General features: G+C 37.2%; 1 protein-coding gene across 1 annotated transcript; it reads left to right on the forward strand.

The window, feature by feature from the left end:
* Positions 1 to 713: 713 nt before the first annotated feature.
* LOC150090267 (coiled-coil domain-containing protein 42 homolog) lies at positions 714 to 21,662 on the forward strand. The gene is made up of 4 exons (XM_090390238.1): positions 714 to 786; positions 16,104 to 16,209; positions 21,380 to 21,484; positions 21,573 to 21,662. The coding sequence occupies exons 1-4, from the start codon at positions 722 to 724 to the stop codon at positions 21,660 to 21,662; spliced, it is 366 nt and encodes a 121-aa protein (XP_090246364.1). The 5' UTR covers positions 714 to 721.
* The last annotated feature ends 50,427 nt before the right edge of the window (positions 21,663 to 72,089 follow it).

The raw sequence follows: 72,089 nt of genomic DNA on the forward strand, positions 1-72,089 counted from the left end.
TTTTTTTTCTTTTGGCTGGTGCAGCATGAGCCTCAGGCTTCCTTGCACCTTATGGCTAATAATAATAATAATAATAATAATAGTTGCTGATGCTCCTAAAACCCTTCTACAACAACTGTAACATCATATTCAATAATTTCACCCTAAATATGAAAAAAAAAAAAAAAAAAAATATATATATATATATATATATATATCCAGACAACAAATAGCCTAAATTTAACTAAAATGAATGAACGAGAGAGAGAGAGAGAGAGAGTCCCTATTGCCTTTAAATTGTATCACAGAGAAGTATTACTACTCTGTGAATTGTATGAACATTCAACTTATGTTTCAGTTGTTGGCACTCTCTAGATGGCGGTGCAATCGGAGGTACAATTACAATTTTTTTTTTGGTTTAAAATTTACAGTTGAAGTGTGTGTCACCATGTGTTCTCGAAACCGTGAAGTGGACTTAAATTGTTATCAGAGCATGAGGTGGTTGTCAACCTCTGGCTTTTAAAGTTTTTCTGACTTTTGTGGACGTATTATCTATGATCAGGAATAATACTAAACAAAGTTGTTACCATAGTTACGCGAATCATGACGTGGTAAACATTAGAAAGACTACGTCTACATCTTGGTGTTAATGTACAGCGATCATATACCGTTACTGTTCATATAAACCAATCGTTCATTTGTTTGTTTGTTTTTTAAGTGCTACGCGGTATTATCAAGCATAATGACTTCCCTAAATGTAGACGCTGAAGAATATTTAAAAATAAGATTTGAAAAAAGCCTTTTAACGTAAGTTTTTTAGGTGTTTTAAATTACCGAATTGTGTATATAAAAAGAGAAAGTTTGTCTTTCAGTACAACCTGCTGGCTAGTGGATGGTTGTATTGAAAGACATCATCATCAAATAACTGCGCTCAGTTAACTGTGCACCGTATTTTTATTTTATATTATTTATTTATTTTTTTAGCTACTGAATTCGAATTTCATCATATGTGCTAGTTATCGTGTATATACATCACGTAGCAATGAAAAGATATAGGATCATTGAAAACAGCTGGGTTGTGTGTAGTAAACGGGTCACATCCCAGGTTCAAGAACAGAGGGATTTTGTGGTGCAAGTTCTTATGAAATAGTTCTCGAGGGGGTAAGGTCAGTGTTGAATCCCCAGGGTTTGCAACGAGGGGGGGGGTGATGTAAACTTTGGGGTTGTAGTATCATTCTTCTCTTTCTTAGTGATTTCCTTCTACTTTTGTCTCTCTCTCTCGAGTAACTCGGAAAAATTTTTTTGGTTGGTGTAGTATAAGCCTCAGGCTTCCTTGTACCATATGGCTAATAGTAATAATAATAATAATTTGTATATTTTTTATTATTATTGAATATTTACAACATATCTGCATATTAATGAATATTATAATCAGAGAATATGAGAAAACAAAAGGAAATATTTAATATTGAAATACTAATTGTCAGTTCAAAAAAAATCACTTTAATGACAATAACATGGTTTAATAAAATGAAAATCACAGATTCTCAAAAATCACAAAATTCAGAAAATAACAAAATGAAAATTCACAAAAAAATCATACACGTTATTAATCAAACATGCAAGTATAATAATTATCTTATTCTTTGCTTTTTCTTTGTATATGTATCAATCACTTCATTTATTAACTTTTCTAATAACTCATTCAGGTGTTCTACATTTATTTTCACGCAATCTTGCAATGTTTCCTGTCCAATTCGGTTTCTTAATTTTGCCATAAATTGATTCATTGTGCTGAAAGAATGTTTAGCGGTTGAAACAGGAATACAGCAGAGCCTGTATCGTCATTATTATTATTGTTGGGAGAAGACTCTTAACATATCCAATATTTGATTCCAAAACTGAATGTATAATATTGTTGTTGAATTGGTTTTCTGTTTCAGTCACATATTTAAATGAGTGAATGTCATTCCAGGAAGGATCAAAGTTCAAGTTTAAACAAGAGGAGATTACCTTTATGTCATCATTTGTTAGTTCGCAGAAAGATTTTGATTTTGATGATTCAAATATTGCAGTAACTTGATGATCGATATTTCTTTGTCATTAAAATGATCCTTCATTTGACTGACCATGGTATCAAAAATTGTTTTGCCATTTTTTAACTTGTGCTAATATTTTCTTTTAGAAAAATTGTCAAATGTGATGAATAGTTTGAAGCATTTTATGATAATTTTTACAAATTGTACTTTCTGGGTTTTGTTCGATACAATCTGACGATATATTTTCTGAATGTTGTGTTGTTGAGTTCATAAGTATCGGCAATGAAGACAAGTAGAGCTCTTCCTTACAAGAAAATTTTAATTAAAATTAAACAAAAAATGTGGCTAAAATTTCAATGTCCGAGGTCTTGGAATGAATATTAAAATAAAAATTACTATTTTTCTCTGTGTGGGGGAGATTTTATTCCACCAGGGGTGAAACTCACCCCACCTGGATTCAACACTGGGTGAGGTCAACTTCTAAATAGTTGCAAAAATACGACTTGGCTCTTAAAAATACCAAGCAGTTTAGGTATAGAATAGCATGTCATTCTTATATGGTCATGTGAATGTATTAATGAATGTTTCTACTTTTCATATTAATGCCTTCATATGAAAAGTAAAAACATTTTAACATGTTTTTAATAAATAATAAAAATGACTCCTGATTAAAATCCTTAAAATTAAAATAAAATTATTCTCACAATATATAATTAAAAAACAAATAAAATTTTATAATAGAATATAATAAAATTAGGCTTACTATCACAGACATAAAAAAAAAAAAGATGTGCATGTTAAATATTTAAGTATTAATTCTCTGGGTATTTTTACTTTAGCAAAGTATTTTACTCTTTTCTGTATTTGAAGAATTAGCAACATTAGGATCATTGGAAATCAGTAATAACTATTAGACTAACTGAAGTCAATGAGCAATCTTAGATATGCTTTGATTATGGCATTGCAAAATGAATGGTCCATTATTAACTGGATACTGTTATGTCAACTGCCATAAAAACAATACTGTAAAATTGTAAATTATGTTTGCCAATGAATGGCTATATCATTTTTGTTCACTAAAATTTAAAAAATAAATTAATTTAATTTTAGTGTAAAAAAAAAAACCCTTTTAATTAAGCATTCATTGATAAAATTAGGTGTATTATTGTTCTGGAAAAAATTTGGAAAGAGTTGCACTATTTTGTGTTCTAATTATAGTGTGGATTTTTTTTTTTTTTTTTTACAACCTAATGAACACTTAATTCATTACACAAATTTAAACCATTGAAGTCATTTAATCATTTTGCAGTTAGAGCTTAGTAATAGTTCATTATTGCTAAGCTCTAATTGCAGATCCATATGAAGAAATATCTGTTATCAAAGAAAATATACTGTAATACAAGTACAAACCTCAGGCTGTGCTAGAGATCCTGCACAACAGACTGGACATAATACTTACTGACAAGAAAAAAAAGATTACCTATCTGATTGACATGAACTTCAGCAACCTCCATAAAACCTATGATGAAAAAATCAGGTGTACTCAGACTTATGCAAGAAGTCAAAGCAGATGTGGGATGTCGAACAATTAATGACCATCCCAGTCACCATGTCAACCACCGGCATGGTGCCACAGAGCTTACATTATAATCCAACAGCAATAGGCCTCCCAGAAAATACCTACGAGAAACTCCAGAAAGCTGTGATCCTGAACACCTGTAGAATAGCCAGTAGTAGTAGTAGTAGTAGTAGTGGCACTTGATGCAAGAAAGCAAGTGTAGGAGCTTATGCAGCATCAGCCACAAAAAAAAAAAAAAAAAAAAAATCACACCATACCCTCCAAATGCCTGTCCAGTTCCTCCTTAAATTTATTTAACCTATCAACTTCCACAACGACAGATGGAAGTTTGTTCCAGCAATTAACCACCCGCTGGCTAAAGGCAAATTTCCGCACATCTATTCTGCATCTATCCTTTCTTAATTTGAACTTATGTCCCCGTAGGTTCGTATTCTGAACAAGTGGGAGGATCCCAACAGAATTCAGCGTGCTCAACCCATTCAAGGCCTTATACACCTCAATCAGATCACCGCGCAGGTGCCTAGTCTCCAGCCACTGCAATTTGCAGAACTTAAGCCTCTCTTGGTAAGAGGGATCCCTTCATTCCCCTCACCAATCTTGTTGCCCTTCTCTGTACATGCTCAAGTAAATCTACATCCTTCCTAAAATGAAGCCTCCAGACCTGTACGCAGTACTCAAGTCTTGGCCTGACCATTGCCTTATACAGAGGGACAGTAACCTCCTTCTCCCTGCTAGCAAAATTCCTATATATCATTGACAAAACCCCATGACCTGCCCTGGCAGCCTGTCTGCATTGCTCAGAAAACTTCATATCTGACTGCACAATTACTCCCAGGTCTTTTTCATTTTCTACCACCTTAAGCGTAGTACCACACAGTTGGTACATTTCTCTGGGGTTACTTCTACCCATATGCAGTACTTTGCATTTGTCAAGGTTAAACTTCAGTTGCCACTTCTTAGCCTATCTGCCCAAATTATCTAGATCCTGTTGCAGTAGCACGCTGCCATTACTGTCATTAACAACCCTGCCAACCTTCGTGTCATCTGCAAACTTCGACATTAAGCCTGATATACCTTCATCAATATCATTGATAAATATACAAAACAACAGTGGACCCAACACCGAACCCTGTGGGACTCCACTAATAACATTAGTCCACGAAGAGCAGCACCCATTGATTACCACCCTCTGTCTTCTCCCACTTAACCATCCTTTTATCCATTGTAGCAACTTACCCTTAATACCATTCTGTTCCAATTTGTACAGTAGTCTTCCATGCGCAACAGTGTCAAAAGCTTTCCTGAAATCCAAGTATATGATATCAAAATTATTTTTTGCATCCAGTTCCTTTGTGACCACATCATAATAACCAATCAAATTTGTCAGACAAGACTTTCCCTTAACAAACCCATGCTGTGTCTGAATTATTGCTGCAGTCTTGTCTAGATGATCCTGCAATGCATCTTTAACCAGTGACTCCATTATTTTACCCGGAACAGAAGTTAAACTAACTGGTCTGTAATTACTCGTGTCACCCTTCGAACCTCCTTTGTGAATTGGGGATACATTTGCACATCTCCAGTCCGTGGGAACCTCCCCTGAATCCAAGGATGCTCTCATAATTATGGCTAAGGGTTTGCTTAGTTGCTTTGCCGCCTCCTTTAATATAACTGGATAGATCCCATCCACCCCAGGTGCCTTTCTTATGTTTAACTTCAACAATTTCTCCTCCACTTTGCTCTCAGTTATTACAAAATCATTAAGCACACTGCTACAATTTGATAACCTTCTTCCATTTTCAAACTGTAATAATTCCTCACGTGTGAATGTAGATGCAAAATACTCATTCAGTTTGTTTGCTATCTGAGCAGGATCATCAACAGTCGAACCATCGATGTCAAGTGGACCAATCATATTCATCCCCTTCCTTTTAGAGTTTATATAAGTAAAGAAATCCTTGCTGTTTTTCTTAGCATCTTTTGCCAAAGATTTCTCATAATCCGCCTTTGCCTGCCTAACCTCCTTTGTGACCTGATTACAGACTAGCTTATATCTGTTACAGGCTTCTGCGTCGCCTGATAATTTATATGCATCCCATGCATTTTTCTTCTCTGTCACGAGTCTCATTAGTTCATTTGATAACCATTTAGGCCTAAACCTTGAACAATATTTCTTCATCGGTATGAAAAGTCTAGTAGCTTCCACGATTAATTCCTTGAATGCTTCCCACTTAGAATTTACTGTTTGTAACATCATCAGTTGATCCCACTGTACAGAATTTAAAAACTGTCTGAGACCACTGTACTCCCCTTTACGGAAGCAAAAACCCTTTCCTTTACCCCTGACGGTAGTTACCTCTTTGAGTAAATCCCACTTCAGCACACTGTGATCACTGCCACCTAGTGGTTCCTTTATCTGCAAATTCTGAATACACGAATGATCACTGCTGATAACCAGATCAAGAGTATTACTTTCTCTGGTTGCCTCTCGAACATGCTGCTGCAGAAAACAATCATCCAATAAATCCACAAAAGTCTGACTAGTGTGTGAGTGCCCAAACCACAAGTTCCAGTCAATATCTGGGAAGTTGAAATCCCCCATTATAAGACATTCCGATTTACTAGCCCACTCTATTTCTCTGTACAATTGTTCATTGTACTCATTCGAGTCATTAGGCCTATAACACACTCCTACTCTTATTTTTGCTTTCGCAGTGCTTATGTCACACCAAACTGACTCAACAGTGCACTGTCCATCTATATCAACTGGATGCACTTCTTTTGATTTTATGTTTTTCTTAATTAACAGCATAACACCTCCTCCCTTTCTGTCCTGTCTATCCTTTCCAGAGAGTTCCTCGACCAATAATAGTAACTGGAAATAACAACTACATGTACCAGTACTTGTAGGATGGAAAAAAACCTATAGGGAGAAGAAAGAGATAATACTAATACACAGATAGTACTAATACATAAGAGATAATACTAAAAACATTATTGTATATATGTGTGTATATACACACATATATACAATAATGTTATTAATATTATTATTATTATGACTTTATTCTTGTGGGATTTTTTCCAGCTCATGATGGCAACGGTACCAAGTGTATGGGGTGTTTCTTGTGTCCAGTTACAATTATTACTCATGTTCTATTATTATTACTGTTGGTTGAGTTACTTTCTGTTGAGGTTGAGCAATGTGTACCATTTGTCTATCTTCCTTATGGCTTGGTAGATTGATACTGTGTTTTTCTGGAAGTAATCCCTCATGTTTTTAATTGCCTTCTTTTGTTGTTCATAAGATCTACCAAACCATGCCCTCTCTTTTGGGCTATGGTTGTCTCTTGATGGCTGATTTTGGGTGGTGTTGGCAGCTGTTGGTCATTATCCTGGTTGATATCATAATCTCCTCCAGCTGAGTTTTGATCCAGTTTATGGTTCTGACCATGGTCCCACCATTAGGGTGGTCCTTGTTTTCTAACTGTTGAGCCTACATCATCCCCAGATATTTGTAGTCTCTCCCTCTGTCATGGCTTAAATCTCTTCACTGGTCTTCACAGCGCCTCCGTAGCCAGGTGGGCAGGAGCAGCAGTGCGTACCACACACTTCTTGATTAGACCGGGGTTGGAGCCTGTGACCACCAAATATGGAGGATGTGGAAAAGGTCAGGGAATGACCACCACATATTCCTGGAGCAATATGGCCTTAGTTGCTAATGCTCCTAAAAACCAAATAACAAACATACAAATAACAAAGAACTGGTCTTCACCTAATAGTTTCAGATGACTGAGTTTCCCTGATGCAGTCCATGGGTCTTGCATTTATCTGGGCCAAATTGTATCCAGATGTCAGTGCTGAACTCTTTGGTGATCCAGAGTAGCTGTTAGAGTTGATTCTCGGTTAACACACAGTTTCATGTCATCCCTGTATATCAGGTGAGAGAGGGTGTACAGGTTCTTCCTCCCTTCTTTAAGGGTAAATTCATACTTGCTGTTATTGAGCATAGTGGACAGTGAGTTGAGTGCAAGACAGAACCATAGTGGACTCAGATTATTCCCCTAGAAGATTTCTTGGCTAAAATCTGTTATTTGGGTACCACTTGTCTCTGCGCAGTGGCTGTGGTTGTACGGTCGAGTTCTGTGATTGGGTGATTATTATGAATGCATTTTGTTTCTGATTGTTTTGTGTCATTGAGGAGGAGATGCTTAGGTTAGGTTGGGTTAGGTTTATCCCCCCCCCCCGCCACTGCTTTAAAATCGGGAAAACAAGTTCCCGGTTTTAAAACAGTGGCCCGGGGGATAAACACCCTAGGTATGTCGACCTAGGAGGACAGGGGGTGGGAGAAAATAGTGAGTGGCACCTGCCAATCACTGCCTTCTTCCTGAATTTTAGTTGAAGTATGGAGTGGTACCCAAAATCTGAATTTTTACCTCTTCCAATTTGGATCAGTCTAGTCATGATGTTTTCGACCTTAATGGTGGTCCTCTACTTTGCCATGTTTGCTTCTAGGAAGTGTGTCATTGTCAGGTTGGCTCTATGGATCTTTAGTGTCTCTCTCAGCCAGCTATGGGGAACAGAGTCAAAAGCCTTGTGGTAGTTGGCCATGTGCAGGTTGCAGTGCTTCTTGTAGGCTTGCTCCATAATTGCCATGTTGGTGGTCCTTTGCTTGCATCCTTGCATCCTTTGCTCATCTGCTTACATCCCTTTTGCTGCTCAGCCATAATGTTCTGGCTCTCCAAGTGGCCTGATATCTTCTTAGTTGTGCAGCTGGTCAGGATCTAGTACATTGTTGGGAGAAAGGTGATCAGTCTGTACTTTGCAGGGTTTGTTGTGTTTTGTCCTTTGCCTTCAGTTAGGCAATTTCTTGAGTCAGATTCTGGGACTATGTCAAGAAGCCTTATCATATGGGTGAACTGCTCCACTATGTGCTTGTGTATGCAGCTGAATTTCTTGTACCAGTAATTGTGGATGTTATCTATACCTGGGATTTGCCAGTTGTGGGACTTCCTGATTGACTGTTATATATCTTTGTCCTGAATCTCCCATTCTGTCATTTCTTGTACATTCTTGGTTTTCTTATGTTTTTGATTTATCTGGGGGGGGGGGCAGAGCCATTATGACTAATTTTGCTGCTTCACAGGTTACCCTCAGGGGTCTAATGCCTTCCTCTCCTGTTTTTTGATGTTCCTGTAGAAGGATCTTTGGTTTTCATCAAATATTCGTTGTCTGTTTTCCTCTGGGCACTCTCCCTGTATCAGTGAAGTCTCTTGCTCAGTGCAAGGAGATTCTACTTGCTTGTTTTTCTTCCATTCATCTTGGTGGCTGCTGCAGCAGTAACGTAATACTAGATAGCATCTAGTATTACTTTGTTGTTATTAAGGTAATCTGGTATTATTTGCAGACTGAGGTGGTCTGGGACTTGCTGCAGGATTCTGTTAAGGCTCTGCTTTGATATGGTTTTGGTATTTGTGTGGTCCACTCCCTTGAATTCTAGAACCTTCTTCCACTCTTCTTCTTCTATTTTGGATATTGTGACCTCATCTGTTTCTGCTTCAGTTGCTCTGAGTTGTACTTCTTGTACTTGCTATTCTTTTTCTATTTCTGTTTTGTCCATATTCTTTGTTCTTGGACTTGTTTAGCTTTGGCTAAACAAGTCCACCTCCATAGCTGGATGAAGATGACACATAGAAATACTGAACATACTGCATTGAGTGTGGCACAGGCTAAAGTTGCTCATGCTCAGCTGTAGGCATCAGCTCAAAAAGTTGGAGACAGTCACATGCTTTAGTCACACACAATAACTACCACCATCCATTGGATGGGTGGTAGTTATTGCATGTGACTAAAGATAGCACCACTCTCTGCCTCAACCATCACTTTGATCTTTGGGAGTTAGGTCTAATAAGGAGACTTATACAATTTTTTTGTAGTGATCACCAAATAAATTATCCAGTGTTGTAAACACTTGGTTAATCATGCCTCTAAATAATAATTTGTACAGAAATTGAAATTTTATTGAAAGTAAATCTAAATCATGACTAAAACCAGAGCAGCAAAGCAAAAGGCTCAAGCTAATGGGAATGCTGTGGCCCAGGGGAGAACTGAGGGGGGCAGTTGTCCTCTGAATCACAGCCTTTTAAGATGCACTATTTGCTTGATGTTTGCGGAGCAGTCAAGTATGGGACATGATACTGCCATGGGGGATGTCTTTGTATGTGTGCGATGCAAGGAGTGTAAGGAGATAAGGCGACAACTCAGCGTTGTTATGGGCCTATATGAGAGCTTGAAGGACTGGGTGGATGCCCTCGAAGGATTACAAGTGAGGGGCCCATCAAGCTCTCAGCTGCCCACACCAATGCCAGAGCTTGCACTTGGTCATCGTGCAACACAGCGGCAACCCCCAAGGCAGAATGCGCTGGTCCCAAAGGAACTAGTAGTTGTTGGTGACTCTATTGTCAGGGAAACGGGAAACATGCTTTGTAAAAAGGATAGGTGGAACAGGACCAGGGTATGTCTGCCAGGGGCAAAAGTTGATGATGTTGTAGAGCGGATATCATCTTTTAAGGGCACAAAAGGTGATATAGTTGTACACGTTGGCACTAATGATATTAAGAGCAGGAGACCGGCGGAATTACTTGACAAGTACAGGTCATTGATGAAAAAAAGCCGTGAATTAGGGTTGAAATTGAAAGTGTCTGCAATTCTGCCCAGACACGATAGGAGGGAGTATATGATGAGAGCCCTGTCAATCAATTCGGCCCTGGAAAGATTGTGCAGGGCTCAAGGGGTAGAATTTTTTTCAGCCTGGTCTGTACTTGTTAACAGGAGAGACTGCTTCTACAGGGATGGGATACACTTAAATAGAAAGGGTGCAAGAATGTTTGCTGATGCTATCGAGGCAGTGTTAGGTGGGTCGGAAAACTGCTAGATTGGGGGGATACAAGGACTAATAGATTAACAGTAGCCACTGGCAGAGGTGAAAGTGATTCTTGCACTGCTTCTATTGGAATGAGCCGCAGCCTGGAAAATAAGATGCAGGATATTTCAGAGACTGCTGGGAATCATTGGGGTACAAGTAAACACATGGGTTGTGTTAGGGTAGCTAAGAAAAAGAACAGGTGCATGTATACTTGTGTGTACACCAATGCTAGGAGTTTAGTAAATAAATTTGATGAATTTGAGGTATTGCTCAAAACATCAAAGGCAGATATTGTGGGGATTTCAGAGATGTGGTGTCACACAGATATAAGGAATGCAGAACTGGAATTTGGGGAGTAAAATGTCTACAGAAAGGATAGACAGGATAGGAAGGGAGGAGGGGTTATGCTATTAGTTAAAAAACACATAAAATCCAAGGAAGTGAAGCCAGTCGACATCGCTGGACAGTGCAGTGTCAAGTCAGTTTTGTGTGACATAAGCATTGGGAGATCAAAATTGAGAGTAGGAGTGTGCTATAGGCCTAATGACTCTGATGAGTATAATAAGAAACTGTTCGGAGAAATAGAGTGGGCCAGTAAATCAGAGAGTCTTATAATGGGGGATTTTAATTTCCCAGATATTGACTGGAATTTGGGGGCTGGTCACTCACACAGTAGCAAGGCTTTTGTGGATTTATTGGATGATTGTTTTCTACATCAGCATGTTCGGGAGGCAACTAGAGGGAGTAAGACTCTTGATTTGATTATCAGTAGGGATTCTTCATGCATTAAGAATCTGCAGATAAAGGAACCACTAGGTGGCAGTGATCACAGTGTGCTGAAGTGGGAGTTACTCAAAGAGGTAACTACCATTAGGGGTAAAGGGAAGGGGTATTGCTTTCGTAAAGGCGACTACAATGGACTGAGACAGTATTTAAATTCTATACAGTGGGATCAACTGATGATATTGCCAACAGCAAATTCAAAATGGGAAGCATTCAAAGAACTTATCTTGGAAGCTACTAGGCTTTACATACCAACTAAGAAATATTGTTCAAGGTTTAGGCCTAAATGGATGTCAGATGAACTAATGAGGCATATGGCAGAGAAGAAAAATGCATGGGATACATACAAATTAACACGTGACATAGACGCCTATGATAGATACAAGTTGATCTGTAACCAAGTTACAAAGGAGGTTAGGCAGGCGAAGGCAGACTACGAGAGATCCTTGGCAAGGGATGCGAAGAAAAACAGCAAAGAGTTCTTTACTTATGTAAACTCTAGAAGGAAGGGGATGAATCAGATTGGTCCACTTGAGATCGATGGGTCAACTGTTGATGACCCTGCTCAGGTAGCTAACAAACTAAATGAATATTTTGCATCGACATTCACACATGAGGAGTTATTCAGTGAGGGGAATGCCAGAGGTGAATTCAACTCTAGCAGTAAGCTAGAGAATCTTGTAATAACTGAGAGGAAAGTGGAGGAGAAATTGTTGAAGATAAACACAAGAAAGGCACCTGGGGTGGATGGGATCTATCCAGTTATATTAAAGGAGGCAGCAAAGGAAGTAAGCAAACCCTTAGCCATAATTATGAGAGCTTCCTTGGACTCAGGGGAGGTACCCATGGACTGGAGATGTGCAAATGTGACCCCAATTCACAAAGGGGGATCAAAGGCTGACACAAGTAATTATAGACCTGTGAGTTTAACTTCTGTTCCCGGAAAATTAATGGAGGCACTGGTTAAAGAAACACTGCAGGATCATCTAGACAAGACTTCAGTTATAGCTAGGACACAGCATGGTTTTGTTAAGGGTAAGTCTTGCCTGACCAATTTGATTGGATACTATGATGCAGTCACAAAAGAACTGGATGCAGGGAATAACTTTGATATTATATACTTGGATCTTAGAAAGGTATTGATACTGTTGCACATGGAAGACTGCTGCACAAATTGGAGCAGTGTGGCATTGGAGGCAAATTGCTGCTATGGATAAAGGTGTGGTTGAGGGGGAGAAGACAGAGAGTGGTAATCAATGGACACTGCTCATCGTGGACTAATGTTATTAGTGGAGTCCCTCAGGGTTCAGTGTTGGGTCCTTTATTGTTTTCTGTATTTATAAATGATATTGATGATGGTATATCAGGCTTAATGTCCACGTTTGCAGACGATACGAAGGTTGTCAGGGTTGTCAAGGACACTACTGACACTATGCTGCTGCAACAGGATTTGGAAAGATTGAGCAGATGGGCTTCGAGGTGGCAAATGAAGTTTAACATTGACAAATGTAAAGTACTACATATGGGGAAACAGCAACCCCAGAGCAACGTATCAAGTGTGTGGTACTACAGTGACAGTGGTAGAGAGTGAAAGGGACCTGGGGGTGGTTGTGCAGGCAGATATGAAGTTCTCTGAGCAGTGCTGACGGGCTGCAAGAGTAGCTCATGGTGTATTGTCAATGATATATAGGAATTTTTCTAGCAGGGATAAGGAGGTGATTATTCCCTTGTATAAGGCAATGGTCAGGCCACACCTGGAGTACTGTATACAGGCCTGGAGGCCTCATTTCAAGAAGGATGTAGAGCTGCTGGAATGAGTACAGAGAAGGGCAACTAGATTGGTGAATGGGACAAAGGGGTGCTCTTACGAAGAAAGGCTTAAGTTTTGCGAATTACAGTGTCTGGAAACTAGGCACCAGCGAGGTGATCTGATAGAGGTGTACAAAGCCTTGAATGGTTTGAGCATGCTCAATGCTGATGGGATTCTTCCTCTTGCTCAGAATAATCACCTGAGAGGGCATAAATTCAAATTGAGGAAAGACAGATGTAGGATAGATGTGCGGAAATTTGCCTTTAGCCAGCGGGTGGTTGGTAGGTGGAACAGACTTCCATCCCTTGTCGTGGAAGTTGATAGCCTAAATAAGTTTACGGCTCAGCTGGACAGGTATTTCGAACGAACAGAGGGGTGAAGTGGAAGTGGTTATTTTTATTTATTTATGTTACTTTTTTTTTTTTTTTTTGGCTGATGCTGCATAAGCTTGCTTTCTTGCATCAAATGCCTCTACTAATGCTAATGCTAATAATAATTTGTCTTATTATAATAATAAGACAAATGCAAGACCCTTGGATTGCATCAAGGACATTCAGTTGGACTAAACTATCAGCTGAAGACCCAGTAAAGAAATTGAAGCCATTACAGAGGGTGAGATACAGATATCTGCAGATTATGCAGGCTGACCAGTTAGAACACAAGGAGATCAAGGCCCTTCTGACTGAGAAATACTGTCAGAGACTGAGAAGCTGAACGGCGGAAACACAGTCACAGCCATAAACACTTATGCAGTCCCAGTGCTAACGTACTCCTTGGAGATCATAGATTAGACCAACACTGAGCTGGAGGAGATTGAGATCATCCAGAATAATGATGACCCAGAGGTGCCAACACCATCCAAAGTCGGCCATCAAGAGACTGACCATACTGGTAAAGAAGGAGGGGAGGGAATTGACTGACCTCATTGAACAAGAGAAGAAGGTGATTAAGAACCTGCAGGATTACTTCCAGGAAAACACAAAACCAATCTACCAAGCCATAAGAAAGATGGAAAAATGGCACAACACTCAACCTCATACAAACAGAAGAAACAAAGACAGAAAGATGGGCAAAGAAGACACTCCATGGTAGATGCTACAGTGACCTCCATCAAGACTATATACAGGGGGGGGGTGATCATTTAATTTGTAGACTGGTGCAAGATTTTGTTTACTGTGTGAAATTTCCATAACTGCTGCCAGAAGCGCTCTCCCTGATCACTACTGAGGAGACTCTGTGTGTACATGCCAGTACTTGTGAAGCTAGTGTTGCATGAAGATAGTTTTTTTTTGCCGTATGCCATTAATGATCATTTTGAAGCAAGTATCAGACATATAGATTGAACAGCGATATGTGATTCATTATCAGACAGTGCTTAAAAGCATCAGAAACAGTTAGAGATGAATGAAGCATATGGTATTGAGTGTCTTGGTAGCATGGCCATATTTAAAAGGCACAAGCAATTCAGTGAAGGCCATGAGTCTGTTGCAGATGACCCAAGACCTAGTCAGTCTTTCTCCTCAACAACTCCTGAGCAAATCGCAAAATCCCAGGAAATGTTGGATGAAGACAGGCAAATTACGCTTTGCAAATTGGCTGTTAGAATGTCCATTTCATATTGTAGTGCTCACAATATTCTGAAAAATCACCTGAAAATGTTGCAAATCTGTACCCGCTGGATTCCATAGAATTTGACTCCAGAACAAAAACAGCAAAGAATAGACTTGTGCAAAGAAATGCTTGACCATTTTTAAACAGAGGTCAAAACTTTTTAAATCAAATAGTGGCTTGTGATGAAACTTGGATTTTTCACTATGATCTAGAAACAAAACAACAGTCGAGTGGAAGCATTCTGATTCACAAAGACCTAAGGAACTTCAGGCTTCTTGTTTGGCTGCCAAACAAATGGTTCTTGTGTTTTTTGACAAAAAAAGGTATTCTTGTTACACATTTTGCGCCTTGTGAAACAACTATAAATAAGGAAGCATACTCTGAGGTTCTCAAAATCAAACTTTTCTGTGCCATTAGTCAGAAATGTCAAGAACTTTCCAGTGTGAAATCCAGCTCCATCAGGACAATGCCAGGCCCCATATGACTAATATTGTGCAGCCACTAATCACTGCCATAGGTGCCGAGTTTCTGCCACATCCCCCCTTATTCACTGGACTTAGCCCAGCCCAGTGCAATTTCTTCCTATTTCCACATCTGAAGAAAGCTCTGAAAAGCAAGTGTTTCGTATCTGACAACGATGCTCACAGAGCCACAATGGAAGCACTTCACAGTTTCGAAAAATGGCTTGCAAGAAGCATTTAATGCATGGGTACGATGTTTGTGAAAGTTTGTAAAGTTCAAGGGAGAGTATTTCGAGAAGGAGAAATCCACAGAAGATTTCAGATGATGACAATTAAGATAAGATCTTGCACCAGTCTGCAAATTAAATGATCACCCCCCTCATAGATAAGATGGTTTCCAGTGCTTAGCTCACAAACAGAAGGCTCTTCACCGAGACCAAAGGATTAATGCTTGCCATCGAAGACCAGGTACTCAACACCAGGAACTACAGGAAATACATTGTCAAGGATCCCACAGTACCAGATGACAAATGTGATGATGCCATCTGGCCTTAGAAAAAATCCAGCTCATCACCGCAGGATGCAGGGTGATCACCCAGATAAATTAGTTCCTGGGATAATACATGATATTACTCTCTCTATTTGGTTGAGTTTTGCATGCCAGCTGGTAAAATAACTAGTAGTAGTAATAATACATTTTCAAGTGTTTTTCTTTATAAAGACCTGTGCCCAATAGTGTAACATCTATAATCTGTTTTGTAATGTCACTGATCAACAAATACATGGTTACTTTTCTTTTTGATTTTCTCTTTGTAATAGAGAAAATAAGTTAAGTTGTTTGTTAAGTTGTAATTAAAATTTTTGTTTCTTAATTTGAAAAAAATCTCTTTTTTTTTTTTTTTTTTTTTTTTTTTAGCAAAATTCCTGATGCCAGTGAAGGAGCTATACCCCTGACAACAAGGCTTCTTGCTAAACAGCATCAAATGATTGAACTTGATGAGCTATTAGAAAAGGAAAGAGAGGTGCGTGAGTATTTTCGGAAAGTAAAATTTATAAGATAAATTAATTTATAAAATATAATTTTTAAAGGATAATAAAAGCCATCACTTTCACTATTTTATAATTCTTTTAGCATAAGGATTATTACCACAACTTGTCTTGATCATCTACAGGCATTCCAAAATAGGTTTTATATGCATTGTTACTAAACCTATTTCAAAAGCTATCAGAATTAAAGAAATAAGTCTTCAAAAAAAAATTTAAAAAAAAAAAAACCTTTGATTACCACCAAAGTATTGATGGTAGAGGAAAAACTAGTGACACCATGGGATTTAGCACATAATATATGTATATATTCTTGAACACTATTTTTAAGACTATGTTCTATTTTAATTAAATTTTAATTAAATTTTCAGTTGTGATAATGCTGCGGTTATGCGGCATTAATGCTATTGTAGGATTAAACAATTAAACATTATACACGCATTGATGTCAGGTCAAAGTACCGATTGATTTTTGTTTTGCGAATGGTAGTGAAACTTTTTATTATTTTGGGCGGGAGGCATTACCGGTAATTAAGACCTAACTAACTGGCTAGCCATTGTCACTGTAGCAGTTGTTGGTTTTGCCTATTGTTGTATATATTAACAATTAACAAGTTTGTTAATTTTAAATTTAAATTTTTGTTTTAGTTTTAAATTTTATTAAATGGTAGTTTTAAATTTTTGGATTATAATTAGCTTAAAACTGGGATTAGGACTGGGATTGGGACCCAAAGCTCAACGGGTGTGCACCAGAGTAAATATAAAAAGTATATAGGTATTTACCTATATACTTTTTATACCTGCAAACACTATTGCTGGTGGTTGGTACAAGAAAGCACGTGCAATCTGCCCGGGAGCTGCTTTATAGGAGGTCGGGGTGCCCTCTGGTCTGTTTTGTTGGTTAGTCTGTCAGTAATAATTATATATGCTTAAGGGATGGGTTAATTTGTTTGTGATTATGAGACCTGTATTAAATTATACATTTGTTATACATTTGGATGGGTTAATTTGTTTGTGATTATGAGACCTGTATTAAATTAGTAATTGATGATTAGGATTACGGTGAATACTTATATGGATGTTTATGTTAATACATTTTAAGATTACACTTTTTTTGTTTCTTTTTTTTTTTTATTGATTAATCAAAATAGTAATGTTATCCACTGGACAAGGATTGGTATAACCTTTCTAAAGCATAACAAAATGTTAAAATAAAATTAATTAAAAATAAATTAGCATTTAAATTTTATTTGCCTTATATATATTTTATTTGCCTTATATATTTTATATAACACGAACCGAATTCACTTATGCACGATTCGCCTTTGTGTTTACAAGAAATGGCAGTCCAATGCAGAATCACCCCAACTGAACGCAACACGAAGAGAATGAAGAGAAGATTCTGAAAATGTATTTATGTTTTTATATCAGTGAAGGGGAAACACATTTCACCATAATAAGGTAAAAACCCACACAATTCCAGCTATTATCGATATTATCGCAAATGCAATTAAATCGAGTTTACTACCAGTTTATAACAGATTCTACTAGCAGAAACGCAACTGAAAATTGTTTTTATTGTTTTATGGCAGTAACCCTTAGAAATGTGCTTTAGTAAAATGTGAGGTGTTAATAGTTTATCTCTACCTTTACGGTGTTGTTTATTCAGTTTCTACACGTGCGCAGCTTTGTTTATGCGTATCAAGCGTGCCTCCTCGTTTTGTAATTGTGCTTTATTCCCTACAAATGAGTAAAATACTTAAAAGGTGTGAATAGGAAGCGTCCTGGTGAAGACACTGCAGATTCAGAGAGAAAAAGAAAAGAAATATCAATAAACAGAGGCGGACTGAGTCAAAAATTCTTACCCAGGAAAATTTATAGTGGCCTCATACTATGGTTTGTGGCCAAAATCACACCGGTCTCTGGCCCACCAGGGTTTCCCTGGTAAGGCTTATGGCGAGTCCACCTCTGTCGATAGAGAAAAAATATGAAATTGTGAAACACTTTGAGCGAAATGAAAGACCATGTGATATTGCAGGTGCTACACAGCTAAATGAGGCAACGCCAAGAATTACAAAGAATGCAGAGAAAAATAAAAACAACTTTTATAGCAACGTTATAGGAACAACTCAAAGTGTAATTAAAATCCATTAGATTAAGACACAAAGAATTGGAGGAGATGGAACGGCTGTCATCTGTTTGGATAGAAAAATCAAACAAAAAACAAGTTGCTTACGATAGAAGCAAACGCATTAGCAATATTTTATTACTTAATAGTTGTAATAAAATATTTAAGTATTTTATTACGATAATTTATTGTGTTTGGTAATGTTTTGGTTACAAATGTGTGTTCAATCTTGGGTGGTCGGCACCTAACCCAATTTTTCCCATAGGGCCTGTTGTTTATATTGCACGAGGGTTTCTAGGAACACAACTATCATGCTATACGAGGACTGACTGTACTTAGTAAGCAAAACTATTATTGAGACTACAGAAACGGGTATGCATGAGACATTCTTTTAGTATGGCTATCTGTCTGCTCAAAGACAAGGACACATTGTTACTAGAGATAACCCTGAATTTTAACCATTCTTGGCATAAGAATATCAGAAATATTGCTTTTGTTGCAACAAAAAATTAGGTATTCTCTTTTGCTCTTAATGTTACTTTTCTTTTTACCTTTTACTTTTCTACTTTTACTATTACTTTTCTTTTAAACCAGCTACTGACTCTATACAAATCAAAAACATTCCCTACTATGGAATGTTATTCCCACATTTTGTGAAATGCTCTGAATACTGCTGTTAAATTCTTACTCTATCTGAAAGAGGGCAGTCAGGTTAATTGATAATTTTTCACTTACAAACTTTCTCTACTTCCTACCACACAAATGTGATAGAAGGCAGGAAAAAGACATGCAGTTTCTGTCACATCTGTTTTCTACAGACCATGAGTAATACTTTTCCATGGGCAATCCTCTTTTAAATTATTAAAAAAATATTGGTATTAAGAGCCCCCAAGCATGCTCTCATAACCATAAGTGTATTATGATGCTTGTAGAAGTACATGTTCACCAATTTGCATGTTTTGTAGGCTGAATAGCTCACAGGAAAAAACTCTACACTGTCTGCCTGAAATCAGCTGAAATCAGCCTTGAATGAAGATGACTTTAGAAATTCCTCCATTCGTTGACAGGAATAGAACTCAGACCACCCCAAACAAGTGGCAGATGGTAACATATCATAATGACTAGGCTGTCATGGAGAGCAGCAGTGCGTAGCACATGCTTCTTGATTAGACCGGGGTTCGAGCCCGTGAACACCAAATACGGAGGATGCGGAAAGGTCAGGGAATGACCACCGCATATCCCTGGAGCAATATGGCCTTAGTTGCTAATGCTCCTAAAAACCAAATAACAACAACTGTCATGGAGAGAGCTTCTGGATTAGCATCTGCAATTTCTACCTTTCTCTCCCAAACCGGTAAATCAGCTAGTTAACATCCATTCACAATTCAGCTCTAAACTCATTGAACTAACTTTTCCTTTTCATTTATCCCTTCTGTTTCTGTTATTTTGAAAACCTTCCTTTTTGTGTGTTTCCTGAAAATTGCAATCTGCAGAAGTTTGAGTCCACTGTCAAGATGTATTTGCTGTCTTCTAGACTCTAAAATCATAAATGTTACTAGATCTTTATAGTTCCAATAAATTTAAAATTTAAATTGAAAATTAAATAATTTTAAATTTAAATTGTTTAAAATTAAAATTTAAAGTAAGCTGAATAATATAAAGTCTTAAAGAAAGTTAGTATCCCATAATTTAACAGTCAATATTATAAAACTTAAAAGACAAAATTTCTAATCTTTTTTTAAAATCACTTTTGAAAACTTTATACTGTGTATTCCCATGTCAAAAAGTGACAGCCTAGTTCATATTTAAGCATTTACAACTGTATGTGTATATATATATATATATATACATACAGTTACATATATATATATGTAAAGTTTGGAGAATTCATGTAGATTTTCAATGAGCTTGAAAATGCATTCAATATATAAGATAACGTTTATTTCATGGTATATTGTCCTTAAGTTTACAAGAAATTAATTAAATTCACATAGTATAAAACCTTTTATTGAGAAGAAATTTACTCTTTCCTCGTTGAGTAAGAGAATTTATTATAAATTTATTTATTAATACAGTCTCTCCTCAATTTAGGACAATCTGGACCTATGACGGTCATTTCCAGAAAAATTTTTAAATATTTTACACAGCTGTGACGCTGCTGTACGACTATCTCAGCTACCTATGCAGTGGTATTAAAGGGAGTGTCCGCACAGATAGCCCATGAAAACCCCCAAAATCATCAATTTCGAGTTAGATACATTTTTTCCTAACAGTTATTTCTATGTATCTGCATTTTAAAACCCATCTATTTGTGTACATAAATCATGCCTAAAGGGACAAAAAAAATTGGAGAAACATTCTTCAGCTTTGAAGTCTAACAGACTGAGACAAAATATGAATTCCAAGTGTATTAATTCTTGTCAAGGAGACATCTGATTTAATGCATATAACATGAAATATATGATCAAATGATGGCAACTCCTAGACAATTGGTGTTCAGAAATCTCTAAAATCTGTTTCTTTATAGAAACAGATTTTAGAGATTTGTGAAAACTAAACTAATAAAATATGAAACTTAAAAATAAAATATAAAAGAAAAAGAACACACCATTAAATAAACAAAGAAATATTAAATGCACCAGTACATAAAAAAAACAGACTTACGTGCGACTTATGACATGGTCGTTGGAACGGAACCTCGTTGCAAGTCAAGGAACAACTGTTTATAGACTCATTATAGAAAATATTCATACATTGCTTTATTAAATTAATTTCCTGGTATAGCGTTCCATTATTATGATATCCAAAATGGCAGTCAGTATATCATTATTAAGGTGTATTTCTTAACTATGATAGTTGAGAATAGAGAACTTCAATGATTCCACTTCAGAGAAACGTTGCAATTTCTTTACAAATTCTGACAGCTACATGATTATTTTTAGATTATTTTAATATATGCTTATGCATTATCTTTCTGGATATGTTATCTTAATTATTCTTTATTATATTAATATTTTTTAGGAATATGCAACAAAAATGAGGAAGCTTAAAAAGAGAAGACTGGAAATTGAAAAAAAATCTGAGTTACTAAAGGATACTTTAAGGAATTTTGAAAAGTTCCTAACAGTAAGAGTAACAGTTTCTTTGAATATTGTATGCTATACAATTTTTCATTTAGATTTCTAGCAGCTCTGATTTATTTTCTGTTTTAAAGGAAAATGATAAAAGACGAGTCAGAGCCATTGAAAGAGCCGCAACAGAAAGGAATATTCAAAAATCAAAGGATAAAGAAATTAATAGGTAAAATAAAAATTATAAATAATAAAAACAATAACATTTAAAGTTAGTAATATTTATAGTGTGTTTGTTTCAGAAAAAAATTACAAAATAATGCAAATATTTCAAAAATTACATATTTTTGAAATATTTGCAACAAAAAATATTTTTTGTCATACCTTCGCAATGAAAATATGTGATTCTGGAGGAAATAATTCTGATTCCAAAAATCAAAATAAAAAGTCTCTATCATGTCTGCATCAAAAGATGTACCAATGTTTAACGTTAACATAAAGGAATATATATATGTATAATTCAAGTTTTTAATACAAGTGTAAAAAAATATTATACATTCTCTATAACTCATTTAACTTTGGAAAAATTATCATAAATTATAGCGAAATAGCTATATTTAAATAATGTATAATCAGCCTACCTGTAATTGTCCTTAAAAATGTTTGCTACTAAAGGATTTTCTCTTGTATTCCTCTCCCTCACAAGGAACCAGCAGTAATCCCCCATTTTTACAGGATCCCAGCAACCTTGGTACCACTTTTCCATAGTGGAAATATCTTGATGAAACCGCTCCCCTTGTTCGTCACTCACATCTCCCAGATTTTTGGGGAAAAAATTTGAGATGGGTATGAATAAAATGAATTTTCAACGATATTTGACAGCCAGTGTTTTTGTAGCACTCGAGTAAATTAGACACCAACATTTCATAGTTTTCTTCTTTCCTATTACCCAGAAAACCATGTACTACTGCTAGTTAGTTAGTTATTTGGTTTTTAGGAGCATTAGCAACTAAGGCCATATTGCTCCGGGATATGCGGTGGTCATTCCCTGACCTTTCCACATCCTCCATATTTGGTGGTGACGGGCTCGAACCTCGGTCTAATCAAGAAGCATGTGCTACGCACTGCTGCTCCTTCCCACCTGGCTACAGAGGCGCCATGTACTACTGCCTTAAATGATCGCCAATCTGCCAATTCAGCCTCCTTTAACTGGGTTTTAAACACATCGTCTTTCAACAGTTTCCTAATTTGGGGTCCTACAAAAATTCCTTCCTTAAATTTGGCATATGTTAAATTAGAAAATGCATTTCTCAAGTATGCAAACCTGTTACCTTCTTTACTAGTCCCTTCATGAAATTTTTCATCAATACAAGTTTGATGTGCAGGGGTGGAAGAAGAAGAACCTTCTTTGATTGCACTAAAGGAATAAATTTTACATTACGTTGTCCTGGTATGAACTCTTCCCGCTTGTCCCAATGTTGCACAACATAATGTTCTTCTGTGTTCCAACATGATGTTCGGCTGTAACATAAAAAACAACAATATTTTGTGAAACACCCCTACAAACCAACCAGCAAACCAATAACCTTAAGTTCACTGCATATGTTCTACCATAATCCTGGTATTTTATAGCATGTAGAACCTTAGACATGCTTTCATGACTTTCTTTAAGTCCAACTGAATGAAACACAGGAACCGAGGGAATTTGGAGCAATTATGACGCATAACTGCTTTTAAACTTAATTTTGAGGCATCTATGGATAAACGTCATTCATTTGACTTATGCACGACACCTAGTTCTTTCAGAAGTCCAATAATATTTTTACAAAAACACATCCTCTCCTCCATAGCAAAATATTTCGAAAACTTTTCATGTATTTTTTGAAACACTGAAATCTTTGCTCCTACTGCGAGTATATTCCACTGATGTAACCTAGAACCTAACAGTTCAGTTTGTTCTTTCAGAAAATTTAAGTCTCGAACCAAATCATTCAACTCATCTTCTTTGATTAAATGTACCTCGCTACCTGGATTACTGGCTGATAGTTGACATCTTGTGAAGTGGAGGCTTCCAGAAAATCCTCAACTTGAATTTGATCATTATTATCTTCCCCACTACTGTAATCCCAAGTTTTGGAGGGTACTGGCAAATCGTCACTGTGTGGAATGAGCTGAATTGCGGAAGTATATTTGGATATATTATAGTGTTTGCTATTTTTAGACCTACCAGATATATCTGTCATACAGAAGTAGTAATCATTAATGTGGTTAGATGGGTCTCGCCAAACCATAGGGACTGAAAGAGGTAATGCTTTGAGCTTGCCATGTAACCACTTCCTAAGGTTTGTTGATAGGTAATACAAAAATTTCAAGAGGCGCCCATGGTTTGTCTTGATCACCACTTTTACATCAGAAATAAAAAAAAATTCAAAGGTTTTGTAATGTTGTAGATATTTTTCCTTTGAGTCTTTGGAGTAAACTGTCCACAATCATAACAAAAATTGTTTGGATGATTGATACCCTTCGTGTGTGTCTGCTTATTCATTGTAGCACGAAGTGAATTCTGTGACATGATGTGAAACTATCATGGCGATTTTTGAAATGTGTGTCTGCTTATTCATTGTACCACAAAATAAATTCTATGACATGATTAGCATTAGTAGAGGCATAAAATGCAAGAAAACAAGCTTATGCAGCATCAGCCAAAAAAAAAAAAAAAAAAAAAACCCACCCATTTCACCCCTCCATTCATTCGAAATGCCTGTCCATCTCGGCCTTAAATTTATCTAGGCTATCAACTTCCACAACAAAAGATTGAAATCTGTTCCAGCAATCAACTACCTACTGGCTAAAGGCAAATTTCCGCACATACAACTGTCCTTCCTCAATTTGAATCTATGCCCCCTCAGGTTCTTAATCTGAGCAAGAGGAAGAATCCCATCAGCATTCATCTTGCTCATCCCATTCAAGAACTTATACACCTCAATCAGATCACCTCGCAGGTGTCTACTCTCCAGGCACTGCAATTTGCAGAACTTAAGCCTTTCTTGGTAAGAGACCACCACTTTATTCCCCTCCAATCTTGTTGGCCTTCATTATACTTGTTCTAGCAACTTTACATCCTTTCTAAAATGAGACTTCCAGACCTGTACACGGTACTCTAGGTGTGGCCTGACCTTTGCCTTGTATAACGTAATAATCACCTCCCTGTCCCTGCTAGCAAAATTCCTATATATCATTGACAAGGCTCCATGACCTGCCCTGTTTGTTGTTTGTTTGTTATTTGGTTTTTAGGAGCATTAGCAACCAATGCCATATTGCTCCGGGAATAGAGGCGATGACCTGCCCTGTCAGCCTGTCTGCACTGCTCAGCGAACTTCATATCTGACTGCACAATTATCCCCAGGTCTTTTTTACTTTCCACTTCCCTGAGTGTAGTATCACACAGTTGATACGTTTCTCTTCGGTTATTGCTACCTATATGCAGTACTTTGCATTTGTCAATGTTAAACTTCAGTTGCCACTTCTCAGCCCATTTCCTAACTTATATAGATCCAGTTTGAGTAGCATACTGTCTTTACTGTCGTTAACAACCCTGCCAACCTTTGTATCATCTGCAAACTTGGACATTAAGCCTGATATACCTTCATCAATATCATTACGAATACACAAAACAACAATGGGCCCAGTACAGAACCCTGGGGAACTCCTAATAACATTAATCCACAAAAGGCAGTGTCCATTGTTTACCACTCTCTGTCGTCTCCCACTTAACCATCTCTTTTCCATTGCAAGCAACTTGCCTCTATGCCATACCACTCCAATTTATACAGCAGTCTTTCATGTGCAACAGTATCAAAAGCTTTCTTAAAATCCAAGTATATGATATCAAAATTATTTTTTGCATCCAGTTGCTTTGTGACTACATCATAATATCCAATCAAATTGGTCAGACAAGACCTCCCTTTAACAAACCCATGCTGTGTCTTAACTGTTACTGTAGTCTTGTCTAGATGATCCTTCAGTGCATCTTTAACCACTGATTCCATTATTTTTCCCAGAACAAAAGTTAAACTAACAGGTCTATAGTTACTTGTGTCATCTTTTGAACCCACCTTTGTGAATTGGTGATACATTTGCACACCTTCAGTCCATGGGGACCTTCCCCCGAGTCCAAGGAAGCTATCATAACTATGGCTAAGGGTTTGCTTACTTCCTTTGCTGCCTCTTTTAATATCACTGGATAGATCCAGTCCACCCCAGATGCCTTTTTTATGTTTAACTTCAACAATTTCTCCTCCACTTTGCTCTCAGTTATTACAAAATCACTTAGCTTCCTGTTGGAGTTTGATAAACTTCTGGCACTTCTCTCATTGAATAACTCCTCATGTGTGAATGTAGATGCAGAATATTCATTGTTTATCAGCTACCTGAGCATGATCATCAATAGGTAACCCATCTATGTTAAGTGGTCCAATCTGATTCATCCCTTTCCTTCTAGGATGCCTCCATAGCCAGGCGGGTAGGAGCAGAAGTACGCAGCACACGCTTCTTGATTAGACCGGGGTTCGAGCCCATGACCACCAAATACAGAGGATGCGGAAAGGTCAGGGAATGACCACCACATATTTCCGGAGCATTATGGCCTTAGTTGCTAATGCTCCTAAAAACCAAATAACAAACAAACAATAACCCTTTCCATCTAGAGTTTACATAAGTAAAGAACTCATTGCTGTTTTTTCTTTGCATCCTTTGCCAAAGATTTCTCATAATCTGCCTTTGCCTGTCTGACTTCCTTTGTGACTTGATTACAGACTAGCTTCTGTGTCACTTGATACTTTATATGCATCTCATACATTTTTCTTCTCTGCAACAAGCCCCATTAATTCATCTGACATCCATTTAGGTCTAAACCTTGAACAGCATTTTTAGTTGGAATGAAAAGCCTAGTAGCCTCCAAAATTAAGTCTCTGAAGGCTTCCCCTTTTGGCACCTCCATAGCCAGGTGGGCAGGAGCAGCTGTGTGTAGCATGTGCTTCTTGATTAGGCCGGGGTTCGAGCCCATGACCACCAAATATGGAGGATGCGGAAAGGTCAGGGAATGACCACCACATATCCTCGGAGCAATATTGCCTTAGTTTCTAATGCTCCTAAAAACCAAATAACAAACAACAAACAGCTTCCCCTTTAGAATTCAACATTGGCAACATCATCAATTGATCCCACTGTACAGAATTTTAAAACTGTCTGCGACCCCTGTAGTCAGCTTTACAAAAGCAAAAGCCCTTCCCTTTAGCCTTGATGGTAGTTACATCTCCAAGTAATTCCCACACCAGTACATTGTGATCACTGTCATCCAGTGGTTCCTTTATCTGCAAATTCTTAATGCATGAATAATCACTGCTGATAATTAGATCAAGAGTATTACTCCCCCTGGTTGCCTCTCAAACATGTTGCTTTAGAAAACAGTCATCCAATAAATCCACAAAAGTCCTGCTAGTGTGCGAGTGACCAATCTACAAGTTCCAGTCAGTATCTGGAAAGTTAAAATCCCCTATAATAAGGGGATTCTGATTTACTAGCCCACTCTGAATCTGTGCACAGTTTCTCATTATACTCATCAGATTCATTAGGTCTATAACACACATCTACTCTCATTTTTCCTTTCCTAGTGCTTATTTCACACCAAACAGACTCAACACTGCACTGTCCAGCGATGTCGACTGGCTTCACTTCCTTGGATTTTATGTGTTTCTTAACTAATAGCATAACCCCTCCTCCCTTCCTATCCTGTCTATCCTTTCTGTAGACATTGTACTCTCCAAATTCCAGTTCTACACTGCTTATATCCGTGTGACATCACGTCTCTGATATCCCACCTATATCTGCATTTGATGTCTTGACTAGCACTTCAAGCTCATCAAATTTATTAACTCCTAGAATTGGTGTACACACAAGTATACCTGCACCTGTTTCTATTCTTAGTTACCCTAACACAGCCCATGTATTTACTTGTTCCGCTATGACTCCCAGCAGTCTTGGAAATCTCCATTACCTTGCTTTCCAGGCTGCTGCACATTCTAATAGAAGCAGTGCAAGAATCACTTTTGCCTCTGCCTGCGGCCACTGTTAACCTTTTAGTCTGTATATTCTCCCAAGCTAGCATTTTTCTGGCCCACCTAACACTGCCTCGATAGCATCAGCAAATATTCTTGCACCCTTTCTATTTAAGTGTACCCCATCCCTGTAGAAGTAGGCTCTCCTGTCAACAAGCACAGACCAAGCTGAAAAAAATTCTACCCCCTGAACTCTGCACAATCTCTCCAGGGCCGAATTGATTGACACGGCCCTCATCGCATTCTCCTTCCTATCATGTCTGACTTGAATTGCAGACACTTTCACATTCAACCCTAACTCGTGACTTTTTAATGATGTGAAACTATCATGGTGATTTTCGAAATCTATGCATAAAAATTGGTTAAAAACAGCATTTAAATTCTTGGAGGTAAAAATCGTGTTGGCTAGTGTTATCTTTAATCTCACATCTTTAAAAAACAAGCACTATTTACAACAGCTTTCAGAAATTTAAATATTACAGAGTAAAGACTATCATGCGCAACATATTTATTTTTATACTCTAACAACTTTACGTCACATAATTTTTAATTAGTAGTTTGCTTTAGCTTATAAAGCAGTTCATATTAAATGGGATGCATATAAGTTGAAAAGACCTTGAGGACAATCCAATGTTAGATTCTAGATAGAGTTTTTCTAGATTTAGAAATTTAAATTAAAAATTTTAAATTTTAATTAAAAAATAATCAGAAATCTTTAAATACTTGAATTAATCTCTAACAAGACATGTATTCTGTGCCAAGTAATGATGTAGTAGTAAACACCTCAGTGGCGGACTATTATTATTATTAGCCATAAGGTGGAGAGAGAGATAGAGAGACTTTTTTTTTTTTTATTTAACTTTTTTTGCTATGACAGCATCATTTTTATTTTATCTTATTTCTTTCTTAGAAACTGGTGGATAATCAGATGTCAGCTGGCCATGAAGGGCAAAACAATATAGATAACAGTATTTATTTGTATTTATGATAATAAATATTCTTGTGGACCACAGTGCACAACCTTCCCCCTACACCTCATACAGTTTTATTTGAAATGGTAGTTAAGTGTCAGGCTGTTTTTCTGCTGCATATGGATCTTTTCTTTATAAAATATCAACTAAACATATCATTTTATATTTATAGTAAATTAGAACCAACACATGAAAACAATTTCAACAGGAAAAAAAAAAACATAAGCTAATATCAGATTACTTCCTGTAAGTTAATTGTATGTTCTTTCTTGTTTTTAAAATAAAATTATAAAATAATTCTTCAAACAGGCCTTGGTGGTTGGGAAAATAATCACATGTAATAACTGCAATTAAAATATACCAACTTGATAAGTGAGAGCATATTTAATTTAAATTATTAAATTTGATAAACTATATTTAAAGTAAAATAAAATACACCGATAAAATGATAAAGTTAAAAGTGATAAAATAAACACTGAAACATAACAATGCTTTCAAAGGTGACCACCACCTCCTATGTCCAAAGTGAAATTTACAGTGACGATACATCATTAAATATCACAGCAGAATGATGGTGCAGAACGTGTAACTGAAGGATCATGGGAATTAATCCTTGATATGTGCACGTGACACCAGGAATGGCCTAGGTTATGTAGGGTGAAACTATTCATCACATCTGAGAATCCCAGCCTTGAACACAGTATCTCTATTAATGGTATTGTAATTTTTGCTTAATAATCTTGTTTTCCACCATTGGCACAGATAATCAGATCTCCATTGTAGTTCAAAAAATTTGCTTTTATATCTGTCTTTCTGATTTAAATTATCAATCACAGTCTTTGCTGTTTTGATTTTATTACTTAAATTATAGGTTCTGGTTATGAAATAAGTACTGCTCATAACCAGTGTTTCATAACCAGAATTGCCTGATGTTTCATAATTTATGGAGAAGTATATGCTTCCCCACAAACTTAGCAAAATATAATAAAGAATAAAGGTGTTATAATAAATATAATAAAGGCGTTCATTTTCATCTAACCTGCAGTTTTAAGCCCAGTTTATGCTATCACATATATCAATATATTATATAACATTATGTTAAATAGAACATGAATGTAGAAATAAGAAAGTAGAAAAATGGGGAAGTAGTCTATCTCTTTAGCTTTATTTTTTCTTTTTTTTACTGTTCTTTTATTCCTTTTCCTCTCCCATTATTGCTTTATATAACATTATCCATAAAGAATTTTTGTTTTTATTTAGGTTAAATGAAGAAACAGAATTCTTACTGGACAAAAAAGAAAAGCTTATGAACCAAGTGGAAAAATACAAATATTTTCCACAGTTTCTTGACAAGGTTGTGGAATCTTCTGACCAGGTTGGTGCCAATTAAAGTTCATAATGCATAAGTGTGTTATGCAAAATAAATGATTGCTCAGGCTACAATTTAATTAAACATAGTTATGTGTACTTATGTTCCATAATCTCATGAGAACGAGAATAGCCTTGTGCAGGTGAAGTTTTTTACTGCTCCTGGAATAGAGAAGTTTTTTCTGTTTATTAGCTTAAATTGGCATATTAACTTATTTTCTAGAGTAGCTTTATATTCCTAGTTACGATACTTAGTTTAAAGTTTAACTTAGATAGAGATTTTGTAGGTATTACTTAGTATTGGTAAGGGTATCAAATCCACATGTGACAAGTTGCAGCTGCGTTGAACGAGATGTTTTTTAGCCATATTTAGCTGCTTTATTGACTAATTGTTATATCACCTTATTTTCTATAAGTAGCTTATAGACCTAGTCAGGATACTTAGTTTATTCTGAATTGAGACAGCGAGATTTGGAAGTTAATTAATACTTAAGTGTCCGTAGATTTACTGTTCGTAACTTGCCACCATTGTTATACGATACAACGTTATATCCTGAACTAGATAGCATAAGCTTAATATAGTATAGTATAGTATAGTATAGTATATAATATTGTCAATTAATCAGTAAAATCTATTAATCTTGTTAAACTTCATTGTCAATTAAATTGTACTTTTTAACTAAATACATGTAACGTATAATTAATTAATACATAACTTGATACGGAAGTTATATAAACAGAACTCGTAGATAATACTCGATACTGAAAAATATATATAGCATTATAACTGTGTTGGGATACAAGTTTAGGGTTATAATTTTGTACTGAAATTGAAATTTTATTGAAATTAAATCGAAATCATGACTCAGATCAGAGCAGCAAAGCAAAAGGCTCAAGCTAATGGGAGTGCTGTGGCTCAGGAGAGAACTGAGGGGGGGCAGTTGCTCTCTGAATCACAGCCTTTAAAAATGCACTGCTTGCACAATGTTTGTGGAGCAATCGGGTACGGGACATGATATTGCCATGGGGGATGTCTTTGTGTGCGCGCGATGTAAAGATTGTAAGGAAATCAGGCGACAACTCAGCGTTGTTATGGGCCTATATGAGAGCTTGAAGGACAGAGTGGATGCTCTCGAAGGATCTAAATTGAGGGGCCCATCAAGCTCTCAGCTGCCCACATCAACGCCAGAGCTTGCGCTTGGTCATCATGCAACACAGCGGTAACCCCCAAGGCAGCATGCGCTGGTCCCACAGGAACTAGTAGTTGTTGGTGACTCTATTGTCAGGGAAACGGGGAACATGCTTTGTAAAAAATATAGGTGGAACAGGACCAGAGTATGTCTGCCAGGGGCAAAGGTTGATGATATTGTAGAGTGGATATCATCTTTTAAGGGCACAAAAGGTGATATAGTTGTACACATTGGCACTAATGATATTGAGAGTAGGAGACCGGCAGAATTACTTAACAAGTACAGGTCACTGTTGAAAAAAATCCATGAATTCGGGTTGAATTGAAAGTGTTTGCAATTCTGCCCAGACATGATAGGAGGGAGAATATGATGAGAGCCTTGTCAATCAATTCGGCCCTGGAAAGATTGTGCAAGGCTCAAGAGGTAGAATTTTTTCAGCCTGGTCTGTACTTGTTAACAGGAGAGACTGCTTCTACAGGGATGGGATACACTTAAATAGAAAGGGTGCAAGAATATTTGCTGATGCTATCGAGTCATTGTTAGGTGGGTCTGAAAACTGCTAGTTTGGGGGATACAAGGACTAATAGATTAACAGTAGCCACTGGCAGAGGTGAAAGTGATTCTTACACTGCTTCTATTGGAATGAGCAGCAGCCTGGAAAACAAGATGCAGGATATTTCAGAGACTGCTGGGAGTCATTGCGGTACAAGTAAACACATGGGTTGTGTTAGGGTAGCTAAGAATAGGAACAGGCGCATGTATACTTGCGTGTACACCAATGCTAGGAGTTTGGTAAATAAATTTGATGAATTTGAGGTATTGCTCAAAACATCAAAGGCAGATATTGTTGGGATATCAGAGACGTGTCACACAGATATAAGAAATGCAGAACTGGAATTTAGGGAGTACAATGAGTGCAGAAAGGATAGACAGGATAGGAAGGGAGGAGGGGTTATGCTATTAGTTAAGAAACACATAAAATCCAAGGAAGTGAAGCCAGTCGACATTGCTAGACAGTGCAGTGTCGAGTCAGTTTGGTGTGACATAAGCATTGGAAGATCAAAATTGAGAGTAGGAGTGTGCTATAGGCCTAATGACCCTGATGAGTATAATAAGAAACTGCACAGGGAAATAGAGTGGGCCAATAAATTAGAGAGTCTTATAATGTGGGATTTTAATTTACCAGATATTGACTGGAATTTGTGGGTTGGTCACTCACACAGTAGCAAGGCTTTTGTGGATTTATTGGATGATTGTTTTCTACATCAGCATGTTCGGGAGGCAACTAGAGGGAGTAATACTCTTGATTTGATTATCAGTAGTGATTCTTCATGCATTAAGAATCTACAGATAAGGGAACCACTTGGTGGCAGTGATCACAGTGTGCTGAAGTGGAATTTACTCAAAGAGGTAACTACCATCAGGGGTAAAGGGTAGGGTTTTTGCTTTTGTAAAGGCGACTAGCATGGTCTGAGACAGTATTTAAATTCTAAACAGTGGGGCCAACTGATGATGTTACCAACAGCAAATCCAAAATGGAACGCATTCAAAGAACTTATCTTGGAAGCTACTAGGCTTTACTGACATACCAACTAAGAAATATTGTTCAAGGTGTAGGCCTAAATGGATGTCAGATGAACTAATGAGACATATGGCAGAGAAGAAAAATGCATGGGATACATATAAATTAATGAGTGACATGGAAGCCTATGATAGATATAAGCTGGTCTGTAACAAAGTCACAAAGGAGATTAGGCAGGCAAAGGCAGATTATGAGAAATCTTTGGCAAAGGATGCAAAGAAAAACAGAAAAGAGTCCTTTACTTACGTAAACTATAGAAGGAAAGGGATGAATCAGATTGATCCACTGGATATTGATGGTTCAACAGTTGAGGATCCTGCTCAGGTGGCTAACAAACTAAACGAGTATTTTGCATCTACATTCACACACGAGGAGTTATTCAGGAAGGGGAATGCCAGAGGTGAAGTAAACTCTGGCAGTGAGCTAAATGATTTTGTAATAACTGAGAGGAAAGTGGAGGAGAAATTGTTGAGGATAAACATAAAAAAGGCACCTGGGGTGGATGGGATCTATTCAGTTATATTAAAGGAGGCAGCAAAGTAAGTAAGCAAACCCTTAGGCATAATTATGAGAGCTTCTTTGGACTCAGGGGAGGTACCCATAGACTGGAGATGTGCAATTGTGACCCCAATTCACTAAGGAGGATCAAAGGCTGATACAAGTAGTTATAGACCTGTGAGTTTAATTTCTGTTCCAAGAAAATTAATGGAGGCGCTGGTTAAAGAAGCACTACAGGATCATCTAGACAAGACTTCAGTTATGGCTCGGACACAGCATGATTTTGTTAAGGGAAAGTCTTGCCTGACCAATTTGATTGGATACTATGAAGCAGTCACAAAAGAACTGGATGCAGGGAATAACTTTGATATTATATATTTGGATCTTAGAAAGGCTTTTGATACTGTTGCACATGGAAGACTGCTGCACAAATTGGAGCAGCGTGGCATTGGAGGCAAATTGCTGCTATGGATAAAGGGGTGGTTGAGGGGGAGAAGACAGAGAGTGGTAATCAATGGACACTGCTCATCGTAGACTAATGTTATTAGTGGAGTCCCTCAGGGTTCAGTGTTGGTTCCATTATTGTTTTCTGTATTTATAAATGATATTGATGATGGTATATGAAGCTTAATGTCCAAGTTTTCAGATGATACAAAGGTTGGCAGGGTTGTTAAGGACACTTCTGACAGTATGCTGCTGCAACAGGAACTGGAAACGTTGAGCAGATGGGCTGAGAGGTGGCAAATGAAGTTTAACATTGACAAATGTAAAGTACTACATATGGGAAACAGCAACCCCAGAGCAATGTATCAACTCTGTGGTACTACACTGACAGTGGTGGAGAATGAAAAGGGCCTGGGGGTAATTGTGCAGGCAGATATGAAGTTCTCTTAGCAGTGCAGATGGGCTGGAAAAGTAGCTCATGGTGTATTGTCAATGACATACAGGAATTTTTCTAGGAGGGATAAGGAGGTGATTATTCCCTTGTATAAGGCAATGATCAGGCCACACCTTGAGTACTGTATACAAGTCTGGAGGCCTCATTTCAAGAAGGATGTAGAGCTGCTGGAACGAGTACAGAGAAGGAGAACAAGATTAGTGAATGGAAGAAAGGCTTATGTTTTGCAAATTACAGTGTCTGGAGACTAGGCACCGGCGAGGTGATCTGATAGAGGTCTATAAAGCCGTGAATGGTTTGAGCATGCTCAATGCCGATGGGATTCTTCCTCTTGCTGAGAATAATCCTTTGAGAGGGCATAAATTCAGATTGAGGAAAGACAGATGTAGGATAGATGTGCGGAAATTTGCCTTTAGCCAGCGGGTAGTCGGTTAGTGGAACAGACTCCATCCCTTGTTGTGTAAGTTGATAGCCCAAATAAATTGATATCTCAGCTGGACAGGTATTTCAAACGAACGGATGGGTGAAATGGAAGTTGTTTTTTTTTTCTTTTTCTTTTTTTTTTCCTGGCTGATTCTGCATAAACTTGCTTTCTTGTATCATATGCCTCTACTAATGCCAATGCAACTAATGCAAATATTACATGTATTTCACTCCTCATAGACAAAATCAATGATCCAATGCATCAAGGAATCGGACACCCACAGACCCCAAGCCCAACCCCAAAATACATTGCACCACCAACCCTAATCTTTGAGCGAGGGAATACAATACGTCTGTATCGTATTCCATATTAAAATATGGACATATTGTATTCTCTCGCTCAATGGGGTCTGCAGGTTTCTGATTCCGTGGTGCATTGTATCATTGATTTGTCTACAAGGGAGTGGAATACATGTAATATACCTGTATAGTTATTCAACTATGGAGAGTATCAGCACTGAAGTATTCTACAAGACATCATAGAGGTAATTCTTCCATTTCTAAACTAATTTATTTATAACATAGACTGTATTGAGCTTTTGCTGCTCTGTTATCTATTAATTTATGTTATTGTATTTAATTTCCCTTTTAAATTATTTGCAAAAATATTATATCCACACGTTAAAAGACTTATTCCTCTACAATTATTATAATCTCACTTATATCCTCTTTTGTATGTAAGTAAAAGTAATAATAGATAAATAATAATAGATGAATAAATAAATAGTAATGAATATTGTATGATTCAAAAAGTATTTTAGCACCATGATGTTCATGTCATGCTTTTTTTAAGTATTTTTATCTTTTATCTTTCTCTCTGTTAGTCATTAATATTCTGTAATGCAGAAATCTCATTATCTTTGTTCTAGTTTGTGGTGGCAGGGGATGTCATAGCAAGATATGAAATACTGAGTACAGCTAATGAGGTATGACCAGGTTTCACATAAAAGAAGAGTGGTATGTTATTTATTTTTGCAGTTACATTAAAGTATAAAGTAATATAAGTATAAAATTATATAAAAATTTATGAAATGAATAAAGTACAGTATTACCTTCACGAAGAGAAATAGATAAGTCATTGTTTTAATAAGTTATTCCTCATTTTATTTATTAGTTATTAATAATTGATATTAACTGTATAGTAACTTTGTCTCTCTCCTGTGCAGATTTACCAGCCATACTGTCTCTTTTATTAGTTTTAATTAAAAGTTCGTTAAGAGCATTAAAAATGTATATGAAATTTTCTGTTTGTAATACTGTAACAGAATTTGCTTATTTTTAGTGTATACCCACTTGCAGTGGTACATTATAGTCATAAGTAATATCAACAATGGTTTAGAGTTTTAAAATCTTCAGGTTGGATTAATTTTTTAAATTTATTCATTGCTTCAGCTAGAAGTGCTGGCTGGAGTAAATCCATTACTCCATCTTTATTCCATCTTTTGCATTGCTTGACCAAGCTGTGAAATGTTATTCTGCTATTGGAATATGATGTATACTTGACTCCATAGCTGTTTGCTTTTAGTTTGAGAAGATATGATTTGTATATAGTTCCTGAAAGATCATTTTACCTGCAGTCAAATGAGAAGACTCTTGTAACTTCTGAAAGTTGCTGTACTGTGGTTTATTAAGATAAAGAAAAAATCAGCTAAACTGGCATTAGTCCTGTTTATATCTGTTTGTTATTTGTATTTATCAATTGTTATTTATTTATATCTAGACATATGGAGTTTTTTTTTTTTTTTGAGCTGTTGCTTTGCCCTTGAATTGAATAATGCAAGGGCAAAGCTATAATTAAGTATGGACTCACTGCTCACCAATGCGAGGGCAGAACTAGAGAAGGATAACTGGTTGTTGTTGTTGTTATGGGGGTTTGATGGCACATAAGCTGCTATGGCTATAATACACCTAGGGTAACTGGAGTAAATGCCCTTCTCCCAAGATTGTTCCAGAAGATTTGCTTCAGCATTATCTGCTATCTATACAATTAGTATTAGTAGTGGCAAAATGATGCAAGGAAGCAAACTTGTACTATATATGAAAAAAAATAATTTGTCTATCCCATGGTGTCCTATCGATGGTTTATTGAACAATTGCTAGTAGAGATAAGGACATCATAATCCCATTATATAAGGCCACACTTGGAATACTGTGTTCAAGTATAGAGACTGCACCTAAAGAAAGACATTGTGCTTCTTGAAAGGGTCCAAAAATGGATAACTCACCTGGTGAGATCAGCAAAAAGGCATCCATATGAGGAAAGATTTCAAATATGTGGGTTGCACAGCTTGGAAACTAGGCACTTTAGAGGAGACTTGATGGAGGTGTTCAAGGCTCTGAAAGGCATAAGTAAAATGAATGAGGACGAAATTTTCACGGTTATAAATGATTCTAGAACTAGGGGCCATAATTTCAAGTTATGGGGGAAGATGTTTAGACTAGATTGCAGGAAGTTTTACTTTAGCCAGTGTGTTATAAATTACTGGAATACGTTACCTACGTGGGTGGTAGAGGTTGTTTGGGGGAAATTCAAAGATCAGTTGGATAATTACTTACAGGCGGAGGGAGACACATAAGTTGTCCATTTCCTTTTCTCTTATTAATTATTATTTTTTTTAATTTTCTTCTTTCTATTATTATTATTTTATTTTATTTATTTTTTGTTATTTTATTTTTTTATTTTATTATTTATTTATTTTTATTTTTTGGCTAGTGCAGCATAAGCCATAGGCTTCCTTGCACCATGTGGCCATTGCTAATACTAATATTAATACTATCTCTTCTAATAATTTATTCAGTCCTTTAAATTTATTAAAACTCAGATTAATGCTTCTGAAATACTTGGTGGAAGTTTATTCCACTCTCCTTCCTCACTCCTTTGTTTTCCTATATGCTATTACACTTTGGATTGCATGGTAGGAGAATATACATGCTCCTGTAACACTAAGCATTGGCCATTGGTGATATTTTTCCAAATTCTGAATTTGGCAGCAGTCAATGGATTTGTTCTGTACACAATGAAATATGAAGATAATGAAAGAGGTAAAACTTTTAGAAGAAGCCTATTTCTTGAAGAATTAGGAATGAATTTGGTAAAACTGCTAATAGCTGTGCATCCTCAAGAACAGCTACTCCAATACATTAAAAATGCTATTAGTCTGATTTTGGAAACAGAATGCCAAGGAAAAACAGGAACCATGTGGGAAAAAAAAAAGCACTTGGAACTGGTGCAAAACAAGATCGCTGTACTGCATGTCCCAGAAACCATGCCACTGTAATCAAGTCAACAATATGCCAATCATGCAATAACCAGAACAACTTATTGCAATTCAGTGGAATGCATATCTACCAAAACTGGTTAATGCTACAGAACTATTTTGTTATCAGTATTTCACTTAGCAACTATGTTTGATTTAATTTTTTATGTGTTATTTCTACTAATAAACGTTTATGTAGCTTCCTATTGCATTTTATTTCGTATACACTAGGCCCTTGATTTAATGGACTAATTGGGGGAAAGGGTGTCCGCTATTGCCGAAAGTCTGTTAAATCGAATATATTTGAAAAATATATATTAATAATGAACTTGCAATGTACAGGATGTATTAAAATGTTATTATAATGTATAAGTATGAACAGGATATTATTATAATATACATTGAGTAATTTATACATGCCACAAGTTGTTTTCAATGTGAACATTAGTTTTTTCATTTAAATCCATTTTAGAGGGAAAAAAATACTTAAACTCCATTGAATAAAAAACATACACAAAAACGTTACAAAAAGATGCATAATATTCAATATTAATATTAACTTAATTGAAAGAATTACAATTTTCAGAGTCAGAAACAACTGTTATATGGAGGGAGAGGTGTTAATTCCTTGCTGGTAGAGGGCTCTGGTGAAACAGGTCCAGTTGATGAAGTGATCTTGAAGAAATCATCAAGCTTCAGTTGCCTTACACCTTTGTACTGCCTCCTTATTACTGTAGATTGAAATTCTCTAAAATGTTCCTAATAAGGAAGCACATCAGGGTCTGATGATGAGTCAGTATGATATATGATGTCATCCATATGTCTGATAGCAGAAAATTTAGGATGAGGTGAAACTGATTCTTTGTCATCACCATTGTCCTCTTGTTCTCTATGAAGAACATTTTCCACAATGTCTACCTCAGAAAAAATTTGATAGTCCAGATCACTTTCATCATTTTCGAGCCACTGTTATTTCACATTATTCTTAGTTGCATTTTTTGTTGCCGGTCCTCAGAAGAGTGTCCCAAAAATTAGATGCTTCAACTTCCTCAAAGTCTATTTCAGGTTCTACATTGTACAACTTCTTCCAAGCATTGGCCAAGGCAGTAAGTAATCTTCATAATTTTCCATGAAGCTGCTAAGTTGAAGATAGCAGATCTGATGTTGTATGCATGTAAATTTTGCAGTGTCCTGGTGCCTCTTGTATCTTCTTCTGCATTTTCTGTTTCTTTCAAAACAACCATCACCTCTTCCAAAAACTTCTTATACAACTTCTTACATGCAGCGATTACACCCTGATCCATCGGCTGTATCATTGAAGTAGTGTTAGGAGGCAGAAAAACACATTTAATTCTCCCATCCCTGCTAACCTCTCAGTAATAGGGTGAGCAGGTGCATTATCTAGCAGTAAAACAGCCTTTATTTCATGAGAAGGAATTTTCATCACATCTGTTTGATAGTGTTGCACATCAGGAATAAAATGGTTAAAGAACCAGTCTCAGAAAATATCCATTGTAAACCCGGCATTTTTTGAGTGGGAATATATTACCAGTAACTGGTTCATTAAATCCTTTAAAGCATGAGGTTTTTTTGCCTCACCAACTACCATAGGCTTATGAAAAAGGTTCTAAATTTTTCTTTTAGGACAGAAATTTTTTGTCTGTTAAATCCAAAGTCTGTTAAATTGAGGGCCTGCTGTACTTAGTAAATAGAAAATATTTATTGCTGCTGTCATCGATGGCCCCACCTGGTTGTTCACATTATATTTTTGACATGGTCATTGGAGGGTTAAACAAGATTACATCTAAATGTGAAGTGTTTTTTCAGATTAACAACCTTAATAAATTTATTTCCAAAATTTAAAAAAATAAATAAATATTGTTTTATTTTTACTATTAGGAGCTTCTTGCTAATGACCTCAAACTGAAAAAAGAACTTGATAAAGAAAGAGATAAATTAATGAATTTTACAGAAGTAAGTAATTGATCATTAAATATGATATAATATTCTATACATTTCAGTAAAAATTAAAATTAAAAATTATTAATGCAAGTAAACTTGCATTAATTAATTCTGATAAAAAATATAAATATATAAATAAGAATATAAATTTTATAGAATGTTTATATGAACTTTGAATATATGGTGCTGTCATGATTGTTTAGTGTGGTAGATTAGTAATATTAATGAATTTATTTATATGAAATGAATTAATACACTTACATAAATACAATAACTACATCTCTTATATTCTACCTGTTTGTTCATTATCAGCTAGTAATAGTAATAATACAATACAATTTATTCATAAAAAAAATCTGTTTACAATAAATAATAATAGTAACAGTTATAATATATGTAACTATGTATTATTAATAATAATAATACATAGTATTATTATTAATAATAATAATACATTGTATTATTATTAATAATAATAATACAACTATGTATTATTAATAATAATAATACATAGTTACTTTTGACAGTAACTGCAAGCAAAAAATGATAACACAGTGGTACCAGATACTATGAGACTCACATATTAACCATTATAATCCTTCTGTATTATTCTTTGAATAAAAATTAAGTAATGGTGGCACTCATTTGAGAACAATCAGTATTTTATTTGCATGATAGATATGACGCAGAATTTTGTAGCCTATAGACATGTTTATGTGATTTTTATGTAGAGTATATATGGAATTGAGTAATTGTTAATTGGAAATAGTCAAAAAAAAGCCATGCTATATGCATTCAAATATTGGAGATAGAAATGGGATTAGAAATTTATTCCATGTGCCTACTCATGTTACAAAATTTAAAGCTTCCTCTGCATGAGAGGAATTAGAAATATTTTCTTTTCTTTTTTTTTTTTTTCCCATATACTCTCTACGTATAATATATATGAGATCCTTTTTTCCTTATGTAATTAGTAGTTTTTCCCTATACTGGTTTTTCTTTTTCCCTTATACTTTTCACTAATATTTATTCACTGTTTTTTTTTTTTTTTTTTGTGTGTTACTTTGTTATATGACATTGGCCATCCAATACAACATTCTTTTGTGCTTAGGTGACTGAGATTACTTTGGCTGCTTGTATATGATGGTGGTGTCAGCACCTAGTCATTATACCTCCCTATTAATACTAATATACTGTAAAGCACTGTTCTTTCAACTCTTTTTCTTCTAAATAAAACTAATCTTTTTCTACTGACTGCAAATTCTCTATGAAATTTTATAAATGCCATTTTGCCAAAACATAACTTCTTGAACACTCTCAACTACAGTTATTTAATACAGTAGAGTGTCAGTTATCCAGAATAATTGATGTCGGACGACTTCTGGATAACCAAATTTTCTGGATAATCAAGATTAAATGTATTTAATCTTACCTTGTGATTAAATTAAATAATTATAAACATTTAATAAATGTTTCTGTTATTATTATGTTATTATTAGGATGTTTCTGTTATTAAATAACAGAAACATCCATCCAGGCATTTTTATGATTTTTATTCAAAACAGGAAAATCAGAAAGATTTTTAAATGCTCTTGTTTTTTTTCGACTTACCGATAACCAGCACAGACAATCTGTGCATACCAGTAGCATTTACACACAGAAGTTGTTACTCGCCCTTTTCTCATCTTAAAATCTGGTGCAGGCATTTCTCTTTTAGTGGCTAGGGTTTTTCTCAGTAATGATTTCCATAATAAACCATTCTCATCAACATTAGAAACGTTTTCTTTCTCTTAATTTTCTATAACTGAAGCAAACTTACAAGGACACCACTTCCAATTTTTCTGCAGAAAGTTTCTCGCCTTGAATATTTAGTTCATGTATACCATGTCTCAGTTTAAAGTTTTTCAGCTACCCTGTGCTTGCCTTAAAATCTTCATTACTTCTTAATTTTGAATTAAAATCCAATGCTTTTTCACACAACATTGAGTCAGACACTGGTTCACCTAAACTTCGCTTCTGAAGAAACTACAAATAAAGTGCACTCTCTAAAGCAGCATTTTCAGGTTTCAACATCATATTTTTCCTGCTAGATCCTCCTTCACTATCTATAATTGACACAAATTCTGTTATATCATTGGAATTTTTCTTGATGTCATAAATTGTTGAAGTCCCCACTTAAACTCTTTGGGGAGATTTTCTAAATTTTCACCTTTTCTAATTCTATTAATAATTTCTGTTTTTTGTCGCAATATTAAAACTGCCGTTTCCATTTCATTCATATTTTACTGTAAAAATTATTCTTACCAGATCTGGAGCTAAACTAATCTGAAATTCACTCATGGTTTCCTAGAAAACCCAGTAGTCTTTGTGATATTTTTCTAAAGCACATTTCTGAAGGTCACATAGAATTCTAGAGGTCACAACCATAAAACAATAAAAATAAATTTTCAGTTTTTGGTTTATCGGGCTTTTTGTTTGTACAATCTGTTATAAACTGGTAGTAAACTTGATATTTCATTTATTAGAATCAAAATTCAATTTGCAAATGTGATTACTATAACTGGCACTTACTGTACTACCATTAATAAAAAAAAAACAATAAGATCAGCCTTTCAAATTATTCCAGATAACTGACTTATAGATAACCGACGTTCTACTGTGTAACAAAAACTGTATGACCTGTATTAATTAATAACTTGAGGTCTGTCTTATCCTCCTTTGTATTTAGTGACCAGCAGAATGTAAAATTCTTTAAGAAATGCCATGGTTATAATTCTCAAGATAGGAAAAACTTCTTTATCCATAAGAACTACTACTTTTAAACAAATGACATCACAAAAAGTTATTCTCTTAATTGCTGAAAATGTGAGACATCTTTCACATCCTGTTTCAAGGCTTTCTGGTCTCTCATCAGATAATTGGTGGTCTCACACAGAGAGAAAGCATGTGATATCCTCAGTACTCATAAAACTGAGTAGTATTTATTTCACACAAAAAAAACCAAAAAAAAACCCAATACTTTTCACTAATGCTTTCTTTGATTATAAACAGATCTTTAGACATTGTATGATTTTCTATTTGAAGCAGTGATATTAGCATTTAGTATTAGCATTAGTAGAGGCATATCATGCAAGAAAACAAGCTTACGCAGCATCAGCCAAAAAAAAAAAAAAAAAAACACTCCCATTTCACCCATCCATTCATTCGAAATACCTGTCCAGCTGAGCCTTAAACTTATTTAGGCTATCAACTTCCACAACAAGGGATGGAAGTCTGTTCCACCAACCAACTACCCGCTGGCTAAAGGCAAATTTCCGCACATCTATCCTACATCTGTCTTTGCTCAATTTGAATTTATGCCCTCTCAGGTGATTATTCTGAGCAAGAGGAAGAATCCCATCAGCATTGAGCATGCTCTAACCATTCAAGGCTTTATACACCTCTATCAGATCACCTCACAGGTGCCTAGTCTCCAGACACTGTAATTTGCAAAACTTAAGCCTTTCTTCGCAAGAGCAACCCTTTGTTCCATTCACTAATCTTGTTGCCCTTCTCTGTACTCGTTCCAGCAGCTCTACATCCTTCTTGAAATGAGGCTTCCAGACCTGTATACAGTACTCAAGGTGTGGCCTGACCATTGCCTTATACAAGAGAATAATCACCACCTTATTCCTGCTAGAAGAATTCCCGTATATCATTGACAAGACACCATGAGCTACTCTTGCAGCCCGTCTGCACTGCTCAGAAAACTTCATATCTGCCTGCACAATTACCCCCAGGACCTTTTCATTCTCTACCACTATCAGTGTAGTACCACAGAGTTTATACGTTACTCTGGGGTTACTGTTTCCCATATGTAGTACTTTACATTTGTCAATGTTAAACTTCATTTGCAACCTCTCAGCCCATCTGCTCAACCTTTCCAGATCCTGTTGCAGCAGCATACTGTCAGTAGTGTCCTTAACAACCCTGTCAGCCTTTGTATCATCTGAAAACTTGGACATTAAGCTTCATATACCATCATCAATATCATTTATAAATACAGAAAACAACAATGGACCCAACACTGAACCCTGAGGGACTCCACTAATAACATTAGTCCACAATGGGCAGTATCCATTGATTACCACTCTGTCTTCTCCCCCTCAACCATCCCTTTATCCATAGCAGCAATTTGCCTCCAATGCCACACTGCTCCAATTTGTGCAGCAGTCTTCCATATGCAACAGTATCAAAAGCCTTTCTAAGATCCAAATATATAATATCAAAGTTATTCCCTGCATCCAGTTCTTTTGTGACTGCATCATAGTATCCAATCAAATTTGTCAGGCAAGACTTTCCCTTAACAAAACCATGCTGTGCTCGAGCTATAACTGAAGTCTTGTCTAGATGATCCTGTAGTGCTTCTTTAACCAGTGCCTCCATTAATTTTTTTGGAACAGAAATTCAACTCACAGGTCTATAATTACTTGTATCAGCATTTGATCCTCCTTTGTGAATTGGGGTCACAATTGCACATCTCCAGTCTATGGGTACCTCCCCTGAGTTCAAAGAAGCTCTCATAATTATGCATAAGGGTTTGCATACTTCTTTTGCTGCCTCCTTTAATATAACTGGATAGATCCCATCCACCCCAGGTGCCTTTTTTATGTTTATCCTCAACAATTTCTCCTCCACTTTCCTCTCAGTTATTATAAAATCATCTAGCTCACTGCCAGAGTTTACTTCACCTCTGGCATTCCCCTTCCTGAATAACTCCTCGTGTGTGAATGTAGATGCAAAATACTCTTTTAGTTTGTTAGCCACCTGAGCAGGATCCTCAACTGTTGAACCATCAATATCCAGTGGACCAATCTGATTCATCCCTTTCCTTCTAGAGTGTACATAGGTAAAACTCTTTTTTGTCTTTCTTTGCATCCTTTGCCAAGGATTTCTCATTAATCTGCCTTTGGCTGCCTAATCTCCTTTGTGACTTTGTTGCAGACCAGCTTATATCTATCATAGGCTTCCATGTCATTATTTATATGTATCCCATGCATTTTTCTTCTCTGCCATATGTCTCATTAGTTCATCTGACATCCATTTAGGCCTACACCTTAAACATTATTTCTTAGTTGGAATGAAAAGCCTAGTAGCCTCCAAAATTAAGTCCCTGAAGGCTTCCCATTTAGAATTCAACGTTGGTAACATCATCAGTTGATCCCACTGTACAGAATTTAAAAACTGTCTGGGACCGCTGTAGTCACCTTTACGAAAGTAAAAGCCCTTCCCTTTAGCCTTGATGGTAGTTACATCTTTAAGTAATTCCCACATCAGTACATTGTGATCACTGTCACCCAGTGGTTCCTTTATCTGCAGATTCCTAATGCATGAATAATCACTGCTGATAATCAGATCAAGAGTGTTACTCCCTCAAGTTGCCTCCCGAACATGCTGATGTAGAAAACAATCATCCAATAAATCCTCAAAAACCTTGCTGCTGTGTGAGTGACCAACCCACATTCAAATTCCAGTCAATATCTGGGAAATTAAAATCTCCCATTATAAGACTCTCTGATTTACTTGCCCACTCTATTTCCCTGTGCAGTTTCTTATTATACTCATCAGAGTCTTTAGGCCTATAGCACACTCCTACTCTCAATTTTGATCTCCCAATGCTTTTGTCACACCAAATTGACTCGACACTGCACTGTCCAGCGATGTCGACTGTCCTCAATTCCTTGGATTTTATGTGTTTCTTAACTAATAGCATAACCCCTCCTCCCTTCCTATCCTGTCTATCCTTTCTGTACTCATTGCACTCCCCAAAATTCCAGTTCTGCATTTCTTATATCTGTGTTACACCACGTCTCTGATATCCCAACAATATCTGCCTTTGATGTTTTGAGGAATACTTCAAATTCATCAAATTTATTTACCAAACTCCTAGCATTGGTGTACACGCAAGTATACATGCACCTGTTCATATTCTTAGCTACCCTAACACAACCCACGTGTTTACTTATACGCAATGACTCCCAGCAGTCTCTAAAGTACCCTGCATCTTGTTTTCCAGGCTGCTGCTCATTCCAATAGAAGCAGTGGAAGAATGACTTTCACCTCTGCCAGTGGCTACTGTTAATCTATTAGTCCTTGTATCCCCCCAAGCTAGCAGTTTTCCGACCCACCTAACACTGACTCGATAGCATCAGCAAATATTCTTGCACCCTTTCTATTTAAGTGTATCCCATCCCTGTAGAAGCAGTCTCTCCTGTTATATGTTGAGAATAGTTATCTACTCCACGTTTAGGCTCCCATATAGGGGCCTAGGTCTTTGCTGTATAAAAAGGGACTGAGTTTGTTTCAGTGGCTGTACTGGCTTTTGATAGTTCTGATTTTGAGGATGATTATGTCCTGTAACCTTTTTTGTTTTTATTATAAGCATATTTATATTTATCACACAGTACTAAAGCCTTCTTCTTTATAGAACTAAAGCATTCTTCTTAGGCAAATGAGTTGTTTATTCTTGGCAGGACTGATAAATGATCCATTTTTCATCCCCCTCTTCATGAAAAGTTCATTACACATTATTTGGTTTTTTTTTAGGAGCATTAGCAACTAAGGCCATATTGCTCCAGGATATGCGGTGGTCATTCCTTAACCTTTCCGCATCCTCCGTATTTGGTGGTGACGGGCTCGAACCCCGGTCTAATCAAGAAGCGTGTGCTACGCACTGCTGCTCCTTCCCACCTGGCTACGGAGGCGCCTCATTACACATTATATAATGACACTGATAATTCCAACAAAGCTGTTCTGGCAGTTATGAAATTACCATGACATTTTCATGGAGATGCTACAATCCAGTTAAGACAGCAAAGTTTTCTGTAATCAAGCAGCACTGTTGGGAGTGAATTGCAGAGTTTTATTTTCTGATCCATTGGTGTTCATCTGTTGCATAATATGATGTTTTTGTTGTTACATTGCATTTTACTAATGGTTTCTAAAATTAATGTCCATTTGAATTTTAAGATGACTGTCACTTTTATTCCAAATTGAACAAATTAGCATAGAATTTGTTTTAATAATATAGGAAAAAAAGAATGAGATACTTGCCTGCAGTAATCAGCTTGCAGAACTACAAACAAGATTTGATCATGCTGAGGGTGAGGCTGTAAAGTGGGAATCTAACTGGTCACAAATTAGAAATTCAAGTGTCACGAAAACACTTTTATATGGACAGACAAAAATGTGAGTATCAGTTTAAATGTGTTAGTCTGTTTTATTTTTTATTTATTTATTTATTTATTTTTCATTTTTACTTTTTAAATATATTTTTATTTTATGAACCATCATAAAATCTGTTATCATTTTAACTCATCCCTATCCCACAAAATTTGTGGAAAAAAATTTCAATTTATACCAAATTTCCATTTGGATACTATGATGCAGTCACAAAATAACTGGATGCAGGGAATAACTTTGATATTATATACTTGATCTTAGAAAAGCTTTTGATACTGTTGCACATGGAAGACTGCTGCACAAATTGGAGCAGTGTGGCATTGGAGGCAAATTGCTGCTATGGATAAAGGGGTGGTTGAGGGGGAGAAGACAGAGAGTGGTAATCAATGGACACTGCTCATCGTGGACTAATGTTATTAGTGGAGTCCCTCAGGGTTCAGTATTCGGTCCATTATTGTTTTCTGTATTAATAAATGATATTGATGATGGTATATCAAGCTTAATGTCCAAGTTTGCAGACGATACGAAGGTTGGCAGGGTTGTCAAGGACACTACTGACACTATGCTGCTGCTGCAACAGGATCTGGAAAGGTTGAGCAGATGGGCTGAGAGGTGGCAAATGAAGTTTAACATTGACAAATGTAAAGTACTACATATGGGAAACAGCAACCTCAGAGCAACGTATCAACTCTGTGGTACTACACTGACAGTGGTAGAGAATGAAAGGGACCTGGGGGTGGTTGTGCAGGCAGATATGAAGTTCTCTGAGCAGTGCAGACGGGTTGCAAGAGTAGCTCATGGTGTATTGTCAATGATATATAGGAATTTTTCTAGCAGGGATAAGGAGGTGATTATTCCCTTGTATAAGGCAATGGTCAGACCACACCTAGAATACTGAATACAGGCCTGGAGGCCCCCATTTGAAGAAGGATGTAGAGCTGCTGGAACGAGTACAGAGAAGGGCAACAAGATTAGTGAATGGAACAAAGAGGTGCTCTTACGAAGAAAGGCTTAAGTTTTGCAAATTACAGTGTCTGGAATTTGCTCTGTGGTACTACACTGACAGTGGTAGAGAATGAAAGGGACCTGGGGGTGGTTGTGCAGGCAGATATGAAGTTCTCTGAGCAGTGCAGACGGGTTGCAAGAGTAGCTCATGGTGTATTGTCAATGATATATAGGAATTTTTCTAGCAGGGATAAGGAGGTGATTATTCCCTTGTATAAGGCAATGGTCAGACCACACCTAGAGTACTGTATACAGGCCTGGAGGCCCCATTTGAAGAAGGATGTAGAGCTGCTGGAACGAGTACAGAGAAGGGCAACAAGATTAGTGAATGGAACAAAGGGGTGCTCTTACGAAGAAAGGCTTAAGTTTTGCAAATTACAGTGTCTGGAGACTAGGCACCAGCAAGGTGATCTGATAGAGGTGTATAAAGCTTTGAATGGTTTGAGCATGCTCAATGCTGATGGGATTCTTCCTCTTGCTCAGAATAATCACCTGAGTGGGCATAAATTCAAATTAAGGAAAGACAGATGTAGGATAGACATGCGGAAATTTGCCTTTAGCCAGCGGGTGGTTGGTTGGTGGAACAGACTTCCATCCCTTGTCGTGGAAGTTGATAGCCTAAATAAGTTTAAGGCTCAGCTGGACAGGTATTTCGAACCAACAGAGGGGTGAAGTGGAAGTGTTATTTGTTATTTATTTATTTATTTATATATGGCCGACCGGGATAGCTGGGTGGGTAAAGTGCCTGCCTGGCAACCCAAAGGTCGCGGGTTCGATTCCTGCCTCGGGCTTGGATCAAAGTACTGCAAAAAAACCTTGGGAGGTGCATTATGGCCACAGAAGCCTATGCGCCAACAACTACCAAAAAAAAAAAAAATATTTTTTTTTTTTTTTTTTTTTGTGTTTTGGCTGATGTTGCATAAGCTTGCTTTCTTGCATCAAATGCCTCTACTAATGCTAACGCTAATGCTATACACCAGGGAGACCATATAGAGCAAAAATAAGCTGAAATCAGATACAGTGCTCACAGTTTACAGTGGACTGGCATAGATTTTGGCATTGTGTAAACTGAAATGTGCACCCTACAGAGTTGTGCATCTGCATGCTGACTGCTTGACCATGTTTGGTCACAAATTTTCACAAACAAAATGAAGCTTTCTGCCAGTGAACCTGAAACAAATAGTAACATCACATTAATGCAGGGGTTATCAAACCTTGTAATACTGCAAACCTTTAAAATGATAAATGACTGTGTGTGTGTGTAACCCACCCATTAATAAAACTAATGATTTCATTTGGTTTAGAGTTGAGCATGAAATAAATATGTGGTGGTGCAATGAAGTTCCACATACTAGTGCTGTTGCAGTCATGCTTGATGAATTTGAAAATAAATGGAAGTGATATATTGTAGTTCAAACTTCCTCCAACACATGGTGGTACAGAGATTATCCAGTAGGCTGACAGGTTGCAAGTAACAACTTGCAACCTGTAGTACTGATATTCTGTGTAATGCTTTTGCAATGGAGCGATGAATAAATTAACATTTCTGTTTAACAATAAAAATGTTAAAAACTGTTTATGGTGATGAAAGCGTAAGTAGCAACAGTGTCTGAATGGTATAAGCAGTTGAAAGAAGGACGTGAGGATGTTTATGGTGACCCACAGGCCCAGCGCTAGGGGTGCACAAGTGAGGCACTTGCCACAGGTGCCGCCTAAAATAGGTGCTGCTAGATGTTCTACTGCATATATATGTATGTTAAGATACGAAACAAATTAGGTACCATTACAAGGTTTTGCCTTAGGCACCATAAATGCTAGCGACAGCTCTTATGACCCAAGAAGTGTGCTTTGGTCAACCTCTTGAAATGAGGACGCAGTTGCAGAAATTTGGGAAATATTGGCAAGGGACTGTTGTTTGACCTTCAGAATGATGGCTGATGAGTTGGATATGAATAAGGAGATGATTTGTCAAATTCTGCACAAAGATTTAAGACAAAGGGAAGTCTTTGCAAAGTTTCTGGTACACAGAAGCAACAAAGAGTGCCATCATGCAAAGACCTCATCTAGAGTTTTCAAGACAATCCTAATCTCCTCGACTGTATTGGCACTGGAGATGAATGTTGGGTGTTTCAGTACAACCCAGAAATGAAGCATCAGAGCATGTAGTGGACTCAAAATTATTACCAAGCTCCATAAAGTTTTTTTTTATAAAAGTCTAGGATGAAGATGATGCTGATCATAATTTTTGACAAGCAGAGTGTGATTCACAAGGAATTTGTACCTGAAGGGAGTGAGCCAATGCTACATACTATGTATAATTGCTTCAAAGACTATTGAAGCTCATTTCCTGGTGAGGCTGCGAATTTGAGAGAAAGGCAGCTGGTTCTTCTTGCACAACAATGCCTCCCCACTTCTTGTGAAGACATTTCTGATGAATCATGGCATTGTACAGATCAACCATCCATCCTACTCTCCTGATCTAGTGACAGTAGACTTCCTCTTTCCCAAAATGGAAACTGCCCTCAAAGCAATGAGATTTTAGGATGTTGAGGAAATAAAGAAAAATGTAACTGCCAAATTGAACATCATCTCTTTGGACGCCTTCACTGTCTCTTCAGAAACTTTTAGAATGATGCAATAAGTGCATTCAATCAGGTGGTGATTACTTTGAATAAAAATAAAACTGTTTTTGAGCTTCTTCACTTTGTTCTTTTTATTGCACCATCTCAAACTTTATTGCCACACCTCGTATACTACTAACTTTTAAAAATTAAATTTTAATCTATATATGAGCTGTGGCTATTAAATAACAAGACTGTGCATGTGGTCACTGCATGCCAATCGCCACTGTGAAACAAAGACAGAGAATTTGACCTTGAACCTTTCCCTATTTGTCTGCCAGGCTACGCTCCAACACACTCATTCACTTTGCTGTGAAACATGTTTTCATTACCTTGTGTTTTTGCAGTTTGCCAAAAATGTGACAGACAAAATAATTGAACAACAAATCAACCTCAAATTTTTAACAGAACTAAGGAAAACACCAACTGAAAGTTATGAGTTGTTATGACAAGTTTATGGGGAAGATACTATGTCAAGAGCTTGCATGTTTGAATGACATAAAGGAATTTTAGAATATAGAGAGGATATGGAAGATGATGAGCAACTAGGCCATCTGGTATCCATGAAAACATGAAAATGTCGACTGGGTAAGGGTTGATTAGAAGTGATCATTCTTTAAGCATTGAAATGGTTGCATCAGAACTCAATATGGACAAAGAAACAGACATATTTTAACTAAAATTTAGACATGAGAAAAGTGTACAAAGCTTGTTCCACAAATTTTGAAAGAAGAGCAAATAATGAGAAGACTCCAAATTTGTGAAAATGTTTTGAAAAAATTGGAAGAAAATCCTGACTTTCTGAGTGCTGTAATTATTTGTGAAGAAAGTTGGCTGTTCCAGTACAACCCAGAAACTAAAAGACAGTCAGTGCAATGGATGACAAAACAATCCCCCAAACTAAATAAAGCAAGAATATCAAAATCAAATTTAAAACCATGCTTCTTGTTTTCTTTGATATTAAAGGAATTATTATGGCTGAATATGTCTCACCAAATTAGACTGTCAGTCAAATATACTACATTGAAAATCTGACAATGCTCCATGAAAAATATTGGCAATGCTGCATGAAAAAATTCGAAGCAAATTATACTGTTAATCAATTATACTACATTGAAGTTCTGACAATGGTACATGAAAAAATTTGAAGGAAGAGACCTGAATTGTGCAAGGATGATTAGATACTTTATCAAGACAATACTCCAGCATACAGTGTGCTCTCTATTTGCCAGTTTCTGGCCAAAAAATAAATCCGTGTGTGTGTGTGTGTGTGTGTGTGTGTGAGAGAGAGAGAGAGAGAGAGAGAGAGAGAGAGAGAGAGAGAGAGAGAGAGAGAGAGAGAGAGAGAAAGAGAACAAGTACCCTAGTTGCTACTCCCACCTCTGTCAAAACCAGATGGTTCTATTGTCACTTCAGCCAAGGATAAAGCTGACCTGCTAGCAACCCATTTTTCTTCCAACTCACGTATTAATGATCTTGGTAAAACACCTCCCACCATTCCCAACACGCTCCAATCAATGCCTCCTGTGGTCTTCTGTCAAAGGGGTGTCAGAAGGATTTTGACGAATCTTTATGCTAAGAAAGCTCCGGGTCCTAATGGTATTTCTCCACTTGTTCTCAAAACCTGTGCTCCTGAACTTACCCATGTTTTTGCCACCTTTTATCACTTTCTTATTCCAAAGGTGTTTTTCCTTCTGCTTGAAAATTTGCTAATTTCCAGCCAGTTCCTAAATCCTAAAAAGAGTGACAAATTCCTCCCATCCAATTATCGTCCCATTGCAATTACTTCTACACTTTTTAAAGTAATGGAGAAATCAATTAACCACCAACTCTTAAACTACCTAGAAACCTTCCATCTGATCAATAATCGCTAGTATTGATCCACTGTGCTGATCCACTGGTGATATTCTGGCTTACGTTACCCATTCATGGACAAATTCAGTGGAAAAGTTTGGTGAAACACAAGCAGTTGCTCTTGACATCTCAATGGCTTTCGATCATGTTTGGCATAAAGGTCTTCTAAACAAGCTTCCATCTTATGGTTTGCCAACTGTTTTTTGTAATTGGTTATCCAGCTTTCTCTCTGACCGCTCATTGAGAGTGATGGCAGATGAAACTTCTCCCCTAATGATGGTGTCTCCCAAGGTTCAGTTCTTCCCCCCACTCTTTTTCTCTTGTATGTTAATGACCTTCCATTGACCGGAAATCCTATCCATAGTTTTGCTGATGATAGCACACTGCATTCCACTTTCCAGTTTGAGAAACCTTGCCATGCTCAGTCAGCTTCAACTTCTCGAATATCTGCAACCAATTCCTTAAATGCCGATCTTCAGGTAATTCTCCAGTGGAGCAAAGACAACTTAGTTGATTTCAGTCCTGTTGTATATCTTGCAAAAATGATTCTTCTGCTCCTATGCTTATCTTTGGTGCCACTCCGATTTCTAGGCAAGATGATATATCTCTTTTGGGGATTACCCTGACTTCTAATCTCTCCTTTGGCACAAGCACATTACAAATATTGCTTCCTCTGAATCTAAAAAAACTGGATTTTCTCTTTCTCTTTCGGCGTTACCTTTCTTCCAAACAACTGTTCACTCTGTACAAATCGCAAATCTGCCCTACCATGGAATATTGTTCCCACATCTGGGGTGGTGCCCCCAAAACTTCTCTCAGGCTTCTTTATTCTGTTCAGAAGAGGGCAGTTAGGTTAATTAATGATTCATCTCTAACAGAGTCTCTCCACTCGCTGTCTCATAGATGTACTGTTTCTGCTGCATGCCTTTTCTACAGGTACTTCCATGGGCACTGTTCTTCTGAATTGGCTTCTATAATTCCTACTCTCTCTTTCAAAACAGTCCAAACATGTGCCACCACCAGCCAACATCCATTTACTGTCCAACTTCAAACTCACAGAATCAACTTTTCATCTTCCTCATTTATTCATTCAACTGCTGCTTTCTGTAACAACCTTCCTTCATACGTATTTCCTGAAAATTACAGTCTACAGAAGTTCAAGTCTAATGTCAACAAAAATCATCTTTCATCTTCTCAACCTCCAACCCTTGCATGGCACTAAGTACTATAGGTTCTAATACTTCTCGTGTTTGGGGGTTTCATAAAAAAAAGAAAAAAACTGAAAAGTGTACTTAAGGGAACCCATTTTCATTGAAGACATTCAGAAAAAAATGACTCAAAGTGTTAAGAGGGCTTACACAAAATGACTTCCAGAAATGTTTCTGTGCTTGGAAGAAATGTATGGGACAGTGTGTGTAAGCCTAAGACAATTATTTTGAAAGAAATATGAAGTATTTTTGAATTTTGGGAGGAATTTCTCGTAATTTTTAAGGTACAAAATATTTCATTATATTTGTTTTACTGAACAATCGTATTATTTAATACCTGGTATCAAAGAAAACAATGATAGAATCTTGTTTTTAAAATAAAACTATTTCATTGGAAATGAAAAGAAAGCAATCAAATTTAAAACCTGAGGCAAAATTTTTAAAAAAGTTGCAACTTTCTCTAAGTTGCTCATAATCCCTTGGGGGGGGTTGTGGCTCTCAGATTTAAGATGCCATGCATTAATGTTAATACAAGTACTGTATAATAATAATAATAATCATGCTTGAAAAGACATTCATTCTTTACATTTCTTTCCCTTTGTTTAATGCTCTTGTACTTGCTCCACTTTTTTTTCTTTTGATTTCCCATGTCACAGGGACTGCAGGGATGGTAATAGTTGTCACTTATTATAATTTTTTATATCACAGTCAGCATGTGCCCATATTTAATGAGATTTTTGATTAAACGTATCTTTAAATTTCGTAGTTGCAAGAGAACATCATTCTTTTCAGAATAAGTTCATCACAGAAATATTTATATTTCCTAAAATTTTGTAGATATATGAAGTTATCAGAATAAATTAAGAACCATTGCAAACCAATATAATTATGAAATTTCAGATTTTGCCAAACATTACATAAAATTATATAATTTTAAAATAAATGCAAAAGTTTACTATATATGCTAAATGTTCTCTGTTATATTAATAAATAACCAAATAATATTTTTTAAACAAAAAATGGGGTGTCATTCGTTAGTATTTTTCTTATTAGAACTTTTTTTTTCAAAACTTTTTAATTTAAATTATTGTTTGTTTCTGCTTTATTTTAGGGTAATACGCAACATGTTCAAATTAGTGAAAGAATATCAGAATGTAGAAGCCAAGGAGGAAGATCTTTGTGAACTTCTTCAAAAAGTAAGAATTACAAATTCATATTTAGGAGAACAAACTAGTCCCACAGCTGATCAGAGCTACAGGATTTATTTATTTTATTAGTTTATATATACAGGCAACCCCCGTATAACATGGTACTTCTACAACATGATTTTGCTCTAACACGATAAATCGATTGATAAATTGTAGCAATCCTTGCAAAACACAGTACTTCTATAACAGGGTTTCGCTCTAACACGGCTTGAGAATTGCTGTAAATCTCACATAACACAGTATTTTTGAGCTTTTGTGCTGGGAAAACTCTACTATTATGTTAGATGTAATTTTCAACGTTTCCATTCCTTTTTGTGAATCCCTGCTGTTGACTGGCTAGTTGTTATCGCCTTTGTGATATCTTTCTAAATCACATTTCTGGAGGTCACTACCATATAACAATAAAAACAATTTGCAGTTTCCGGTTTATCGGTCTTTTCTGTTAGTGTAATCAGTTATAAACGGGTAGTAAACTCGATCTTCTTACATTTGCTATAGTGCCGATAGCTGGAATTCTGTGGGTATTCACTTTATTATGGTGAAATGTGTTTCCCCTTCCATGAAATATTCAATCATATAAAAAACAAATAAATTTTCAGAAACTCGTTACTCCATATCGTGTTTGTTGCAACTTGTGCGTGCCATGTTCTTTGTTATTAATCGCTTATCATTTTTACTGTTTTAAATTTTACAATGAAAAAAAAAAAAAAAAAAGTCAGTAAACAGAAATATCAATTAGTATGTACATATCACAGTATATATTAATTAAGCTATGTATGTAAGTGTAAATTTATTTTTATTTTTCTAACTGGAAAATATTATTCCGATTTTCACATATCATTTAAAGCAGGGGTCCACTGTATTCTGTTGGGAGATCCCTGGGTTAGGTTCTGTGCTATTGAACTTGTGCTTGTTTGAGACCATAAAAATAATTGTGACTTCGATCGAAGAGTGCAGTTCGTGACTTCAAAGAGAGCAGAAGGTACACGAAATCTAGATGCAAAAGAGAATGTGCTTAGCAGCGATGAAGAGGAAGAAAATTAAATGAACTTACATTATCTCACATATAAGTATCACAGTTTGTAAGGTAAGATGTTTGTTCAGTTATTACTATTTTAAGTTACTACTATTATAAAAATAAAATTAAAATATTAAGTTATTGCTACTATAAAAATTAAGTTTCTGATAGTTATAAAAAAAAGCCGTATTTTTGTTAGCTTTTGGAATGTAACCCCCCTTTTTGTACTGGTTCTTAGTCCCATGTAACATGGTTTTGCATTACATAAGATTTAGTAGGAACCAAAGTACTGTGTTATATGAGGGTTACCTGTATAGATTTATTTAATTTTATTAGTTTATATATCGATTTATTTATTTCATTAGTTTATATATATAGATTTATTTATTTATTTATTATATTGTTATTGGTATTATCCATATGGTGCAAGAAAACCAGTCTTTTTGTTGCCTCTGTCAAAAATAAAAAAACAAAACTATATTTTCTCCATTCCTGTAGGAATGGAGAAAATTTAGTTTTGTTATGTTTTTACTAATTCATTTAACCTTTAAATTTCTCCAATCCATTGGCCTCAATTACCCATGGGAAAAACATATTCCAATGATTAATAATTCCCTGGATAAAAGAAAATTTCTTACAATCCATTCATTAACTTTTTCTTGGTTGTTTGAAATGGTGACCCATGACTGTAGCATCATTTAGTACCATGAAAATTTCACTTTTGTTCATTTACCATCCACTCTCATAAGGAGCCAACCTAGCTATGCTGAAATCCCATCTGAAAATCTGCTCATTTATAGGTAATATCAATGCAAAATTATATTTGCATGTACAAACTACAAGTATTCAAAAACAGAAAAGCCAAAACTTCAATTTCTGTGTGGCACGCTGATTTTGGATTCATAATGGCTGTTATGGAGAGACCTGAGGAGTAATGGGAGCTTGGTGCATACATTTCAGGCAGAGGGCAACAGGAAACAGTAAGCAGTTTGTATACTTTAAAATTATTTAAATAAAAAACAGTAACCACAAGAAATGCACCCTTCACTGGCAACTCCTTTCAATTGTAAGTATGTAAAGATCACAGAATCACCTCAAAAGAAAATCTGTTTTCTGTTCAAAAGAATGATAATTCAACATTCTTGCACCCCTTCTATTTAACTGTATCTTATCCCTGTAAAAGCATTTTCTCCCCTCTTAACAAGTATGAACAAGTATAAATCGAAGGCTCTGCTGTCTTTGTGTACCTCTCCAAAATTCCAAACATTTCCAATTTAATTGTACTTTGGATTTTTCTCAGCATTGCCCTATAGCCTAGTAACTCTTCAAATCACTTATTCTTAATATCATTATTACCAATGTATGCAACAGTGTCATCTTTTGTGTTCTTAAAAATATTATAACTGTTGTACAGCTTCATTAACTTTTGTTTCTGGCAGATGTACCTTGGTCCTATTCCACTTATCCTTTTTGCACAATATATTTATCATTTCCTTGACAATATGTGAAACTAAAAGTTCAGTCCCTCTGAATAACTCAGTCTAGTAAAATTTCTTTTTGATGAAAACTGTAAGACGAGATAGGAGTATTGACTCACCTACCTGTGGAGGAGTAGCGATTCTTGTTAGAAACAAAGTTCCATCGAAACATATTGCTCTTCAGACTCCTTTTGAAGCTGGCAGTGCAATTGGCATCATTCTTACAATAGCATCAATATATATCCCTCTTAATTTCTCATTTTCTTCAGATGACCTAGAAAATCTAATAGACCAGCTACCATCTCCGTTCTGCTTGCTTGGAGACTTCAATGCACATCATTCGCTGTGGGAATCCCCAACAATTGACAAGAGAGGTAAGCTAATAGAATCCTTTCTTGATGCTTATCAACTCACCCTTTTAAACACTGGCAAGCCAACCTATATTCATTTTTCGACACGATCCACGAGCGCAATAGATCTCTCAATCTGTTCTCCCTCCATATATACTATTATGGAGTGGTCTGTTCTTGAAAATCCACTGAACAGTGATCACCTGCCAATTCTCTGCAAGCTCCAAACATGAGCAAATCTCCTTCACCATGTCGTTCCATTTGGAAATTTGGTAGGGCACGCTGGAGTGAATATGCCTGTCGTGTTCAGTTAGGCGATAAAATAACCCAATCCCAGCCCATAAAAAATGTCACGGATCATATTACTAGCTGCTACCTCTGCAATACCAAAATCTTTACCAGGGAAACGGAAATACAGTAACTACTGGTGGAATCAAGATTGTACACATGCCAAACAGGAAAAAAATAGAGCTTGGAATTTATTTCGTAAATTCCCCACAACTAGTAACCTAATTAACCCCCCTCGACGTGGGCACCTGTACGTGGTGAGGGGACCTCCCAGTGACGCTGCTGGACTTCCAGACTAGCATCACTGGGATCCAACGCCCACAGCCTAGGTTCCGGGCTTACATCAATGGAATCCGGCGTGTTTGCCGTGCGCTGCGACCCGTGGAAATTCGGAAAGGGGGATCCTGGTGGTTGAGGGGCCCAGCTTCAATACACCACTTTGGCCCCTGCTTCGACAAGACGGGTGGTCCTGGAAGGCCCGGCTAGGATCAATCGGCTAGTAGGCTCGCCTGCGAGGGTCAACCGTGTCAATGCCACGCCCCTACCCTCATGGTCCGAGGGACAGGATTCAGGCTGGCGGCGGTGCGGGTATAGTGTCTGGGTAGCCCTGGCGTCCCACTCCCGAGCGCATTTATTGCATGCCGGGTAGTGGGCGTCCCTTTGGGCTCCGTGGTGGGTGGGGAGCCCGGGCACTGAAAAATTTAAAAATCTCTATGAATCCTGATAAACATACTCCTTCAGGGGCCCCAACCCGGTCCCTATCAGAAAACATTGACACAGATACAGAGAGCAGTATTGCTAAAAAGAGGCAGCGAACCGAAGTAACATCAGGGCCAGTCCCTCGGTTCTTAATCATGCACTCAACAAGTGAAAAACCGATTGGAAAAATGTCACCCTTCTTTATCCAAAAAGGGTTGGATGGGTTAGCAGGTTCACCCAAGTCAGTTAAGAGGCTCCGTTCTGGAGACCTCTTAATTGAAACTAAAAATGACAGGCAATCAGAACACCTACTCCGAACAACATCAATCGGAGGAATCCCTATAACAGTGACACCACACAGAACACTCAATTCATCTAGAGGTGTCATTTCGGAGTGGGACCTTCTCGACGTATACGAGGAGGAAATCTGCTCTGAATTAAAACCACAGGGAGTCATTGCCGTCAAGAGAATCACTGCGCGAAGGGATGGAAAAATTGTTAAAACCAGGAGCGTTATCCTGACTTTTAACACTCCTAAACCTCCTGATGAGATTAAAGCTGGATATATCAACTGTTCAGTGCGTCCATACATACCAAATCCTTTACGGTGTTTTAAATGCCAAAAGTATGGACATTCCCAAATGGCCTGCCGTGGAGTCCTTGCATGCGCTCGATGCGGTGCAAAGGACCACGAAACAACAGCATGTTCAGCCGCAAAACCCACCTGTATTAACTGTGAGGGCGAACACCCGGCCTACTCACGAGCATGCCAGAGGTGGAAAGAAGAAAAAGAGATTCAACGGCTGAAGGCAGAGCTTAACATATCATACCAGGAGGCAAGGAAATCGGTCAAACCCCTGAATATCAACAGACCTACCTACGCCCAGAAGGTAGCAGGGAGATGTTCCGTCGGAACTCAGACGGACATGACCATTCCTCCAAAGGAGTCTTTCACTCCCATCGCGCGGTATCTATTAAGTTCTCAAAAACCTGCACAAAAGGACCAATCAGCTGCCACTCCTATATCGGTACCTCCTAATGCTCCACAAGTTCCAAAGTTAACTATTAAAGAAAAGAATAAAAAAGGGGAAGTCCCCCCTAGTACCCAAGAAAAGATGGATGTCGAGCAGAAGGAGGTACCCGAAGAGTCAGTCTTGGAACTCTTTGCGGAGGAGGAAATGGACACGGGACAGCGTCCATTCTTCCCCAAAAAAGATAAATCCAAGACTGATAAAAGTAAGCCCTCAGCACCTCGGAAGCCGCCTGACGGACCCACCAAGCCAAAATAATGGCTAAATTCCTACAATGGAATTGTCATGGATTCCGGCGAAATATAGATGACATCAAGGCCCTCCTGCAAAAGCACGAGCCAGTTTGCTTTTGCTTGCAGGAGACATATCTAAAGGCAAGTGACGATCCCACGATGCATAACACCACAATTTTTCGTAAGGATAGAATTGCGGATGGCTCTGTACATGGGGGAGTGGCTATCCTTGTGGGTAACCAGACCCCAGTGCAGTCCTTACTAATTACAACTAGCATAGAGGCTGTTGCAATTCGCCTTACGGTGGGATTTTTATTAACTGTGTGCTCTGTCTATTTGCCACCTGGGACTGACATCTCCCCAGCAGACCTTGATGATCTTCTAACGCAGCTGCCTCCCCCTTTCTTACTTCTCGGGGATTTTAACGGACATAACACCCTGTGGGGTAGTGCTAACGTCAACGGAAGGGGACGAGTCATTGAGCGTATGCTCAATGACAATGACCTTTCCCTTCTAAATACTGGAAATAACACCTTCTTCCACATGCCTACCCGTACTTTTTCTGCCATTGATCTATCTATCTGCTCCCCTTCTCTACTCCCTTCACTCACCTGGGAAGTGGAGGAGAATCCATACGGAAGCAATCACTTCCCTGTGATAACCTTGTTACACAGTGGGAGACCATGTCTTCCTTTTAGGTTACCACGGTGGAAGATTGATCAGGCTGACTGGACTGCCTTCCAACAACAGGCAAATTTCGATCTTAGCACAGTCAGTCAAGAGCCGATCAATGACGCAGTAAAGTTCATCACAGAAATCATCGTCCAAGCAGCTGCTAATGCTGTCCCAAAAACATCAGCCCGGTTTCCACCATTTCCCAAACCTTGGTGGAATTCACAATGCACAGCAGCAAAAAAGGCTCAAAACAAAGCGTGGGGGATATTTCGCCGATATCCTACCACGAACAACCTTATAGCCTTCAAACGTGCACGAGCTAAAGCACGCTACATCCGTCGTCAGAGTCAAAAGGAATCTTGGATCCGTTTTACATCATCTATTAACCAGTCTACCAACTCTAAGGTAGTCTGGGATAAAATCCGGAAAATGAAGGGAAAATATACCTCCCACCCTTCTGCAATCCTAGATTATAATGGATGCGCTATTGCAGATCCAACTGCAATAGCCAATGCTCTTGGGGAAACATTCTCTAACATCTCTGCAACATCTTCGTATTCCCCAGAGTTCCTGGTCCTGAAATATAAAATAGAAAAACAGGCACTTAACTTTAAAACTAAGGGCATTTATCCCTACAACGGGGATTTCACTATTGTGGAATTGAAAAGAGCCCTCGCTCTTTCCAAAGCAAGTGCCGCTGGACCAGATGGCATCCATTATGAAATGATTAAACATCTTTCACCAAAATCTATGGATTGTCTGCTCCTTCTGTATAACAGAATCTTTACTGAAGGGCAGTTTCCGGACTCCTGGCGAAAGGCAATCGTTCTTGCCTTTCCTAAGCCAGGAAAGGATCCAAAAGTCACCACCAATTATCGTCCTATTGCTCTGACTAGCTGTTTGTGCAAAATCCTGGAGAGAATGGTCAATTCTCGTTTACTATGGTATTTAGAATCAAATGACCTTCTCTCCAACATCCAGTGCGGCTTCCGACGGAACCGGTCCACTTTGGACCATCTTATTAGAATGGAAGCATCTATCCGGGATGCATTCCTAAAACGGGAACACTTGGTGTCGGTGTTCTTTGACATGGAAAAAGCGTATGACACAACTTGGAGATTTGGCATTTTAAAAGACTTACATAGCCTTGGCCTAAGAGGGCATCTGCCTTTTTTTATTCAAAACTTTTTAGCCAATCGATCGTTCCAAGTTCGTGTGGGATCCTCACTCTCTCGCTCCTTTAGCCAAGAGGAGGGAGTACCACAAGGACCAGTATTAAGTGTCACGCTTTTTGCCATAAAAATAAATTCCATCACAGAACAACTTCCTCCGACTGTAAACAGTGCCCTCTATGTTGATGACTTTAGCATTTTTTGCCAGTCGTGCAACATGAGGGTTATTGAAAGACAACTGCAGAAAGCCATTGATAGTCTGAATTCCTGGGTACTTGCTAATGGCTTCAGGTTCTCGCCGGAGAAGACCGTTTGCGTACACTTTTGTCGCAAGCGTAATCTTCATCCTGAACCTGAATTAAGGCTCGGACAAAATGCCATTCCAGTAGCAGCGAACATAAAATTCTTGGGACTCATATTCGATAAAAAACTGACGTTTTTAGATCATATTCGTCAGCTCCGCACAAAGTGCACAAGTGGCCTTAATATGCTTCGCTCGCTCTCCTCTACATCTTGGGGAGCAGACAGATGTATCCTTCTTCGGCTCTACCGTGCACTTGTGCGATCCAAACTAGATTATGGGTCCCATGTATATTCCTCAGCCAGAGACAGTGTCCTGCGATGGCTGGACCCCGTCCATCATCAGGCCCTACGTATTGCTACTGGAGCATATCGCACATCTCCTGTCCAGAGCTTATACGTCGAAGCAAACGAACCACCGTTATCACTTCGACGTAAGCAGTTGTCTTTAAAGTATGCTTTAAAATTGAAATCCCTGCCAGACCATCCTACGTGGCCCTTCGTTTTTGAGCCACGATGGGAAAATTTATACAATACCCGTAAGACTGCCAATCGTCCTTTTGGTATTCGTTTCCAAGAGCTACTCAAAGAACTTAATATCAAGGTAGACAAGGTTGCCCAAACATCAAAGCAACCCTTTCCACCCTGGCATGCTCGTGTCCCGGCATGCGACTTGTCGCTTAGAAACTGGGGAAAGTTGGACACACCATCATGTGTCTACCTGCAGCTTCATTCAGCTCACCGAACTGAATATTCCGACTTCGCGCCAGTCTACACAGACGGTTCGAAGTCGGAATCATATGTGGGATCTGCTGCTGTCTTCACAGACAGCACTATATCAGAGCAGATTCCCTCTGATTGCAGCATATTTACTGCAGAGCTGCACGCTGTAGAGTTAGCCTTGGATCATATTAGTAAATGCCAATACCAACGGTTCATTTTATATTCCGACTCTCTTAGCATGTTACAGGCTTTAATATCTGTGAGGTATAATCCTCATCCAGTTCTGTCTAGCATTCAGCAGAAGATTCACGTTCTCCATGAACGCGAATATGACATCCGCTTCTGCTGGATTCCCAGCCACATTGGGATTAGGGGAAATGATTTGGCTGACGCCGCAGCCAAATCAGCAATTCCCAATAATAACCGTTGCCTGTTAGTCCCCTATACAGACTACAGGCAAACAGTACATCAAAAGGTACATTCCCAATGGCAGGATTCGTGGAATAGACAGACTGCGAATAAATTACATTGTATAAAGCCTGTTATTGAACCGTGGCAGTCTTGTCTGCGCAGGAATCGTAAGGAGGAAGTTGTTCTTGCCCGGACCCGCATAGGACATAGTCATTTGACACATTCTTTTCTGCCGAGGGCTGATGACCCTCCTATGTGTGCGTCTTGTGGCACAATTATATCAATTAGACACCTTTTAATCGAATGTCCAGATTTTAGCAATATCCGTTCTAGCATTTTTAATCATCTGACTGAGCCGTATACACTCAGTCAGATTTTATCCGACAACGACAACGTGTCTGCTGTTTTTAGCTATTTCAAATTAATAAAAGTTTTTAATTGTATATAAAAATTTACGTTATTGTTACGTATTTATTGATTTACTTTTTATATCTTTGTTATTATACATATGGACATGGTGGCCTAACTACTTAGGTCACTGAATCTTTTACCTTTTATATATGACCGGTATTTGGCGCATTATAGCCTCAGTTGCTGATGCGCCAATAAAACACAAACAAACAAACAAACAAACCTAATTAACTTCAAAAGACTGAAAGCCAAGTTCCGCCAAATAAGAAGAAAAGCAAAGAAATATGCCTGGATTAGCTTTTCTTCAAGTATAAATAAGCACACAGATAGCGGAATCATCTGGAAGAAAAAAAAGAAACGTTCAATGGCAAATATGTTCAGTCCCCAGCTACAATACTAAATTGGGAAGGGAAAGAGTTGTTATCACTGGGAGAAATAGCAAATGCCTTAGCAGAATCATTTGCCAGTATATCAGCAATATCTACCTATAACCCAATCTTTCAATGAATTAAAGAATCTGCAGAACAGCATAAGATTAATTTTTCTACAACATTTTCACACCCATACAACCAGCCATTCACATTAACAGAATTTATAGGGGCACTCAATAAAACACCCAGTAGTGCTGCTGGTCCAGATGGGGTCTATTATATAATGTTAAAACAACTTTACAACAGAGCAAAAAGAACATTGTTAAAATATTACAACCAAATTTTCTTAGAAAATACTTACCCACTCTCCTGGCATCACTCAATTGTTCCAGCCTTCCTGAAGCCAAGAAAGGATCATACTTTTCCACATAACTACAGGCTGATTTCACTGACTAGTTGTTTAGGAAAAGTCCTGGAAAAAATGGTTCACAGGCAGCTAATGTGGTTCCTGGAAACAAACACTTACTAAACAGTAGCCAGTATGCATTTCGAAAAAACTGGTCCATGCTAGATGTGATGATAAAAGCAGAAGCAAATATCTGTAATGCCTTCATAAGGAGAGAACATCTAGTCGTGATTAATCTCGATATTGAAAAAGCCTTTGATACCACCTGGCGATATGGTGTACTTAAAGATCTTTATTCTTTCAGCTTGAGAGGTCAGTTACCTCAATTTATACAAAACTTTCTACGCAACAGAACGTTTCAGGTAAGATATATGAACAATTATCCAAATCATTTGAACAAGAGGAGGGTGTACCGCAGGGTTCCATTCTCGGTCCAACATTATTTGCAGTAAGAATTACAAACATGATACGGGAAGTACCAAATACAGTAGAATCGTACATGTTTGCTGATGACTTCATTATCTCTTGTCAATCTCAAACTATGAACAAACCATTGAAAGACAGCTTCAAATTTACGTAGTTAAAATAGAATCATGGACGCTATGGAATGGCTATTCTTTAGCAGAAAAAAAAATCCAGTGCAATTCATTTCTGTTTTTTTTGTAAAAAACTTAAAACTACATCCAGATCCAGAAATATTTTTCTGGATCCGGATGTAGTTTTATTGCTTTTAAAAAACAGCCTCTGATTCCTGTCAGAGGCTGTTTTTTAAAAGCAAGCAACAATTTTCGTCTGTTGGGATTATATTTTGGTAATAAACTTAACTTTGCTTCCCATATATCTTACCTCTGAACTACATGTCTTAAAAAACTGAACATCCTAAGAGCCATCTCTGCTACGGCCTGGGGTGCTGACAGAAGCTCCCTCTTGCATCTCTACAGATCCTTAATTCGGTCACACTTGGATTATGGATCACCTGTCTATGACTCCACTAGGAAAAGCTCGTTATTGCATCTGAACATCATTCAGTATAGTGCCCTTAGGATAACTCTGGGAGCCTTCAGAACTTCTGCAGTCCACAGCCTGTATATTGAGGCAAATGAACCTCCATTGCATCTAAGGAGAAAATCCTTATTGTGTAACTGTGCACTAAATATTAAAAGTACACCATGCTATATCACAAACCTAATGAGAATCGCCCCAAAGAGCTTTTCATTAGGTTTGTGAACTCAGAAAATAAAATGTACATATCTATAGGATTGGATTGTTGTTGTCAGTTGTTGGTGCCTCGGCTTCTGTGGCCACAGTGCACCTCCCAAAGTTTTTGCATTATACTGTGATCCAAGCCCGAGGCGGGATTCAAACCCGTGACCTTTGGGTTGCCAGGCAGGCACTTTACCCATCTGACTAGCCCGGTTGGCTGTACATATCTATACTGATGGCTCCAAAACAGATACAGCTGTAGGTGCTGCAGCAGTTTCTTCCACCTTCTCAGTAGCTGTGTCTCTTTCTATTGGATGTAGTATCTATACTGCAGAATTATTCGCAATAAAACTGGCTCTAGATAATATAAACAACTACCATATCAAGCAATCTTTGATATATACAGACTCCTTTAGCACCATTCTTCTCTTTTTCTTGGTGATTCCCTTTTATTTCTGACTCTCTCTCTCTCAGGGGTAACTCAGAAATTTTTTTTGCACCATATGGCTAATTATAACAATAATAATGTGGGCATCCCAGGTAATGAACATACGGATGCTGCTGCTAAACATCCCGACTCTGGATCTTCCAGTAAACTAAAAGTGCCCTCCACCGATTACAAATCTGTAATTAAAACAACATGCAGGAAACAATGGTCTCACCTTTGGAAAACTCAAATCATTAATAAACTGCATGCAGATAAAAAAAGAGCCACAACTGTGGACATCTAGTTCCAAGAGAAGCAGGCGACAAGAAGTGATTCTGGCAAGGCTCCACATCAGTCATTCGCATCCAACTCACCAGTATTTGCTTATGGGAGAGAATCCTCCTTAGTGTTTCTTTTGCCATTCACAGCTAACAGTAAAATACATCCTCATTGAATGTCGCCAACATTCAATAATTAGAAAATCAAGCTTTAGCTCCCTATCCAACTTACAGGAACCCTTAAGCTTATTACATATTCTTGGCAATGAAACAAATTTCGAGGAACTGTTTAATTATTTGACACACATAAATCTGTATAATAGACTGATCATAATGACAAAGAAATCATGAACAGGCACAATATGGCCCAAGAGGTCCTTGTGCCAAAAAACCCAAAGACAACAACATCCTACTGATATTTTCAATATCTCTGCCAGTTGCCTTACTGTTATGTAGTAGTAGTAATAGTGGCATGTGATGCAAGAAAACAAGTGTGAGCTTATGCAGCATCAGCCAAAAAAAAAAAAAAAAAAAAAAATCACACCATTCCCTCCAAATGCCTGTCCAGTTCCTCCTTAAATTTATTCAACCTATCAACTTCCACGACAGATGGAAGTGTGTTCCAGCAATTAACCACCCGCTGGCTAAAGGCAAATTTCCACACATCTATTCTACATCTGTCCTTTCTTAATTTGAATTTATGCCCCCTTAGGTTTGTAATCTGAACAAGTGGAAGGATCCCATCAGAATTCAGCTTGCTCAACCCATTCAAGGCCTTATACACCTCAATCAGATCACCGCACAGGTGCCTAGTCTCCAGCCACTGCAATTTGCAGAATTTAAGCCTCTCTTGGTAAGAGGATCCCTTCATTCTCCTCACCAATCTTGTTGCCCTTCTCTGTACATGCTCAAGTAAATCTACATCCTTCCTAAATTGAGGCCTCCAGACCTGTAAGCAGTACTCAAGGTGCGGCCTGACCATTGCCTTATACAGAGGAACAATCACCTCCTTTTCCCTGCTAGCAAAATTCCTATATATCATTGACAAAATCCCATGACCTGCCTTTATCAATATACTGATATACCTTCATCAATATCATTGATAAATATACAAAACAACAGTGGACCCAACACCGAACCCTGTGGGACTCCACTAATAACATTAGTCCACGGAGAGCAGCACCCATTAATTACCACCCTCTGTCTTCTCCCACTTAACCATCCTTTTATCCGTTGTAGCAACTTACCCTTAATACCATTCTGCTCCAATTTGTAAATAGTCTTCCATACGCAACAGTGTCAAAAGCTTTCCTGAAATCCAAATATATGATATCAAAATTATTTTTTGCATCCAGTTCCTTTGTAACCACATCATGATATCCTATCAAATTTGTCAGACAAGACTTTCCCTTAACAAACCCATGCTGTGTCTGAATTATTGCTGCAGTCTTGTCTAGATGATCCTGCAATGCATCTTTAACCAGTGACTCCATTATTTTACCTGGAACAGAAGTTAAACTAACTGGTCTGTAATTACTCGTGTCACCCTTCGATCCCCCTTTGTGAATTGGGGATACATTAGCACATCTCCAGTCCGTGGGAACCTCCCCTGAGTCCAAGAATGCTCTCATAATTATGGCTAAGGGTTTGCTTAGTTGCTTTGCCGCCTCCTTTAATATAACTGGATAGATCCTATCCACCCCAGGTACTTTTCTTATGTTTAACGTCAACAATTTCTCCTCCACTTTGCTCTCAGTTGAGAGCAGATTACAGATGATCTCATGATTACAGGTGCAGTGTTTATGGTTTCTGTGGTGGCAGCAGTGGTGGAGCGTCAGGACTGCTGATTTTTGTGATTGAATCATATTCATCTTTAAAAATTCTAAACCCACTGCAAGCCTCTGTTAATATTTCATATGATTCAGCTGATGTTTTCTTGAGATGGAAACAAAATTTGTGAGCAGCATACTGTTCCTCATGTGTCATGGCCATTGTTACATAGGCATAAACTTGGCTGACGCCAAGGTCACACCATGTGCATGAGTCAGTTGTTGTTGTTATTTGGTTTTTAGGAGCATTAGTAACTAAGGCCATATTGCTCTGGGAATATGCGGTGGTCATTCCTTGACCTTTCCGCATCCTCCGTATTTGGTGGTGACAGGCTCAAACCCCGGTCTAATCAAGAAGCGTGTGCTACGCACTGCTGCTCCTTCCCACCTGGCTACGGAGGCGCCACATGAGTCAGCTGCACATATGCTATGTGATGCAGCTGGGTTTAGTCTTATTCCACAGTTCAGCTAGAAATAGTAAGCAGTAAAGTTGTTTCTGAAAAATTATCATTCTTTATTGAACAGCCCCCGTAATTATTTTCAGTCTAATTAATTGTTCACAATTTTCATTTATACGTGCATTTATTTTTACCTGAATTTATGAAACCATAAGTATTTAACTTAAACTAACTTTTTACTTTGACCATCAAGAATTCTACTGATTTGTTCTTTGGAGACCTGGCCTTTTTTTTTTTTTTTTACCTTCCAATTCTGAAGCCCATATGGACTGTGCTCATAATTATATAAAAACAGGAAAAGCCTTTAAAAATTCATTACATACAATCATATTTTGGGTGATTGTCAAGTAGTATCTCTTAGAAGTAGGTGGTCAGCAAACAAGACTCTCCTTTCATAAGCCATCTGAAATAGATCTTCACACCTATGGATCCATTCTATGATGTTGCCCCTCCATAAAATCCTCAGTTTTAGTAGATAGAACTGTTTGTAGTATTAGAATTTCTTTGTGCCTTGTGCATTTTTTATTACTTTCAACAGTTCTCTTCTGTATGTATATAATGTAAGTTAAATTAAATTACAAATGCAAATTAAAATAAGGATATGCTAGTGGAGTAGATATGCCTTGCAAAATGGCAAATACAATCAAAAATATTTAAAATAGTATAACACATATAGGCACAATGAAGAAACTAATGGGGGGAGGAAACTAAATAAAGAATAGGGGTATTGTGGAGGGAATAAGTACCAAACAATTTAGAATGATTAAATAACAGTCAATATGGCAATTTTATCAAGCCAGTTATAAATAATTTAGGCCTGTGCCCCTTGATGCACCAAATCCAAATGTGAAATATCACATGACCATATTGTAAACCAACCATGGCAACATGAACAAAATAAATTAAAATAAAATAGGAGTGATCATTGAATCATTGACCCTATCCCATTGCAAGGCCACAAGACATCAATAGTTGCTGAATTGCTGCCTTTTGAACACTAAGCAAATCATTGAATCAGACAATCATTCTATCAGCCCACCAGTGCAATGGATTTGCACAGCAGTGACCCTTATGCAATTAGAAATAAAACTATAATAGTTAATCATAGATCTTAGAAGTATGATTTTAAAAACTTGTGGCTAATGCTGCTATTTTATGCTTAATAAGGTTCCTTATTAAGCATAAAATATCAATTAATATAAAGAATTTTGCTGTACTATCATACAGCAAAATTCAATCCCATGGGCTATCTATATATTAATATGGAAGCCATTTTCTTGAGATGGTCATTGTGAATGATAGACCTAACTAATCAGGCTGAAAGTTGTTTCAAATTGAAGATATTTCTTCCTAGTTGTGCAGAAAGATGGTAAAATTTAAAAATTCTGAATAGTTTTATTTTACAGAATGAGCCAGTTTTGTACTACAAATGAGAATAGTTCAACATTCACTTCATGGATGGAGCCACATGTTAAACAGACAGTTGTGTAAGTTGATAAGGCATTTTTTTTCTGATTAACAATTTGCACATTTGCACAATTGTGTCCTTTGTTCTGAAAAAATAATAATAGGGCAGCTAAAGAAAAACTCTGCTAGCAATTGCAAAATTTTCGCAACGGGTACAGCTAGCTGTAGCTATTGTGTACAATAGGCCTAACTGATGTGGTCTCAAATTGAAGATATTTCTTCCTAGGTGTGCAGAAACATGGGAAAATATAAAATATCAGAATAGTAAAAATTCCGAATAGATTTATTTTACAGAATGGGCCAATTTTCTCTACTAGCGCTGCCTACCTTAAAAGAAAGAACTAATTGTTAGGATTCCATTGCATTGCTCGCACCGCTCACTATATGTCCCCACGTTGCACATACACTCATTGCCATTTGTTATATTTAATACATTTAGAACTCATCGTTTTATCGTTATCATTATTAACTTCACGTTTGTTTGTTTTTTGTTTTGTTTTGTTTTATTTAAGGTAAGTAATTTAAGGATTTAGAAGTATGTCACAGTTAGAATGTGGAAGAGGAGGAAGAGGACAGCCATGTGGCCGCCACCATGCTACTCTGAATGGTCGCGTTGAACATACCCTGCAACAAAGAAGCGACACACATTTTCATGCTCCTGCAAATGCATCCAGGATTGGAGATCACAACAAATCACTGACTAGATTTCTTTAGGACAACTAGAAAAAAACTCTACTACCAATTGCGAAATGTTTGCAGTGAGTACTGATAGTTTCTTCTGATTCCTCAGACAATAAAGCACTTCAGTATGAAACTCCTGTAATAGTTTATAATCTTCTGGATAAAGTTCAAGGTGGATAATACCTCTGAAGCCAAAGATAAACTTCCACAATTATTTTGCCTCTGTCCATGATGGAAACACATCAATTACTCACACACTTACTTCACTGTGTTTCACTGAATCCCCACTGTGTTTGTTGTGATGATATATTTTAATTTCTCATTGCACAAGGGCCACTGCTATGAAAATGCAGGTGGGCTGTTAGAATGTTTGTCAGTTGTTGTCTGATGCAGTAATTTGTTTAGTGTTAAAAATGCAGCGATTTTGCGACTGTTGATATCTTATGGCCTTCCAAATTTTATTTTAATTTATTTTGGTCATGTTGCTGTGATTGGTTTACAGTATCGTTATGTGATATTTCACATTATTGTTTCAGTATATCAAGACGCATTGGTCTATATTTGTTTATAATTGGCTTAATAAAATTGCCATATTAGCTGTTAATTATTCTAAATTGTTTGGTATATATTCCTTATATAACACCCTTATTCTTTATTTAGTTCCTCCCTCTAGTTCATTGTGTATGTATGTACTATTTTTCATTGTATTTATATCTCACAGTGCTTATCCACTCTGCTAGCATATTCTCAATTTAATTTGCATTTTTAATTTAATTTATCTTACATTATGTTTAAGTAACATGTAATTAGTCACACTTTGCAGCTACCAATGCATGTCCTTTCTTTGTTATTTCTATTTTACTTTTGTTTCCTCTTCATTTTTTTGATAATTATTTTTAATCGTCATTGATTTATGTTTCTGTCTGTCTGTCTGTGTGTGTGTGTGTGTGTGTGTATTATCAGAGGCTTTAAGTGATTTTTATAATAGTTTCTAAAATTAAAAAAAAGAAAAAGGCCCATGGCCCAGCACGAGTTTCAAGGTAAACAGGACTCTGTCTTACCACACATTCAAGTTAATATAGTCCAGAATAAACCAACAAGCATTTTGTAGTTTATTTTGTGCAGAAGTAATTTCTCAAATTATATCATTTTATATAATGGTTTACTTTATTTTAAATAGCTTGCATGTATGTTAGGAAATAAAACTTAATAAACTTGTTAATCCTGAGTGTTTTTGTGTAGATTCAGAAATTTGTATTGGATTGGTCAGATGTGGTAGAAGAAATTAAAAAGCAAGAGGACATTAGAT

The sequence above is a fragment of the Mastigoproctus giganteus genome, chromosome 2 (assembly GCF_048544385.1).
Source record: "Mastigoproctus giganteus isolate SK-2022 chromosome 2, ASM4854438v1, whole genome shotgun sequence".
Classification (NCBI taxonomy): domain Eukaryota; kingdom Metazoa; phylum Arthropoda; class Arachnida; order Uropygi; family Thelyphonidae; genus Mastigoproctus; species Mastigoproctus giganteus.

Excerpts from the sequence above, each read along its gene's own strand:
- LOC150090267 (XM_090390238.1), top strand. The coding sequence starts at position 722 with ATGACTTCCCTAAATGTAGACGCTGAAGAATATTTAAAAATAAGATTT. Across the intron at positions 787-16,103 it reads TTTGAAAAAAGCCTTTTAAC|CAAAATTCCTGATGCCAGTG; the intron begins GTAAGTTTTTTA and ends TTTTTTTTTTAG. Across the intron at positions 16,210-21,379 it reads TATTAGAAAAGGAAAGAGAG|GAATATGCAACAAAAATGAG; the intron begins GTGCGTGAGTAT and ends AATATTTTTTAG.